Source organism: Sciurus carolinensis, unplaced genomic scaffold (genome assembly GCF_902686445.1).
Source record: "Sciurus carolinensis unplaced genomic scaffold, mSciCar1.2, whole genome shotgun sequence".
Taxonomy (NCBI): Eukaryota; Metazoa; Chordata; class Mammalia; order Rodentia; family Sciuridae; genus Sciurus; species Sciurus carolinensis.
Genome location: NW_025920180.1, coordinates 386534 through 458622, shown reverse-complemented (window position 1 = coordinate 458622; position 72089 = coordinate 386534). Strand labels below are relative to the sequence as shown.

The 72089-nt window shown below is 37.3% G+C and overlaps 2 pseudogenes; one reads left to right on the top strand and one right to left on the bottom strand.

The window, feature by feature from the left end:
* Window positions 1-28087: 28087 nt before the first annotated feature.
* LOC124974813 (ankyrin repeat domain-containing protein 46-like) lies at window positions 28088-32482 on the bottom strand (annotated as a pseudogene).
* A 17178-nt stretch (window positions 32483-49660) lies between these two features.
* LOC124974812 (progestin and adipoQ receptor family member 3-like) lies at window positions 49661-64702 on the top strand (annotated as a pseudogene).
* Window positions 64703-72089: the final 7387 nt, after the last annotated feature.

Sequence of the window (72089 nt, the reverse complement as noted above, 5' to 3'; positions counted from 1 at the left end):
TTTCATTGAATAGATTGTTCATTCCTTTGGTTTGTTTCTCTAAGCCTTCCTCAATCCCAATAATTCTCAAATTTGGCCTTTTCATGTTATCCCATAGTTCTTGCAGATTCTGTTCATTATTTCTTACCATCTTCTCTGTTTATTCAACTTTATTTTCAAAGTTAAATATTTTGTCTTCAATATCTGAGGTTCTGTCTTCCAGATGTTCTATCCTATTGGTTATGCTTTCTATGGTGTTCTTAATTTGATTTATTGTTTCCTTCATTTTAAAGACTTCTGTTTGTTTTTTTTTTCAATATCTCTAACTCTTTATTGAAATGATCTTTTGCTTCCTGTATTTGCTCTTTAAATTGTCCATTGGTATGATCATTCAATGCCTGCATTTGCTCTTTCATCTCATTATTCAATGCCTGCATTTACTCTTTAATCTCATCATTTGCTTCACTGATCATTTTAATTATGTACATTCTGAACTCCCTTTCTGTCATTTCTTCTGCCATGCTATCATTGGATTTTATTGATGTAACATCTAGATTTGTTTGGGGCATTTTCTTCCCTTGTTTTCTCATATTGTTCAGGAATCAGTAGATCATTAAGATATTGTAGATTTCCTCTATTGACTTATAATTTCCCTGAAGATTGCAAGTATATCCCCTGTAATCCTTCAGTATTCTGAAGTCTTGAGGAAGTTGATAATGTGGTGCTCCACAAGGAAGCTGCCTCTCTCGGGTGGTGACCCTCAGTTGGGGTACATTCCCTGCTAGTTGACAGAGGTGCCTCCACTTGTTGAACAATGGTCATCCAAAGGGGAACTAGGCTGCGGGCTGAGGCAAGGCCTGTTTGTGCCTGTGTCTCTGGTTTTACCATCCTTGTGGGAAAAACTCACCCGGCAGGGAAGACTCACCCCGTGTGGAGGTCCCGCTGGTCAGTTCCCCTCCTAGAGGTTCCCCTCAATCTACAACTACCACCTGGGCTGGGCTGCCTTCCTCTGCAATGTTCCCAGGGCCCAGACCTACCTCCTGGGCCTGGGAGCCTCGCCCTTCGCAGACGAGTCTCCTTAGGCTGCCTCTTCTCAGAGAATCTGCCCGCAGTCCTGGAACCTTCGTTCCGCCCCTAAGCGTGTCTCTGTGCGGCAATTCCACCAAGAAGCCACCTAGGTCCTGGGACCCTGCTCTGCACCTAATCACCTGGCTATGTGGCCCCTCCTCTGAGCCACCACCTGGAGCCCCATATTATTGCTCCGATTCCCAGAGACCCACCACACACCTCTTCCTCCCAACAGCCACCCAGTGTTCCGACACAGTTACTAGGAGTCCAAGCAACTCACTTCACGTCTCCTCCTCCCGCCAACCACCCGTAGCTTTAGGCAGTCACTCTGAGTCCAAGTGACCCACCCTGTTCCTCCACCTCCTCAGGGTAGCCCCCTGGGTGTTCAGAAGCAGTTGCTCAGAGACCAAGCGACCCACAGCACTCCTCCCCCGGGCAGGCCACCGGTGTTCAGGAGCGTTCGCTTTGAGTCCAAACAACTCACCACTCCTCTTCCTCCTCTGAGCAGCCACCTGGAGCTCTGATGCAGTCACTCCTAGACGAAGCAACCCACCATGCTCCTCCTCTTCCTCTGGGAAGCCCCCTGGTGTTCAGAAGTGGTCACTCTGAGTCCAAACAGCTCGCCACGCAGCTCCTCCTCAGGCGGTCGCCCAGAGCCCCAGTGGTTGCTCCGAGTCCAAGTGCTGTGCTGAGCAGCCACCTGTATGATGTTCCCAGTTGTCCATGTTTACGGCTCCAGCGGGGGGAGGGGTGTCTTGCTGGGCAACTGTACTTCACAAAGTTCCCTGTGTTCCGGGACTACTGCCCCATCCGGGATGCCTCCCCAATGGGAGAGACTCACCTGGCGGTTTGAGTTGGTCCCAAGTCTCTCACTATTTCCTCTTTTGAATCCTGCATCCTGGAGCAGCCACCCTCTAGTCCGCCATCTTGAAACCTCTGAGGGCGGACTTCTGAAATGTATTGCTGGCCTTGGTCTCTGGGTATGCCTTTCTCCGGATCCACTTCTGATTTTTCCTCCTGTGCTCAGGAGACCCAGGTTTCTGTGGGACACAGGGAAGGAGAGACTCCCAGGGAGAATGCAGGGCAGAGTGAAAAGCAGAAGTTGTGTGTGTGCTTCAGGCAACTGGGGACGGAATTGAAGCCCAAGCCCTTGGGAGTGGTGGTGGCAGGAGTGGAATGGTGGCGGGGCTGCTCCTGGTCCTCTCAGTCTACCGCCATCATCTTCCTCTGTGATGGCTCAGCCCTCAGTCCCCACGTCTACATCTACTGTGTCTGGTAGCTGGACCCTATGCATCTTGTTACATGAGTGCACAGTGTCCTCAGCCTCTGCCTGAAGCCCCATGAGGACATCAGGGTGCTGGCAACCCAGCATTTCCTGTGTTGAGAGCAACTCATGTGGAACATCATTAGATGAGGGTGTCCCTGTGCTGGCCCCCCAGCATCTCCACAGGCTGTGTGCTGAAGACTGAAAGGATGGTGAAAGGAGGACCCCTACTCCATGGTGTTCTTGCCTGAAAGGTGCTGTGGTCTCTAAAGGCCTCAGTTTCTCCTTCCTGCTGAGCTAGCTGAATATTCAGGATGCAGCATCTCAAATCCAGAACACTAGACTCCATCCCAGCTATTCAGTGGTCTGTGAGTGAATTAATAAACTTTATTTTTTTAATTGGTTCTCTTTAGTTGCTCATGACAATTCATTTTTGTATAAATTATCCAAGCATGGAATTTATCTCTAATTAGGTCCCATTTGTTGTAGATGTTCATGATTGTGAAATACACTATGGTGTATTCTTCAGTATGTACAGGAAAATTTTCTAAATTTTCAGCTACAGTTCACATTCTCAATGCTAATTTTCCCACTCAACATTATCAATTTGTTTCCCAGGCTGTATTTCAATTGGAAAAAATATTTTGTTACTTCTTCAAATACTGAATGGCACATGTTGAAGTTTTTGTTTCAAGTTGGTGAACAATTTATGTGAGAAGGAAGTAGGGAAATATCAGTTGACCATTTGAACAAACTGTGTGCCTCTCCTCCCTCTGTCTTCCAAGGCACAGACACATTATCACAATATTTTGTGTTGAGATTCACCAGTGAAGAATTGATTGTGTGATGCTTCATTATCACAACCTCTCATGTCTTCCTGTCCTTCAGAATTGACCAATATAAGATGCCCACATCTGCTGGGTGTATAACTCCATGGGGTATGTAGTGAATATCAGTCTCTGAGTCTTGTCCTCTTGGAGAGCAGTTTGAATTGTTGGTGGAGTCTCTCAAACAAGTAGCTGGATGCTCTATATCAGGGAGAAATCTCTTGACATTACATGACTCTAAATATCATTCCAAGACCCAGGAAACTGAGGTAGGAGGATCACAATTCAAAGTCTGCTTCAGCAACTTATCCAGGCACTTAGCAACTCAGCAAGACCCTGTCTGTAAACAAAACATAAAAATATGCTGGAGATGGGGCTCAGTGTTTAATTGCCCCTGGGTTTATTCCTCTGTACCAAGAGAAAAAAAATTCTTCTAAAAGATCGCACCCAGGGTCTTATGCTTGCAAGGCAAGTACTCTGCTGACTGAGCTATATCTCCAGCCCAACTTTTTTTCTTTTTTTTAAATTTTTGCTACCATGGATAGTGCTGCAATGAAAATGGAGTTCAGATATTTCTTTAACAGAATGATTCCAACTCTTTCAGATGTATACTCAGAAATGTAACTGAATCATATATTTCTGTTTTGTTTTTAAAATGATTTTGCAAACTATTTTTGAAAAAATGTTACCAAATTTATATTCTCATAAACAGCTGTACAAAAATTTCCTTTTATCCATTTCCTTATAATCTAGAGCACGTTTTATTTTTCATGTGTTTTATAATATCCATTCCTACAGCCGTGTTCAAGGTGCAGGAAAACTGTTTCCCTGGTATCTTTATTCCTTGATGCAAGTTTGTTAGATCCCAGGCTTCCAAGATGCCGCTGTATGATGTAAGAAAACAGGCATCTGTGATTTTCAATCTTTTTTCCTACAAATGCTGTTGGGGATTTTCATCCATCTCTGTGCTTGCAAGGCAAAGCAATTCATTTGGTTTTAATGTATGGAGATTTGAACATGTTCAGTACATTTACTCCAGAGATTGAAGTTTAAGCTTGTAGTCTTTTAAGGAGAGGTGTTAAATTTAGAAAGTAAGGGCCTATACAAATTCTAGGAGTAATTTTTAGACCTGGAGGTATTATGGGGTGAGTAGTGGAGGGATAGCAATCAGAAAGTGAACTGTCACCCAGGCTATCAATGGCATACTGTATTTCCCCCTATTAAATGCATGAATGAAGCTAGAAAGAAATTCTGGTATCAGCAATAGCAGGTGGCAGAATATACTGTCAAATTTCTGCTAAGGAAATCTCACACCTTGGAGATATAACTCCTCTTTCCTGATCACTGTTGAAGAAATCCATGGATATACTTGAATACTCATAGAAAATCTGCAATTTTTGTGGTTTGATATTGTATATACTACTTACTTCTTTTTTTTCTAATAAAGGTTCAAAGTTTTAATACTAAAACTGAGAAGGGGAAAGCCACAATAAAGAATTGTTGAAACTTGCAGAGAAAAAAATAGCAGCACTTGGCAACAATTCAAAAATGAGGATATTTTCAAGTTTCTTTAGGAAAATGACCCCAATGACTTAGTTGAATCAAGGCCAATTTCTTGGTCACACTAAATATTCAGCATGTGTTGGGAGGAGGCTCTACTGATTGTGGTCACCCAGGCACCCAATGTGAGAGAACTCCATCTTATCATCATAGCTGTTTCCAGCACAGAGTCAGGAAATGTATTGTATGAAATGATGCAGCCTATCTTGGTAATATGGTCAGTGACACACTTCATTTGTTCATGGTTTGTTAATCAAAGGAAGTCACAAATCACTGTCTTAACTTCTTTTATTTTCCTTTTAGAAATCTCTTATTTGGATCTTTGGAGATTTGAACATGCTCAGTGAACTTTAACTCAGAGCTTGGGAGTTTAGGATGTAGTCCACGGAATGAAAGATGCTAGAGATGAGCTATCCATCGAATAGAAAACCTCTATCAAAGAGGAATTGGCAGGGCTGCAGTTACTATAGAGGTTAGCTGGGAAAGGGGCTCAGGAAGTGCCAAACACCCACTAAAGCTACAAGTGGTGCCATGGATTTTCCTTTTGAACTCTGATGCAGGAGAGGATAGAGTGGCCCAACTGTCATATGCATTAAGTATCCTAACAAATCTCTTTAGGCATAAAATATGTCCCTTGTGATTTAACTTCCCTTTTCCCTGATCCCAGGTGTTGAATTCCATGGAAGTACTTGCATGACCATAGAAGACCACCACTCTTTCTATGGTCTTGATACTTATTACTGTCTAGATTATTCCCCTTAAATACTAGGTAAATTGAGGATTCTATCACAGAAAACTTTAGAGTTAGTGTATGTATATATGGTCACAATGTTTCTCTCCTCAAGGTTACACTGACTATTGGTGATTCTGTTCCACTTACACAGTACATTTGCTAAATCTGCGCAAATGCTGAAGGCAACCCTATGTTGTCTTCCACATTTGATGGCACATATTTTCTCTGTGGTCAACTGTACATATGTCCATTGACTCATTTTTTATTTTGCCAAGAGGGACTTGAAACAATATGTTATGAAATGTGTTCATGGAGGAGGAATGGTCAGCAGCATCATATAGTGATAGATTTCCAATGTTATCCTCCCTCTACTATGAGCATAAGCCACAGGGAGTTTGAGTTTGAGCCCAGGGACTTACACAGTGTGTACGTACACTTTCAGAGAACTGTGCCCCAAGCACAAACATCTACCTTTAGATTTGGTTGTATCATTCCTCCACATTTAATGTTAGACTCAATGTCATTTGGATTTACATAGTCCATTCTATTTCTACTTAAAATACAAATAGTTTTTATATACCTATGGATTCCTTTATGGATTTCTTTGTTTCATGATTGCTTGGTTTTTTTATTACTGCAAATTTGTACTTTAATAATACAATTGGTGTAAGGAAAGAACAATGCCTTTTTTCCTCTCAGAATTCAAATTTGCTTGGATAAGCTTATTGCAGTACCTGCCATCTCTAGTTTTATGGTGCCCAGACCTTATGCAGCTTGAGAGTTGTAACATGTTGTGGTACTACTATGATCTATGGAAAGGTAGATTATGTATATTCAAGTTTCCATGGCATCAAAACAAAGGGAAGAGAAGCATTTATGAGCATAAGTCAAGGAGCGCTAGTAGCAACCAGAAGGTAAAATGATTCTCCCCTGAGTCTCTGAAGGCAGTGTGGGTCTGCTAATCCTTTGACATTTTTTCTACAGCACTGAAAACATACATTTCTGTAAAAGAATAAGCTTGTGTTACTTTGAGCTCTGATATTTTGATGTTTTCTTTCAGCAAAAATACGAATACAGGAATTTCTGCACTTTAGACTATGTGACTAAATTGAATCATGTTAATGTGGTAAATGTCAAAGATAAGCTATAGTTGTACAGATTTTGCAAACATTTGGGCATCATGATGGAAAGGTGACTCCTTACTGTCAGAAATAGCAACATCTTGGCCAGGCAAATTCTTCACTATGAACTATGAATATATTGTGATCCTAAACTGCAGTTTCCTCATAATGTCTCCATAACTGGGCATCGATATATCTCCAGAGTTTGTGTAGAGTGGCTAAAAAAGTCATGAGACAAGACTCCAGATAGACATGTGTTTCCTGTGTAAGAGGAGCTGTGCTCCCACAGGGCCTCAGTTCTTTCTCCCCATGCATCACCACTTCTGTGAGTCTTTCACAATGTAAGATAGGTCTCCTAAGATACTCTTTTCTCATTCTAGTTGCTTATGGGTGTAATAAATTCTCACATTTTGAGTTCCCTCACCACATTTCCCATTGTCCGTTATCCCTCTCTAGTTCCTAGGATTATCAACTATTTTTTCCCATGAACACTGAATCAGACACAGCAAATTACCATTTTTCTCCAAGTAATGAATGGTAGTTTAAAAAAAAATTATTCAGGTGATTACAATTTCACATGGGAATTTAGGAGATAATCATTGCCTGACTCTGCTGCAAAAAGCTTTTGTACTCTCTTCCTTCAATCTTCTGTAGGCACAGTCATCTTATCAGAATGTATTTGGAAACCATTCTTATATGAAACTGGACTGTCCCCCAAATACTATGTGTTGGTATCCTAGTCACCAGTGCAGCAAGACTCAGAGATGGGACTTTTAGGCTAATATAGAATCAAAAAGGTTCTGCATCTTCAGTGGTTGAGTGTCAGTATCTACCTGTCATCCTGGGACACAGAACATAATTAGAGGAAATGGGTCACTGGCAGGTGCACTGCAAAGGTTTATCTTCTTCCCAACCTTTTCCTGCCTCTCTCTGCTTCCTAGATTCAATGAGCTCAGATGATATTCTCCATGTCTTTCTTCCATGTTGTTTATGCCTTGGAGACAGCCTATCATGGACTGAATTCTTTGAAAGTTGTCTGGGAACGTATTTCCCATTGTTCTGCACAGACTTATAATTTATATGGGTCAATCCACTGAATGTACCACCACAAGCCATACAGGAAAATATAGTAGTTATTAAGACATATAAATTATATACAAAAGGAAAACCATCCCAGTTACCATAACAACTCAGCACCAGAGAGACATCACAGGCATTTCGCAGCATACATAACCAAAGAAAGCAGTCTTATTGGGCTGGGGAGATAGCTCAGTTGGTATAGTGCTTACCTTGCAAGCACAAGGCCTTGGGTTCAATCCCCAGCACTGAAAACAACAACAACAACAACAAAAAGAAAGCAGTCTTATCACCTTTGAGATTTTCTCATCTCTTTTAAATACACTGGAGTAAACATACAAAGTTATTGTCTGGAATCACGGGGCTCAGTGACTTCAGTACATTTGGTATCCAGACCTGGATCTGGCCAGGAGCCAGTCCTTGAGAGCAGAAACCAGATGTCTTTAAGTTCTTTTTTTTTATTTTGTTCTCTGGCAGAGAGCTTATCTGTCCTTCAATAGGGGCACGGCCAGACCACTAAGTTTCTCATGCAAGTTGTTTACTCCTTGCCCTGATTTCACTTTTTGAAATCACTCTTAAACAAGACTCCATTTTTCTCTATAATTGTATAATTCAAAATTTAAAAATTCTCTTTTAAATTATTCTCATCAGGTATTTTGGTCACATAGATTACCAAATTAGTTAACTAATACTGAACGAATACGAAGTAGTGTCCTCATCCGCCATCATTTTTTTTCCAAGCAATAAATATCACAGCTGCCAGGGCATTAAACTTGATGCCCACAGGAGATTTCTCTTGGCTTTTGTATAGCCTTATTAGTGTCTGGTCATCTGTTCTTTCATGAGAGTCAGAAGAATGGGGTGATAATTATAAGGAGAGTAGCTAGTTGTCTATGTCTTAGAAGGATTTCCTATTATCCCTTTGGTCTATATACTTAACCATTTGGGAAATGAATATGTAAAGATTTATCTTCACTATCTCCTTTTTATGGAGACTTTTGATAGTCTATAAATTGGACACTGGTACTGAAGGGTAAATAAAGAATTTATTTTTCCCTCTGATATGTGAATGAAGGGAAATTTAAACAAAGTCTAAGGAAAACTCATACATGTTTGTGTGTTCCAGAATAAACAATGTCCTTCAGTAAGTAAAAATAGGTATTGCAGAATACCACAGGAAACACAATGTGTGGACTTGAAGAATAGGTCTACCAATTAGTACTGTTCCTTTCTTGGTTTGTAACTTCAAGATATGTTCACTTATTTGAAGTTCCATTATTAATAATTGCAAAATGCATTTTCTTAGTAGAGCTTCAAACACTGGAAAATGTTTCCAAAGAAGAAGGAGAGAGTTGGATTTCAGAAAAACTATTGTCCTTACTTTACATTAACCAAAATTTTTCTTCACCATTTTCTTTTCCATGAATGCTGATAGCAAGGTTATCACATCTTTTCCAGTTTGGGAGGTGATTTTAAATCAATTCCAGAGCTAAACTTTGTAAAATCTATCAGAAAAATTAAAAAAAAATCCTGCATTGGGACTACATGAAAATCAATACATTTCCTCAAGTTTGTGTGTCAAATAAGTTGGTGAATTACGGCTTTGCCACGTCAGATTTTTTCTCCTAAGGTATTGTGAATGTCAATTACATATCCTATTCTCTGGATATTGCAGTTTAATGCTAAATTATTGTTATGTTTTGTATGTAAGGTATCCCCCAAAAGCCTACATTTATGAAAGTGCAACAAGGTTTGGAGAAGATGCGATTGGGTTGTGAGAGTTTTAACTCCATCAGGTATTTAATGCTCTGATTGGAATTAACTGCAGTAACTCAAGGGGTATGGTGTGGCTGGAGGAGATTAGAATTGGGGTATGCCTTTGCGATATGTATTTTTATCTGGAGAGTGGACACTCTTTTTTTGCTTTCTGACTGCACTGTGAACTATTTCCCTCTGTGATTTTCAGGCTCACCTCAATCCCTGAGGAATGGAGCTAGCCTTCTATGGAATAAGACCTCTAAAACCATCAGCCCTTAAATAAACTGTTCTTCCTCTACCATTTATGGTCAGATCTTTAGTCTCAGCAGCAAAATAGGTGACTACAACAATCATATATATCATAGTGCTTTGCAAATCCTGAATTGCTCACATAAAATTCATAGTCTACTAAGTAAGTATTACTATGGAGATAGCAACAAAATTACATATATATTTTTTGAAAAATGTTGATGCTTCTAGTTTTCCTGTTGAGGGATATATTGTAAGCAGCCTACACATATTTTTCCTCTTGTACACATAAACATTGAGTTTGGGCAGACAAGGTCAAGCACACCTGTAATCCCAGCTACTCAGGAGACTAATCAGGAGAATTAAAATTTGATATTACCCTTCACAATTTAGTGAGACCCAGTCTCAGAACCAAAAACAAAAAATAAGGAGAGCTATCAGTGGTAAATCAGTCAATTTTCCCTGGGTTCTATACCCAGTAAAAAAGAACATTTCCACATAAGCACAATTCCACTGAATTTGAATATTTTTACTCACATCACAGTGGGCAGTTTCTCATTCAAACTGTATCAATATAATTGAGTACAAGGAAGACCTGAGCTCCATGACTTCCAGCTAAAACTAGTCTTGAGCCTACAAAAGTGGTTCTATGAAGATCCATGTGTTCTGATGCATGTAGAGGCAGATTTTTAAGAGATAGATTTGAACTGTAGAAAGAAGAGAAAGAATAAGAGAAAGAAGTCCAGGGAAGGAGAAGAAAGCAGATGTAACTGGTTTTCAGGTGTGTTCCAGGCCTGGGGCTGCATTTTCCTTCCAAAACATCATGTATTTTAAACTTGCAAACTTTCTTCCCTACTCTTTATTTATTTATTTTTTGCTAACATGTCTTAAACTACTTTATTTGCTATATAGAAGTTAATTTGTAGTCCTTTATAATAGGAGCATCTCCTCAATTTGCACACTTCAGCTTTATTCATGTGATGGATTCATGAACTGTAGTGTTGAGCATATTTTTTTTGACATTTAAATATGTTAGTATGATAGATTTGTATTTGCTATTGTTGAGTCATTAGATATTGCTAGGGAAGTAAACTGTGCTTATTTTTTTTATATTCCATCTGGATGCTCCACCAATTTCAATATTTAACAAAATGCACATTAAAAGAGGACTTCATTCATTGCCTATCATAACATAAAGTTTTGAAAGAGAATAATTAGAAGAGAATCACTCTCCATTGCATTCAGGGAGCCCAAATCTCTCTTTCCTTAGCCACTTTTTATCCACATGAGCCTTGGCAAGGCCTGGTTTTGTCTTCCCTGCCTAGAGGAGTCAGGAAGGAACTTCCTCATTTGGCACATCAGGCCAAATTTGGAGCATTGAATCCTGGTTCCTCTCAGACATGACATGGACTCTGAAGTCTCTGGAAATCCCCATTCATCCACTCCTCAGCTGTTTTCTCAAGGAAGCCCTGTCCCCTACTCTGCCACAACTACCCAGTATCACTAGAGGAAGATTTCCAAATTCTCAGCCAGCAAGACATCCTGCAGCTCTGTGCATGTCTGAAACCTTTGAGGGATGGAGATGAACCAGCTCACCTCAGAAACAAGATGGGTCCTGTCTGTCATGCTGTCCTGAACAAAACTGGGCTACTCTGTTCGCCACTCTCCCAAACTGCCCACCATGTGCCTAATAGGGGCTGTGTCAGTCCCATGTGGGAGACAGGTTAGGAATGTCTTTGTCTTTGTGCTTCCACTGAGTCAGGCATGATGAAGTTTGGTCTGCTGTCCCTTGCATGGGCATTGCAGACTGTCATGGCCATAGGGGTTTGTTGCTCTGCAGGTATGTTCTGCCACCTGGGTCTTTAACTCCTCTGAACTTTCCTGCACCCTTACTTGGTGCCAGCATCTCTTTCCCTCTCTCTGTCTTCCAAGGGTGATGTGGGCAGATGTCCAACATTGCCCCTGGGTTCAACCCATCACTTCCTTTACTCTGAAAAACTTGATGTGCACCATATTAACCTAGAAAATCAGCCTGAGAGCAGTGGGAGAAAAAGTTGACATAGGGAGCAAGGAACGGATTCTAGCTGGAACCCATGCTCTGAGAGTTCACCTTTCTTCTTCATCTTTCCTGTCAATATCTGTAGACTTGACCCTTACATCTCACCTGGGGGCAAAATTCTTTGAGCCCAATTCAGTGATTTTTCCCTCAGTTTTACAGGCTCATAATGGATGACATTAATCTTGAATCTTATTTCATCTTGCTTCCTTGTGACCACTCATATCAAAATCATGATGCTGTTCTTTTACATGCAATGACACTTTATATTAAATCTATCTGCCAGATTCTTCCCGATAATGGTAATGAATTTTGTCTTTATTATTAAGTGTCTCCTTAGAATTTTTTAAATACTCTATGTAAACCTCTATGTGTCATACAGTTTTTTAAAAATTTATTTTAACTTGTGACTTGCTTTGGAGAACAAAAATTCTCATGTTTGTTTACTAGACATTGGCTTTGCAATTGGGGGCTTGAAGGAAACCATAGCTCTATATGTTTTCATTTTATTCTACCTCAAGGTCAAAGGTATACACATTATAATCTCCTTACATTTTCAGTAAAAGAAAACATTTAAAAGAGCCTATTTTCCAGTACATTAAAATTCTAAAATATGGTTCATAGGTGGTAAGTGAAAAATATCAAAGAAAATAAAAGATTCATAAATTTTAGCTCTTTATAGTCTATTTTTCAATGTTATATCACAGTAGTGTTGTAAAAGAACAAAGCATCAATCCTAAGTTGAATTATAATTTTAAACAATTGATTATTTTTACTTTTTGTTACATGAAAAGTTGTCTTGCTTTAGTGCATAAAAAGTTGCTCTTTTCACATATGTACTAAAATGTAAAATTTAATCAATTTGATTCTATTGCCTTTTTAATGTTAGCATTACTCTTCTAAGTTATAATAACTGTCAAAAACTGCTCTGAAAATTCTTTTAATTTCAGACTTTATTTTGACTTTTCAGTTTCTATTTTTGAATTGTAGCCAGGTAACCTTGCAAAAACCCAGGAAGAGCATTAATTAGATATTTGGCAATATGTCCTCAAAGATTATTAAAAAAAAAGTATTACCACAGTGAAAACATTATTTGGGTGTATACATTAAGGTATGAGAAACTCTTGGAGTGATAGGTATATATTTGAAATGATCAAAAAGAATTATTCTTGCTATTTGTTATTGTAGCAGAATGCATAAACTGCTTAAAATATTTGAATTCAGATTCATGAATGAACTCTTCTTTAGTGTACTACTTCATTGTTATTTTTGGACCAGTGCCATTGGCATCAATAGAGAGTTTGCAACATACTCAGAAACCCAGATCCTGTTCCAGACTACTGACTCCATCTGTGCATTAGCAATGCATCCAATCCATGTTTGTGCTCATTACTATTTGGGAAGCAATCATCTAACTCAGTACATCTTTCTCATCTGAGAAATATACAAAATGTACAAATATATTCTTTTATTTTAATTTTACATTTTAGTTCACAAAAGTGTAGGATATACACTTCTTTGGGACTTCTGTTTTCCTCTTTCCTCAGAGTTACATAATACATTAGACAAGCAGGCTCTGTTAAATAGTGTCTTATTGAATTGTTGAGGTTCCTTATCTTATGTCAGAACCAGTTCTCTTAACTCTCATTGGGTTAAGTTAAAACCTCTGTGAATGGTCATATGGTCAAAGTGTCATTTATGTGCTTATTCTTATTTCAGAAACCATTGATATTCAGGGATGTGACCATTGAATTCTCTCAAGAGGAATGGGAAAGCCTGAACCAGGCTCAGCAGAAATTGTACAGAGATGTGATGTTGAAGAACTATAGAAACCTGGTCTTTCTGGGTGATTGAGCTTCCCTTCAGAATTCTTGATTCACTACCAGTATTGAATGTCCTTCCTTTGTATAGTGTCTCTTCATAGGTACCACTGTACATGAATGAGTTTCAGATACTTACTTTCATGGGAATATATTGGAAAATTTTTGATATAGACAAGAAAATATTAATTATATTTCTTTTTATGTTTAACCTCATTCTTCCTTGATATGATATACACCCCTCACATTAGATTTGTCAAAGAAAGTCAACAGGATAATATGTTGTGACCTACCCATTAAATATAATTCCTTATCATTGATTAATTCCCTTTACTGTTGGTAGTAGGAAATTGTGCTCAGGATTTGAAGAGGGTAATGATTTTTATATATTCTAATGGGTCTGTCAGGAAACAATATTTGGGGAAATAATTTTCCAGAATCTGGCCTTACTCTAATGAACAAAGTAATAGGACATAAACATCAGTTATTACAAGGAGGATTGCCAACAGTCATTCCATTTCCCAGTAAACAATCCTCACTGTCCTCAAACTATTCCTAGTCACATTTATGCACCAAAGGAAAGATCCAAGGAATATAAAGAGACAAGAGACACTAGGTATTTTTTTAAATTTACTTTTATTGTAAACAAATGGGATACATGTTGTTTCTGTTTGTACATGGAGTCACAGCATACCATTTGCAGATTCATACATATACATTGAGTAATGATGTTTGATTCATTCTGCTATTTTTTTCCTTCCCCCAACCCCTCCCACCTCTCTTTTCCCTCTATATAATCAGTCCTTCCTCCATTCTTGCTCCCCTCCCACGGTCCATTATATGTCATCATCCGCTTATCAGTGAGATCATTCGTATTTTGGATTTTTGAGATTGGCTTATGTCACATAACATGATATTCTCCAATTTAATCCTTATGCCTGCAAATGCCATAATTTTATTATTCTTTATAGCTGAGCAATATTCCACTGTATATATATACCACAGTTTATCCATTCATCAATTGAAGGGCACCTGGGTTGGTTCCACAGTCTGGCTATTGTGAATTGAGCAGCTATGAACATTGATGTGGCTGTATCTCTGTAGTATGCTGATTTTAAGTCATGTGGGTATAGGCCAAGGAGTAGGATAGCTGGGTCAAATGGTAGGTACAGTCCAAGTTTTCTAAGGAATCTCCACACTGCTTTCCAGAGTGGTTGCACTAATTTGCAGCCCCACCAGCAATGTATGAGTGTACCTTTTTCCTCACATCCTCTCCAACACCTATTGTTGCTTGTATTCTTAATAATCACCATTCTAATTGAGGTAAGATGGAATCTTAGGGTGGTTTTGATTTGCATTTCTCTTATTACTACAGATGTTGAACATTTTTTCATATGTTTGTTGATTGCTTGTAGATCTTCTTCTTTGAAGTATCTGTTCATTGCCTTAGCCCATTTGTTGATTGGGTTATTTGAATTCTTGGTGTAGAGTTTTTTGAGTTCTTTTTATATTCTGGAAATTAGCGCTCTATCTGAAGTGCGAGTGGCAAAGATATTCTCCCACCCTGTAAGCTCTCTCTTCGTATTTCTGATAGTTTCCTTTGATGAGAGAAAGCTATTTAGTTTGAATCTATCCCAGATCTTGTTTCTTGTTTTTATTTCTTGTGCTATAGGAGTCCTGTTAACGAAGTCTGAGCCTAAGCGAACAAGGTGAAGATTTGGACCTATCTTTTCTTCTATAAGATGCAGGATCACTGATCTGATTTCAAGGTCCTTGGTCCAATGTGAGTTGATTTTTGTGCAGGGTGAGAGATAGGGGTTTAGTTTCATTCTGTTGCATATGAATTTCCAGTTTTTCCAGCACCATTTGTTGAAGAGGCTATCTTTTCTCCATTGAATGTTTTTGACACCTTTGTCTAGTATGAGAAAATTGTATTTATTTGGGTTTGTGTCCATGTCCTCTATTCTGTACCATTGATCTACCTGTCTATGTTGGTGCCAATGCCATGCCGTTTTTGTTACTATTGCTTTGTAGTATAGTTGAAGTTCTGGTATTGCAATACCCCCTGTTTCATTCTTCCTGCTAAGGATTGCTTTAGCTATTCTGGGTTTCTTATTCTTCCAGATGAATTTCATGATCCCTTGCTCTATTTCTCTAAGGTACGTTATTGGGATTTTAATTGGAATTGCATTGAATCTGTATAGCACTTTTGGTAGTATGGTCATTTTGACAATATTAATTCTGCCTATCCAAGCACATGGGAGATCTTTCCATCTACTATGGTCTTCCTTAATTTCTTTCTTCAATGTTTTGTAGTTTTCATTGTAGAGATCTTTTACCTGTTTGGTTAGATTGATTCTCAAGTATTTTATTTTTTTTGAGGCTATTGCAAATGGAGTTGTTTTCCTCATTTCCCTTTCAGCTGTTTTGTCACTTGAATATAAAAATGCTTTAGATTTATGTGTGTAGATTTCATAGCCTGCTATTTGGCTGAATTCATTGATGATATCTAGAAGTTTTCTGGAGGAGTTTTTTGGATCCTCTAAATATAGAATCATGTCATCAGCAAATACTGACAGCTTACGTTCCTCTTTTCCTATTTGTATCTCTTTAATTTCTTTGGTCTGCCTGATTGCTCTGGCTAGAGTTTCAAGGACAATGTTGAATAGAACTGGTGAAAGAGTACATCCCTATCTTGTTCCCATTTTTGAAGGGAATCATTTCAGTTTTTCTCCATTAAGAAAGATGTTGGCCATGGGTTTAGCATAAATAGCCTTTACAATGTTCAGGTATGTTCCTACCATCCCTATTTTTTCTAGTGTTTTGAGCATGAAGGGATGTTGTATTTTGTCGAATGCTTTTTCTGCGTCAATTGAAATAAACATATGATTCTTATCCTTAAGTCTATTGACATGATGGATTACGTTTATTGATTTATGAATGTTGAACCATCCTTGCATTCCAGGGATGAATTCCACTTGATCATGGTGCACGATATTCTTAATATGTTTTTGGATAAGCTTGCCAATATTTGTTAAGGATCTTTGCGTCTATATTCATCAAGGATATTGGTCTAAAATTTTCTTTCCTTGATGTGTCTTTTCCTGGTTTGGTTATGAGGGTGATATTAGTTTCATAGAATGAATTCGGTAGGTTACCCTCCTTTTCTATTTCCTGGAATATTTTGAGAAGTCTTGGAATGAGTTCTTCCTTGAAGGTCTTGTAGAACTTGGCTGAGAATCCATCTGGTCCTGGGCTTTTCTTGGATGGTAGATTTTTAATGACTTCTTCTGTTTCCTTGCTTGATATTGATCTGTTTAAATTGTGTATGTCTTCTTGGCTCAGTTTGGGAGAGGCACATGTCTCTAAAAATTTGTCAATGTCTTCGGTAGTGTCTATTTTGTTTGAATACAGATTTTCAAAGTAGCTTCTCATTTTGTTCTGTATATCAGTGGTGTCTGTCATGATATTTCCTTTTGCATGATGTATTTTAGTAATTTGAGTCTTCTCTCTCCTTCTCTTTGTTAATGTGGCTAACAGTTTGTCAATTTTTTTTTACTTTCTCAAAGAAAAAACTTTTTGTTTTGTCAATTTTTTGAATTGTTTCTTTTGTTTCAATTTCATTGATTTCAGCTCTGATTTTAATTATTTCTTGTCTTCTACTACTTTTGTTGTTATTCTGTTACTCTTTTTCTAGGGCTTTCAGCTGTAATGTTAGGTCATTTAGTTGTTGACTTTTCATTCTTTCTGGAATGTGCTCCATGCAATAAATTTTCCTCCTAGTACCGCTTTCATAGTGTCCCAGATATTTTGATATGCTGTATCATTGTTCTTATTGACGTCTAAGAATTTTTTAATCTCCTCCCTGATGTTTTTTGTTATCCATGTTTTATTCAATAGCATATTATTTAGTCTCCAGGTGTTGGAGTAATTTCTCTTTTTTATTTTTCTTTGTTTTCTACTCTCAATCCATTATCATCTGATATAAAACAAGGCAGTATCTCTATTTTTTTGCATTTCCTAAGGGCTGCTTTTTGGCATAACATATGGTCTATTTTCGAGAAGGTTGCATATGCTGCTGAGAAGAAAGTGAATCCGCTCATTGATGGATGGAATACTCTATATATGTCTCTTAAGTCTAGGTTATTGATTTTGTTATTGAGTTCTATGGTTTCTTTGGTTGGATTTTGTTTGAAAGATCTATCTAGTGGTGAAAACAGTGTGTTAAAGTCACCCAGAATTATTGTGTTGTGGTCTTTGTGATTCCTGAAATTGAGAAGGATTTGTTTGATGTACAGGGATGCACCATTGTTTGGGGCATAAATATTTACTATCCTTATGTCTTCCTGTTTTATGGTTCCCCTAACAGTATGAAATGTCCTTCTTTATCCGTTTTGACTAACTTTGGCTTGAAGTCCACTTTATCTGATATAAGGATGGAAACCCCCACTTTTTTACTGAGTCCATGTGGGTGGTAGATTTTTTTTCCCATTCTTTCACCTTTATTCTGTGGGAGTCTTTTTCTATGAGATGAGTCTCTTGCAGGCAGCATATTGTTGGGTCTTTCTTTTTAATCCATTCTGCCAGTCTATGTCTTTTGATTGATGAGTTTAGACCATTAATGTTCAGGGTTATAATTGATATGATTTGTATTCCCAGTCATTTGCCTTATTTTTGGTTTTTAAGTTGGCTTGGTTTCTCCTTTGAGTTGGTTTTCTCTAAGGTATTCCCTCCCTCTGCTGACCTACAATGTTGTTTTTCATTTCCTCATCATGGAATACTTTGTTGAGAACATTCTGTAGTGCAACCTTTCTATTTGTAAATTCTTTTAACTTTTGTTTATCATGGAAGGATTTTATTTCATCTTCAAATGTGAAGGTTAGTTTTGCTGGGTATAGGATTCTTGGTTGGCAACCATGTTCTTTCAGAGCTTGAAATATGTTGGTCCAGGCCCTTCTAGCTTTTAGAGTCTGGGTTGAGAAGTCAGCTACTATCTGTATTGGTCTCCCCCTATATGTAATCTGATGCTTTTCTCTCATGGCCTTCAAAATCCTATCTTTATTTTGAATGTTAGGCATTTTCATTATAATGTGCCTTGGTGTGGATATGTTGTGATTCTGTACATTTGGTGTTCTGTAAGCCTCTTGTGTTTGATTTTCCATTTCATTCTTCATGTTTGGGAAATTTTCTGATATTATTTCATTGAATAGGTTGTTCATTCCTTTGGTTTGTATCTCTGTGCCTTCCTCAATCCCAATAATTCTTAAATTTGGTCTTTTCATTATGTCCCATAGTTCTTGGAGAACCTGTTCATGATTTCTTATCATCTTCTGTGTTTGAGCAACTTTATGTTCAAGATTAAATATTTTGTCTTCATTGTCTGAGGTTCTGTCTTCCAAGTGGTCTAGTCTCTTGGTGATGCTTTCCATTGAGTTTTTTATTTGGTTTATGGTCTCCTTCATTTCAAGGATTTCCGTTTGGATTTTTTTTTAGAATCTCTATCTCTTTGTTGAAATGATCTTTTGCTTCCTGCAGGTGCTCCTTCAGCTTATTGATATTATCATTCATTGCCTGCATTTGCTCTCTTATCTCATTCTTTGCTTTGTGAATCATCTTAATCATGTATAATCTGAAGTCCTTTGCTGACATTTCTTCTAACATACTGTCATTGGATTCTATTAATATAGAATCTAGATTTGTTTGGATCATTTTCTTCCCTTGTTTTTTCATGTTGCTTTTGTAACTTCCCCTCTAGCAGTGCAGATCTGGGGTATTGCAGATTTCCCCCTATAGGCTTATAGTGTCCCTATAGGTTTCCAAAACCTTTTCTTTAGGGGAGATCAATATTAGCAGTGCCCAAATCAGATACTATGCAATCCTAGACCAAATATCTCCTCTGAGGACAAAAACAAAATTGTCATAATAAACAAAATGAGTTCAAATATTATCTTCGGTAAAACAAACAGGTTTGCAATAAGGTGTGCATTTTCTAATAGAGGATAAAGAGGATGAAGAGGGATGTAGAATGTGGCTTTTAATTGGATAAGAAAAGAATATACAGAAGTTCTAGAAAATAGAAAGAATGAGAGTGTAATTAAAAGAAATTGGATGTTAGCATGCAAAAAAGGGAGAAAGAGACTCTGAGGGAACAGGTAAACAAAAGGAAAAGAGAGCAAGAAAAGTAAAGAAATAAAAACTTAAATTTTTTAAAAAGGAGAAAAAAGAAAATCTACTGTTTAACAGTCATATACTAATGAAACCACCTAGTGTTCAGTAGCCTGATGCATGTGAGGTACTTGACAATGAGCTTCTAGCCTCCAGCAGGCGTCTCAGGATGGGATTTGCCCCACCCAAATATTGGAGTTCCAGCTTCCAGGATTATCCAAGATAGCTGCTCTGGCTTCGAAATGTGTTGACAAATGGGGAGCTGCAGCTCAGGGGAGGGCATGGTCAACTGGAGGTCCTGGAGATGGGATGCGGTTGGTCTGGCAGGGGTCCTAGAGTTCCAGTGTGTTTGTTGTGGTTGTGGGATCCTGGAGGCCAGGTGCAATCAGTCGGTCTGGGGTCCTGGTGATAGGGCACAGTCGGTTTCTCTGGGGGTCCTGTTGGCAGGGAGCAGTCAGTCAATGTGAGGGCCCGAGGCAGGGAGTGATTTGTTGGGCTGAGGAATCCTGGAGACGGGGCTCAGTCTGTCTGGCCAGAGGTCCTATGGGGCCCGGCTGTTGTCTCAAAAAATTGAGTCCATTTGTTTAACAAATGACCCAGGTGATTCTGATGGTTACACCTTTTTGGGAAAGAGTGCACTACACTAAATATTTTCCCTAACCAGGATTTAAAGGAAGGAAGGGAGAGTTAGATTTCCCTGACCACCTTCTGCCACTCAGTGCCTCTAGTTGTTTTAAGGAGTAATTTTTTTTTTTCTGCTGTGACCAAAAGATCTGACAAGATCATTTTAAGGAGGAAAAGTTTATTTGTGGCTCATGGTTTCAAAGGTCCTTCTCTATAAACAGCCAGCTCCATTTTGGGGGGCTTGACAGGAAGGTGAGCATCATGCTGAAAGTGTTTGGTGGAGGAACATGATTCACATGATGATCAGAAATCTGAGAGGTACAAACTCCAGAGACCAGATGCAGAGATGCCTTAGAGTCATGCTGCCAATGACCCACCTCTTCAAGTCAATCCTACCAGACCACAGATACCTAGAGCTCAGTTAATTTTATCCAAGAATCAATATTCTGATTGGGTTAATGCTCTCATAACCCAATCATTTCACCCCCAACATTTTCACATCATCTCACACATGGGATTTTGGGGTACTTCACATCCCAAGTATAAGAGCATCCATTTATACATGTGGGTAGATATGTGTAAAACCAAAGATTACTGAATATAGGTCTCAATTTGAAGGAGGAAATCACATTTTAAAATGTTATTTGAGAAACACTAATCCAACAGAAATGAATTTTCTGAAACCTAGTTTTATCTGTCTTGCAGTCATAAACGGGCATACACTTCCGTATGCTTATCATAATTTCAAATACTTTTAGGCTTCTTCTTCCCTTCAGTGATCTCTGAGTATATTCAAAGTAATAACCAAAATACTCCACATTGTCTTTTAGGATCTGCATGGTCTGACATCTCTTTATTGATTTTGAAGGCCTCTAGAATACCTCTTTACATTTTTTAATATCTCTAGGTTAAATCATTGCAATATATTGATATCCTAAAACAGTTTCTCTAATATGATTTAAATATTTATTCATTTAAATTTTCTCCTCAGGGCTCTTTATTGATCTGGGTTTTCTGTAATATTCTCTGCCATGTAATGAATGCTTCCTACTCACAATTCCAGTTCTTTTTGAGTGCACAGTTATGACTGAAAATCATTATTGTAAACAAAATTTTTAAAATAATATGGTTATTGATGATTTTATGGATTAATTTTTCTATCATTCTCATACCCATTTGTGTGTTCCATTGTTTAGATTAGGTTCCCTGTTGAGACGTAGGTTTCCTCCCATCAATCAGTAATGTGTTTATTTTTGTAATGTATATATTATGATTGAATGTAAATTGCCTTTACTTCACATTTATGAACAATGTAAGTTGAAATATGCATGGACCATGTGCCGGTTCTCTTAGAACTACATGTTTTACTTGCTTTTATAACTATTGCTTCTGTTTTGTTTATGATTGCATATTGTGTCTTGTTTCTTCTCTCTATCTAGGTTTTTATATAGTTTATCTAACTAAAATATGTGGATATATGTACATATACTGAGGTTTGTACTCAGGGGTGCTCTAAACCTTAGTTACATGTGTAGCCCCCCTTTTTTTTTGTTTTGAAATGATTCTTGCTAAGGTGTTCAAAATGGCTTCAAATTTGTAATTCTTACTCAGCCTTTCTCTCAGCCAGAATTACTAGCATGCCTATCATCTATTTTTGATTAACTCTTCTTTTGTTGAAAATAGATTTCAGCATTTTAAAGTAGGACTTTCAAGTATTTTTACATTTCTGTTTATCTTTTATGTATTTTTAAAATTTAAATGCAACCTAACCACATAAAACTAAACTGATTGTTTCAATATTTCAAGTATTGTGTAGTAGTTTTAATTCAAGTTGTTTTCCAACATCTTTCTTGGAAGTTTACATCTCCCACAATAAAGTTGGATTTTTACAAAAAACACGTGTTCCTTTGTCTCCCATCACAAACACCATTCCTTCTGTGCAAAGGGTTTTTTTTCCTTTAGATGTCTCATATCAGTAGAATCACACAAGGTTTGGCTTTTGATGAATTGTTATTTCAGTAAGCATAATGTCTTTAAGATGAGTCTTTATGATAGATGGTATGCACTTTCTCATCTTTGTAAAATTGAAAAACATTTTATAGTTTTTTTTTTCCAAGTTGCCCTCATTCACACATATGAAAGGACATTTATTTTTTGCTACCGCTGTTGTACCTCTTGAATGATTTAATGATTGCAAGTATGTAACTATGTCTTAAATCACACATATAAGTGAGGATTTACTCTGTTGTGTTCTATATAGCTACTTTTCTGAGTCCATTTCCACATTAATCTATTTAATATTGTAGTTTTTATTCACTGTTAAATCAGAAAACATTATTCAAATTTGTTTCTATTTTGATTAATTTTGAATTATTTATAAGCATTTGTAATTGCACAGGATTTTAAACACAGTCTTTCTGAGTTTAAAAAAATAATATTGGAATTTTGATAGCTTATACCAGGAGTGTCTAGATCATTTGGGTAGTATAGACAGCATCTAAATTTATCTTTCACTTCTTGAATGAGCCCCTGTTTAAGAGTGTATCATTGCCACACATTTTTGGAGTTTTAAATGTCACTTCCCCTTTTGATTTCTAATTTACTATTGTTTGTTTATGAAGTTATTTAAATGTTTTCATTTCTTTAGGTACTTTCTGTTTTTAAGCTGGTCAATCCAGAATATTTCATGAGCTACTGAGAAGCTTGTGTCTGTAAGTCTAGTTGATTTATACTAGTTCCTGAATTCTTCTAGTCCCTGATTACCCTTCTGCCTGGTTTTATTTTCTGTTTCAGTCATTGGGGATTAGTGTCTCCAAATATTACTATGTCACTATTTCTATCAATTCTCTAAAGGTGGCCTCTCTATATTTGGAAGTATGATATGAGTTAAACAGGTGTTTACTAGTATTTTAAGGTTTTACAGAGTTATAAAAAGGTTATATCTTTATATAATATTCTTTGTCTCTTTTCAAAATATTTTCACATAGAAAGCCTTTTATCTCACATAACTTTTTGCTAAGTTGTTTTACATAATTATTGCCATCTTTGATTTCTTTTTTTTAGCTTTGCATGTAATATCCTTTTCATCATTTCTGTTTTACTAAAATTGACCATAAATTTAAATATAATTTCATGTAGAGACCAAACAGGAATTTTGAGATTTAATCCTCTTAGACATGTTTTGTGTTCTGATTGGTGTTTAATAATAATCTATTTATACTTAGATACATTACTGAAAAGAGATAACTTATTACTGTTAGTTTGTAAGTTGTTTTCTCTAGTTCTTATAATTGTTTTCTCTACATTTTTATTTGTGTTAATTTTTGGTATATAGGTTATTATTTTGGACATTATTTGAAGTCTCACCATATTCTCTTTATATATTTTATGGTTATTATGTCATTAAACTGGGAGTATATAAACTACATTATGTATTGGTACTAAATTTACATAAATTCCATATAAAAATCAGCATCTTTGCATGTCCTCTTAATGTTGTTATTGATTTCACTGCTATTTTCTTATTGTACACTAACAGGTTTATGATAGCCTCACCTTTGTCTTTGAAATTCTATACCAAAATTGTGATATATATCATCATTACTAGTCATCATTATTAGTGTAATAAAATTCATATTTGTGTACATTTGTTCTTTTGCCAGAAAGTTTTGAGATTTCAAATGATTTGTTTTATGAAGATTTATTTTACTTTCAATTGAAATAATTCTTTATAGAATTTCTTATAGGACATGTCTAGAAGTCAGAAACTTTTTCAGCATTTGTATATCTTGATATTCTTTTTCTTTACTATTGAAAAATAGTGATTTTGATACAGTATTGATGGATGTTAGTTTTTTATTTCCACTCATTGAATTGTATGTTCCAATTCTTTTCTGGAAGTTTTCCAGTAAACAAATCACATAATAATTATGTAGATGTCCTTGTAAGTGATACAACTCTTACCTTTTATCCTTTCAAAATTTGTATGTGAATTTTGAAACTTTGGTTATATGTGCTTTATTTTGAATGTTTTTGTGCTTTCCTTGTTGAAAATGATTGTGCTTCTTAATGTTTGATATCTTTTCTTCCTCACATTTTCAATTTCTCTGACCTTATTTCTCAAGAAATACTTCATGTACATAATTTCTGCTGATTTCTATTACTAACTTTTTCTCTCAATTTCATTTACATCTTTTTTTAATTATAATTTTTAAGTTTTATTAATTTTCCAAAAATTTTACAGACAGCAGTTTGGTTAGTTGTACACAAATAATGTAGATCTTTTTCCTTCTGTTTGTGCACAATGTAGATTTATACCATTCGTGTAATCATACATGTACATAGTGATGTCTGTCTCATTCCACCACTTTTCATACCCCCTCTCTCTCATTTCCTTCTATATAATCTAATGTTCCTCCATTCTTTTCTCACCCCCTCCTCCCCACCCCTATTATATATCATCATTCCTTATCAGGGAAAACATTCAGCCTTTGGTTTTTTGGAATATGCTTATTTCACTTAGCATAATATTCTCCAATTCCATCCATGTATCTGCAAATGCCATAATATTATTCTTCTTTATTGCTAAATAATATTCCAGTGTCAATATATACCACAGTTTCTTTACCCATTCATCTGTTGTATCTAGGTTGTTTCCACAATCTAGCTATCAGGAATTGAGTTGCTATAAATATTAAAGTAGCTGTGTTACTGTAGTATGCTAATTTTAAATCCTTTGGGTATAAACCAAGGAGTGGGATAACAATAAAAATGTAGGTCCATTCCAATTTGAAACTCCACCAGTAATGTAAAAGTGTGCTTTTTTACTCAAATCCAGGTCAACATGTATTGTTATTTGTATTTTTTGTTGTAGCCATTCTAATTGGAGTAAGATGAATTTGTAGAGTTTTTTTAAATTTTTATTTACTTTAATTCTTGATCAGCACATTGAATAATACAGGAATGGTTATTTAGTCTTGTTTAGTAAATTCATAACTTCCACATTCTTATGGTCTTTTCCTAGTAGTTTTCTATTGTTGCTTTGATTGATCCAAGTTTCCCTTTTTTTTTTTTTTTTTTTGGCAGTGCTGAGGATCAAACCCAGGGCCCTGTGCCTGCAAGGGAGGCACTTTACCCACTGAGCTATCTCCCCAACTCCTCCCTTTTTTCTTTGTGTGTTATTATTTCCTGAGATTTTTCTACTTAAAAGAAGCTTACAGTGCATCATTATAGTTATTTTGAAAATATTTGGAAATTATTAAATAAATAAACAATAGGTCAGATAAAAAGACACAAGCCTATAATCCCAGAGAAGTGGGAGTCTGAGGCAGAATGACTGCAAGTTTCTTGGTGAAATCCTATCTCTAAAGTAAATAATCTAGAAAAGGCCTTGGGGGACTGTGGTTGAAGCTCAGTGCTAGAGCAATTTCTTACCATGTGTGATCTTGTGTGCTTATCCTCAGCATCCCATAAAATCTAAAAATGAAAAATTAAAAAATGTAGAAAGAATTGGGGAAGTAACTCAGTGGAAACCTGATCCTGTATTCAATCCCCATTATATTCCTCCCATAAAAGAATAGAAGAGGGGAACAAAATAAGTTAAAATGTCAATTGTTACATCACTTGACTCATGTGAAATATGAACAAGTTGAATTTAGGAGCTATGATTTGGGAGATATTAGAGGTAATGCCAGTCAAAGTTTTTATTATATTTTATTTCTTCGTGTTGCTGGTGATTGAACCCAGAGTCCTATGCTTACAATGCAAGTACTCTACCAACAGAGCTAAATCCCGAGCCCTGCAAGTTTTTATTTTAATGGTCAAAAGTCAAGTATTCTGGACAACATGGTGGGTGTAGTTTATTATATTATTCTTTTTATTTTGTTTTGGGAATTGAGCTTAGTGGACTTTACCACTGGTCAATACCATCAGCTCTTTTTCCTTTTTGTTTTATAGTTAGTGTCTTGCTAAATTGCTGAGGTTGGTCTTGAATAGGCACTCCTTGTGTTTCAGTCTTCTGAGTCACTGGGATTAAAATTGTGTGTGAGCCACCATGCCTGGCTAGTATTTTGTATTTTTTTTTGTAGAATTTATAAATATTTTATTGGTGGTTTTACTTAATACTGAAAGCAGAGAATACAAAGAAATCAGCACTTAAAAGGGAACATCGATTTTTTTTTAAAAAATGTGATATATTTACATATATTGACCAGTTTTGTATGTTTACAATTATAAACAAATGTAAATCTTTCACTCTGAATATAATTTGAATTTTGTGGGGTTTTTTTTGTAGCTGTAGTTATACCAAGTATGATTAATTTTTTTTATATCTAACCTAAAAGGAAGACTTTGCAAACAGTAAATCAGGAATTTAAAAATAGCTTTTTAGGGGAGGATAAAGTCACACAAAAGAGAACAGTTTCAATACCAGATTTATAAATACAAAGGAGGACATATCAAGGAACAAAAAGAATCACAAGTACCAATGCTACTGTAATTGTGATTTCTAATTCTAGCAACAATTCAAGTAGCAGTAAGTTAGATGCTGTTGTTCTAGAAAAAAAAAAAAACCATCAATACTTTTACTTCAATTTTCAGACTTCTCTCAATGAACAATTATTAAACATTCAGATTTTTTGTAATAACAGAGGAAATGATTTATACATATAAAAATATTAACAAAAGAGACCTTCAAACACACTGCTGGAAACCACAATATAGTTTGGGGGCCATATTTCAATGTACATAATGTTATAAGTCATAGAGAACTTATGACAGTGCAGTATGGCTCAGGGCTGTTGACTGAGTACTCCGCCTGTTCCTACCATCCAAGTGTCACCAATGTGGATGGGACTGCAATGACAAGTCTGACAGGCCTCTAAACAGGACTGCCCATTAAATAATTATGATACAACTGTGATGCACAGCTAGCATATAGAACTGACATTTCCACTGTAATAGCACTACAGAATTCTATTGACCTTAACTATTAGAATTATTTCTCCCTGCTAACTATTCAGCAGAAAAAGAGTTTACTGACTGCATTTTTGAGGAACAGGTCACCTCTAAAATATACACAAGGGGAAAATAGGAATTGAGCAAAGTAAACTCCTGAAGCTGATTTTTCACAGACACTAACAAGCAAAGCAGTTTGCAATAAATCAAAATCACCCTAAATCAAAGATTAAGTCAATCAGTTTGAAGAAAATATAGCTCATTTTGAAAGTTTCATTTTGGTTTCAAGATGTTAAAGTAAACCAAAGAGATTCTAACAATATTAATGTGCCATTCAGGATTATAAAAATGTACTCTAAGTTTAAAGGTTTTGTCCTCTCCCCAGAGAAAGTAAATAAAAAGAAAAAAGGAACTCTTGCAAAAATATAAAAAACTCAACCCACCACCCAAAACATTCATAAAGGGAAGGCTTTTTTTCTTTTTGGCTATTTCAATTGGTCCAAGATCAGGGTAAGGTTTCTATCCTAAGAACTTCTACTCTCTTCCTTTAGCTTCTATTCTCTAGTCATTTCTGTGTTTTTGTTACATAAGGTTATGGGCAGATTTTCTTAAGAAGTCAGGCTGAGTCAGAGGTAGCATTAGGATGCATATAGTTGACAACAGTATGAAGTTCAAATGAACATATTAGTCTTCTAAGAGGATTAAAATAAGTAAAAGTACATAAAGAAAAATGTTTAGCCCTCAGTTCCTTGCACTAAGAAAAATTTTGAGAAACTGGGAATCATTGTTGGGAGTCAAGAAATGGGCATTTGCCTCACCTCTTTGAGTTCCTTTAATACACCAGTTCTGGTTGGTTTTCCATGAAGGGCAGCACTCCATTCACATAGTAGGCAATGCCAAGAGACAGCAAAGCAATGAAAAAGATCAGGAGCAGTACCCTCCAGAAGCCCAGATACTCTAAAATTTCCTGCCAATTCATTCAAAAGCTGGACAGAACACATTCACCTTGCTGCAGGGTGGGATTGAGGAGAGAATGGCTTCCTGTGGTATTTTCACTCTCAGCCATCTGCACGGTCTCCAGTTTCAAGTGGGTTCCTCTGTGAAATCCTTTTACCTCCCGTTCTTCCAAAGATTCCAGCAATTGAATGACATCTTTATTCACTCCTCTGCATTTTGCCAGGATTAAAGGAGTCACACCTTGATGATTGCATATATCAATTTTGAGTCCATTGGAAACTAAGAATTGAATTGAATCTACATGGTCACAGAAGTGAAGAGCTGTGTTTTCTTGATAGTCTGTGGCCAGAAGATCAGAACCAACTTTATGCACACAGCTGGCAGATGGCTACATTCCCTCAGGCTGCTGCAAGGTGAAGGCCTGTCCTGCCTCTACCATCACAAATATTTGGGTCAAAGCAACTTTCCTGAAGACTCTTAGAGAAGTTAAATTCTCCATCAATACAGGTTTGTAGCAAGGGCACATTTGTTTGAAAAGAATCATTTACAAATACCTAGGAGCTTGTTCTAATATGGATGAAATATGCGTCCCCTGTAAGATTAGACCTTTCTTCCAGTGGTCACTCAGCAGTTTCACTGAATTCTTAAGCAGGTTCAACAAAAATATTTAGTAATAGCCCACAAGGATCTGCAAGACAAGCAACAGTGAGAGCAGCAGCACCTCCCCACAGGTAGCAGAGGGAGAAGGGGCCCAGTCACTCCTATACTGTATTTTTAATGAGTGCTACTATAACATATGTAAAACTTACTAAAAATAAATCTAATTACATAAAATAATGCATATATTAATTAGCTATATTTTGCATTTGTGTGCCATAAAACATGTTGTACATAAAAGTTATTAGTTTGATCAGTTAATAAGTAACAAAAAATATGAACATTAAAAAGTCAGTCCTTTTTGGTGATTTCTATAGTTTGACTTCATTCCAGTCATAGTGACATCAGCTGTGATAGGCTTTTGTTGCCCTCAAACCAGTTTTTATGCTGTATCTTCCCTAGATGTGTGTGTACATTTCTTCCACTGTAAATGCCCATATTTCTTCTTAAGAAGCAATAATTTTTTAAACCTATGATCTTTGGCAATGTTGTTCAAAATCTGCCTGTTGTCTCCAGGTCTCTGTGAACACAAAAACTAGTTTGCATAATGTTGTCAAGAAAGTCATAGCTGTTTGCTTGTTTCACACTTCCATTTTGCTCATGAAAGAATAAAGGGGTTGATAGTTTTTTTTTCCTTATTACACAATGTACTACTGTGGTTTAGGAATGACTGTGTTGATCAAAGTAACACATTTTCCTTCCCTCTTATGTGACTCTCTCTGGTGTGCTCATCTGAGGTTCTATGAATCTAAGATGGTTTTGGAAGTTTTCACAAGTCAATTTTTTCAGTACTTTTCCATGGAGTTTATTTATTATTTTTTACTTGTTCTTAGTAATAGATTGACATTCAAATTCATTAGATAAGCATGGGATATACCTTATTCTAATTAGGACCCAATTCTTGTGGGTGGTCATGCTGGTGGAATTCACTTAGGGATTTTCATATGTGTACATAAGAAAATTATGTTAGATATATTCTTGCTCTCTTTCCCATTTCTACCCTTCCTATAGCATGATTTCTTTATTCATTCATTTGTTGATATGCTTCTAGATTTGTTCCATACCTTAGCTACTGTGAATTGTGCTGTTGTAAGCATTAGTGGGACTGTGTCACTGTACTATGCTCATTTTAAATACTTTGGATATGTTGAAGTGACATAACTTGGTCAAACAGTGGTTCATTCCCAGTTTGTTTGTTTTTATCAGGAATTAAACCCACAGGTGCTTAACCACTAAATCACATCTCTAGCTCTTTTAATTTTTTATTTAGGGACAGGATCTCCCTGAGTTGCTAAGGGCGTCACTATTTTACTGAGACTGATTTTGAACTCATGAACCTCCTGCCTCAGTCTCCAATGCTCATTTCTGATTTTTGAGGAATCTCCATTCTGCTTGTTCCAATTTTCATTTCTACAATGTCTGCATATCCCCTTTCCCCACATCTGTGCAAATATTTGTTGTTACATGTATTCATGGTAATTGCCATTCTGACTGGAGTACGGGGGAATCTCAGTAAAGTTTTATCTTGCATTTCTCTAATTGCTAGAGATATTGTCCAGTTTTTTATATATTTGATGATCCTTTCTATGTCTTCTTTTGATAAGTACATGTTAAGGTTTCTTGCCCATTTATTGATTAGATTTTTGGGGTCTTTTAATCTATGAATTAATTACAATCTTGGATTTGCTTTGCTGTTCCCTTTCTGATGTGCTCACATTGATAATAACTTCTTTATTTTGCAAAGTATATTCACAAGAGGGTAGCAAGTAAAATAATTTATTCTTTTGATTTCTTTCAGTTATGTGTTCTCATCGAACCCAAGAATTTTCATCAGAACTGGGAATAAAATATTCATTCATTCAGGTGATAAAGGGAAGGTATAGAAACTGTGGCATTGACAATGTATTCTTAAAGAAGAATGGAAATGTGTGAAGGAGAGTAATGTTCAGGAAATTTGTCATGATGAATATAATAATTATGAGATAACTATACAATAAAAGTTTTTTATCATGAATTGATATCAATAACATATGAAGTCTCAGAAAATACCTCAATTTTCCTAGTCTGTTTTTAGGAAGGTTTTCAATGTCTTAAATATTTATCTCCACTGAATTTTTTATATCATAACCTTGCTGTGAAATAAAATTTGTAAAATATGAAATAAAATCTGTTGCATGCTTCAGTTCATAGCAATAAACATTTGAAATGTAGAATTTGTTTAAATTTTTACTCAAATATTTTTGTAGACAATAGATTTAGTAATATAAAATAAATTACTATGTATGATCAGTTTTTTTAACATAATAAGAATCTGTTGTTCTACATTCAACAAACAGTCCTTCCTTGTGTCCAAATATAACATTTTAATGAATGTAGGAATGTCTGTACCTATACATTATTACTTAGTCAAAAATCAGGTATAACTATTTTGTGAGAATGCTACATTTATCATAAAACTTTCAAGACATTTTAATCAGGCCTGTACCCTGAATAAATATGAGTGCATTTTTATTGGTGAAAAATGTAAGAAATGCAGTGAAACTCACAAATATTTAATATTTAATATTTTTTCAAATCCTAGAAAATACCATTGTGATCATTTTACAAAGAAGCTTTGTAAATGCAATAAATGCAAACAAGTATTTCATCAGTGCTCAAAATTTATCATTCCAAGCATCCAAATTCAAGGAAAGGATTGCAAAAATAATCAATGTGGAAGAACTTTAAATAAAATTACAAAGTTCACGAAAGAAAGTTCACGTGCAAGAAAGTTCACGTGGGAAGAAAACCATACACGTTTTCAAAATGTGTTAAGCATTTAAGGATTTCTCAACCCTTTATCACAGTAGTGATAAACACTACAGATGTGAAGATTGTGGTAAAACTTTTAATGAAAGTTCAGTCCTTACTAAACTCAAGAAGAATCATGCTGGAGAGAAGCCCTATACTTGTAAATGTTGGGGGCTATGCCATGCGAACTCGCCGAAGATGGCACCTGGCAGCCAGCCAGAAGCTGTTTTGATCACATTGGAGGTGCGAGTGCACAGGTGTTCTCAAGTGCTCCTGCTTGTGCCTGCTCATGATTGGGCAGCAGGCTCCTCGCCTGATCTCCGCCCTCTGCCTCTTGGAGGGAATATAAGTGGGCAGTAGGTAGAAGAGTAAGGAGAAGCAGCAGGCAGAGAAAAGTGACAAGGAGTAAGGAGTGATAATAAGAGGAGCAGCTAGCAGAAAGAAACAGAGAAGCCATTAGCAGAAAGGAAGAAGAAGCAGCAGAAAGCAGATAGAAACAGCGAGTAGGGGCAGCACTGGAAGGCAGATCGCAGAGCGGAGAACAGAGAACTGAGAACACATCTTTAGGTTGCAGATCACATCACCTTAGGTAGATGGACCCTTAGTTCATAGGATGCAGGATGCACCTTTAAGAAGCAGCAGCAAAACTGAGAAGACATGGATTTCTGAAAGTGTAGTCTCTCTCTCTCTTAAGCAAAGTCTTTCTCTCTTATGCAAAGCCTCTCTCTCTCTCTCTCTCTCTCCTCTTAAAGCAAGCAAACCTCAGTTCCTCTATCCTCCATACCTGCACAAAGTGATGCTGCAGGCAGTGACAAATTGCCATGGGCAGTGACATGTAAACAATGTGGAGAAGCATTTATTTACATCTCAAAGCTTACTGAGTTTCTGAGGATTCATAGTGATGAGAGACCATACAAATGTATAGAATGTGAAAAAGATTTTAAGTACACCTCAAGCCTTACTGAACACCAGAGGATTCATACTGTAGAGAAGCCCTACCAATGTGCAGAATGTGGAAAAGCATTTACACAAATTTCACACTTCACTGAACACCAGAGGACTCATAGTGAAGAGAGACCAAATGAATGTAAGAAGTGTGGCAAAGGCTTTAAGTATACTAGAACCCTTATTCAATACCAGAGGATTCATAGTGATGAGAGACCATATGCACGTAAGGAGTGTGGCAACGCCTTTACATATATTAGTGCCCTTATTCAACACCAGATGATTTATAGGAATGAGAGACCATACAAATGTAAGAAATGTGAAAGAGATTTTAAATATATCTCAATCCTTACTCGACACCAGAAGATTCATACTGGTAAAAAGCCCTGCAAATGTACAGAATGTGGGAAAGCATTTATTCAAAATTCAACTTTACTCAACAACAGAAGTTTCATAGTGATGAGAGACCATATAAATTTAAGGAATGTGGCAAAGGCTTTAAGAATAGTACAGCCCTTAGTCAACACCAGAGGGTGCATAGGAATGAGAGACCATATGAATGTAAGGAATGTGGCAAAGGCTTTAAATATAGTATTGTCCTTATCAACACCAGAAGATTCATACTGGAGATATACCCTACAAATGTACAGAATGTGGGAAAGATTTTTTTTCAGTTTTCACACTTTACTCAACACCAGAGGGTTCATAGTGATGAGAGACCATATGAATGTAAGGAATGAGGCAAAGGCTTTAAGTGTAGTAGAGTCCTTATTCAACACTGAGGGTTCATAGTGATGAGAGACTGTATGAATGCAAGGAGTGTGGCAAAGGCTTTAAGTATAGTACAGCCCTCAGTAAACACCAGAGGATTCATAAGGATGAGAATCCATATGAATGTAAAGAATGTGGCAAAGGCTGTAAGTGTAGTACAGCCCTTATTCAACACCAGAGGATTCATAGTGATGAAACACCATATCAATGTAAGGAATGTGGCAAAGGTTTTATGTAGGGAACATTCCTCAAGTTTATCTGACATCAGTCAATGACACCATGTCTAAGTAAGCCAAAGAGTCTGAACATAGAAACTGAGGTAATGATAAAGACTCGCCATGGAATGAAAGTCTTTACAGTGACTGGGGCTGAGTTTGAACTGAGGGGAGGCCTCTTCTGACAGGCATCACAGAAAGCTGTGATGTGAGCTTGCCCATGCTTCTTTGCCTCATGCTGTGTGCAGGAGCTTGCCATTCCCCCAGTCCTTTGTCTCAGACCTGTTGCTGGGCAGAATTGCTTAGGCATGCTTGGTTTCTTTACACTACCTGGACCCTCGACGTATATAGTTCACCTATAGGCTGACTCTGTTATACTTTAACAAACATGTTGACCTGATTGGATAATGTGTCTATATATGTACTGTGCAACCCTAAATGAAATTAGATCTGTGCCTTCAGAGCTCGATCTCCGATGCCTGGGTAAACACGCTAGGTAAGAGTAGGCATCATCGTCCTCACTGTCATTAAACCCATCTCTGAACATCTACAGTTTTAAGTGTAGTAAGACCTTGTTCAACACCAGAACATTCATAGTGATGAGAGACCATATGAATGTAAAGTATGTGGCAAAGTCTTTATGGTTAGGAGAGCCCTTAGTCAACACCTGAGGATTCATAGGGATGAGAGACCATATGAATGTAAGAAATGTGGAAGATGTTTTTTAAGTACAGTGCAGTCCTTATTAAACATCATCAGATTCATAGGGATGAGATACCATACAAATGAAAAGAATGAGACAAAACTTTTAAATTCATCTCTACTCTTAATCAACACCAGACAATTCATACTGGAGGGAAGCCATATAAATGCAAATAATGTGGAAAAGCATTTATTCAGAACTCACATCTTATTCAATACCACAGGATTCTTAATGATGAATGTAAAGAGTGTTGCAAAGACTTTAAGGACTGCCCAACCCTTATTACACAGCACAAAGTTTATAGTGATGAAAGAGCATACAAATATATAGATTGTGGAAAAGGTTTTTTTTATAAATGTTTTTATTCATTGTTGATGAACCTTTATTTTATTTACTTATTTATACATGGTGCTAAGAATTGAACCCAGTGCCTCACACACACTAGGCAAGCACTCTGCCAGTGAGTCACAGCCTCAGCCCTGGAAAGAGTTTTTAACTCAACCTTTCCTCACTGCCAGAGAATTCATGTTGGAGAAAATTCATATGAATGTAAAGAATGCCACAAAGCTCTTAATAGGAGTTTATTTTTGATTTTAAATTTCACTTGGTTTCCCCTTCGATTGACTTTTTCTCTAGTGTAGTTTCTCCCTCTGCTAACTTTCATTTTTTTTTCATTTCCTCCTCATGGAATATTTTTCTTAGAATGTTCTGTAGTTCATGCTTTCAATTTGTAAATTCTACTAACTTTTGTTATCATGGAGGGATTTTATTTTATCATCAAATCTGAATGTTAGTTTTGCTAGTATAAGATACTTGGTTGTCTTCCATGTTATTTTAGAGTTTGAAATATGTTGTTCCAGAACCTCCTAGTCTTTAGTGTCTGGACTGAGAAATCTGCTGATGTTCGTATTCGATTCCCCCTATATGTAATCTGATGGTTTTCTCTCACAGCCTTTACAATTCTATCTTTATTTTGTATGTTAGACATTTTCTTTATACTGTGTCTTAGTGTGGGTCTGTTGTAATTTTATTCATTAGGTGTCCTGTAAGCCTCTTGTAATTGATTTTCCATTTCATTCTTCAGTTTTGGAAAATTTTCTGATGTTATTTCATTGAGTAGATTTTTCATACTTTTGATTTGTAACTGTGTCTTTCTCAATCCAAATAATTCTTAAATTTGCTCTTTTCAGGTTGTCTCTATAATTCTTAGAGTTTCTGTTCATGATTTCTTTTAATCTTCCCTTTGTAGTGAACTTTATTTTCAACATGAAATATTTTGTCTTCATTTTCTGAGGTTCCATCTTCCAAGTCATCTAGTCTGTTGGTGAGGCTTTCCATTGAGCTTTTAATTTTATTGTTTCCCTTATTTCAAGGACTTCTGCTTTACTTTTTTTAGAATCTCCATCTCTGTATTGAAATAATCTTTTGTTTCCTGTATTTGATCTTTTAACTGTTTATTAAAGTGATGGATCATTGCTTGAATTTGTTCTCTTATATTTTACTTTATATCACAGATCATTTTAATTAGTACATTCTGAACTCCATTTCTAACATTTCTTCTACAGTGCTGTCAATATATTCTATTAATATAGAATCTCTATTTGTTTGTTGTGTATTCTTCCCTTGTTTTCTCATGTTGTTCATGTGTCTTTCCCCCTTTCAATGCAGATATGAGGTATTATAATTTCCACCCTAGAGATTTAAAGTGTCTCTGCAGGTTTTCAATACATGACCTTTAAGGGAGAGATCAATATTGACATTACCCTATGCAAATAATAGGAATCTTAAACAAAATATTCCTTCTTAAAATGTTAACAGTTTTGTCACAATAAGCAGAGATGATATGTTCAATTATCATCTATAATATTAGTTTTGCAGTAAGATCTACAATTTCTAATGGTGGATAGAATCAGGTGAGGGTGTACTATGTGATGTTATTGAGGTAGGAGGTGAGAATATAGAGGTAATTTATCATAAAAAGTGTGAAAGTGGAATCAAAAGAAGTTGGTTGTTAGCAGGAGAAAAGAGAAAGAGACTCCAAGGAAACACATAAATAAGTGGAAAGCAGAGTAAGTAAAAAAAAAAAAAAAGAAAGAAAAAAAAAGAGAAACATGAAAAAAAAACAATATATAACAAAACTATAATACACTATTCAAATCTCCCAGTCCTGATGCATGAAAAGTACTTGGTTTCATAAATGTTGACTTATGAGAGCAGGCAATGATAAATAAATTAGGGGTAATAAAGGAGCCTTGAAGGAAGATTGAACAGTTATTCCATTGGGAATCAGTATCTTCTCTGTTTCCATTCTCATGTGATAAGTGTGGTTCTCTGGAGTTTGTTGGTAACTGCACCCTCAGGATTGTAAAATTTACTGCAATGGGAATACTAGACTTGGAGGTCAGACTCCTGGACATGGGGTATAGCAATGACCTGTCCCACTGAAAGCTTTCACCTCAGGAATCTATTTGGGGTCTACTGTTGTGATACAGGACCCTAGTCTTAGCCTTTTACCTCACTTGTGGGCCCCACAGTACCTGGTCTCTATTTCAGTCTCTAAATTGTATCTCTCCTGCCTCCACCTTTTTGACTTACTAACAGGAACTTCTCTCCCTAGATGTTCTGGGGGCTGAGTGCTGGGATCTGGGTGCCTGTCCAGGTAAACATTTCTGTCTTGGGCAGATCAAGACCAGGTATTGAGAGCTGGAGACCAGCCACATAGCTGCAAGTGCTGGGCCATGTTAGTGACTAGGAGGTGGTTGGGAGCCTGGGGATTGAGGAGGTGGAGGGCCCTGTTGATTGCCAACCAGTGGGACCAGGAAATCAGTGGATGCTGTACTAGGGAAGAAGTTGTGGAGCAGGTTCATGTCAGGTCTAAGCAAGTGCTCCCATGTTGTCTGGAATCCCAATGGGTGCTGGGTAGGTTGTTTGGGTGAGCTGGAATCAAAATGTCCTCATCCTCTCTTCCAACCTACTGACCCTTGCAAGGCTCTCTCCTGCCTCTGCAACAAGATGGTGGCTATTAGCACACCTAACAGAGATATCTCAGATATAGCAAGGCTTTCAGGGACCTTGGTGATATTATTTCAGACCCTGTTATCCCTAGATGGAAGTAGTCACGTTCTATGTATTCACAGGGATTACAGGTATACACCGCTACTTCTATTTTGTTTCCTTTAAAATTTTTCCTCAGACTTAAAATATTTTTTTCTATTAAACTTGGTATGTAGGTCGGTGATAGAGGCATTGCCAAGCATGTGCATAGTTCTTGGTTTCAGCCACAGCATCAAAAAACAAATCAAAAAATGTAATATAAGATAAAAAAATAATCATTGATGTGACTGCATCATTGTAGTATGCTGATTTTATGTCCTTTTGATATAAACTGAGGAATTGAGTCAATTGGTTGTTCTATTCCAAGTTTTCTGAGGAATCTCCAAATTGTTTTCCATAGTGTTTGCATCAATTTGCATTCCTACCAGCAAATGCATGAGTGTACCTTTTCCCACTCATCCTCACCAATTTTTATTTCTTCTTGTATTCTTTATAATTGCCATTGTGTTTGAAGTGAGATGAAATGTTAGAGTAATTTTGATTTTCATTTCTCTACTTGCTAAGAGATGTTGAACATTTTTTTCATATACATGTTGATCAATTATTTTCTTTTTCTGTGAATTGCATATTCAGTTCCTTAGCCATTATATTAATTGGGTTTATTTTTTGGTGTTAAATTTTTGAGTGATGCAGCCACATCAATGTTTATAGCAGTTCAACTCACAATAGCTACACTATGTAACTATGCTTGGTGTCCTTCAACACATGATTAAAGAAAATGTTTGTATGTATATATTTTTATGCATATATATTTACATGTGATGGAATATTACTCAACATTAAGGAAGAATGAAATCATGTCAATCTTTAATTTGTTTTGATTTCTTGTTTAGTATGATGTAAGATAAAGTTCTAATTTCTTCTGTATATGGATATGAAGTATCACAAGCACCATCTGTTGAGTAGACCATAAATGGAGTAAAATGCTCACTTTTCCCATTACAGATTCTTGGCATCTATAATGAAAGGGTGATTGTGTCTGTATGGATATGTATTTGTGGGTAAAATAAAAGAGGAAAAGTGTTATTGTGTATGCATGGACTTCTTTCTGCGTTTTTCTTGCTGTTTCAATAGTCTGTATATTTACTTTTATTCCAGAATCATAATGTTTTAATTACTACATGTATGTAATACCAGGAAATTTAATGCCTTCTTCTTTGTCCTATACAAGTCCTCATGACTTCCTTCTGTAGATTGCTTTTAATTGTATGGACATTTTAACAATATTATTTCTCTCAATCCATGAACATAGGATGTCTTTCCAAATATTTGTAACTGATTTAATTTCTCTCAACATAGTAAGATTTTCAGTGTTAATGTCTCCCACTTCCCGTGTTAAGTTTTTTCCCATGCATTTGATTATGTTTTATGCTTAAGTTCTTTTTCAAATTTAAAAGATTCACTACTGGGAAGCTTTACCACTGAGTTACATCCAATCTAATTTTATTATTCTATGTTTATTACAGAAAGTATATATGATGTAAGAGTAATCCTTTCAATTTTTAGTGGTATTAACTGCATTCGTATTATTGTAGAACTACAACTACCAGCCACCCCAGTACATTTTTTTCTTTCAAAGTCTAACTCTATGTCGATCAAGCCAGAATTTTCCATTGCCCTTCTTTCTGAGTCTCTAAAACCTGTCACTCTGTTTTCTGACCCTATAAATGAGAAGAATCTAACTACTTTCTATATGTGAAATATTACAATAAGTTTTTTTCTTTTGTAATACACTTAACATGACACAGTGTCTTGAAGTTTCATCTGTGATGAACCATGCACCATAATTTTCTTTCTGTTGAAAGCCAAATAATTCCAGGCCAGAATTTGATTATAGATTTATCTACTTGGGACATTGTGTTGTTTTTAACATGGGCTACTCTAAATGATGCAACTATAAGAATAGGAATACAAATAGTTGTTTCAATTCCTGAATGCAATTTTTTTCCTGCTGAGCACATAGAAGTACAGTTAATGGAGCATGTATTAATTTTTGTGATGAATGTTAGCATATTTAGGTAAAAAAGAGACTAATGAGATTATTGCCTTATAAAAGGTGCTGTACATTTTTTTAGAAATCTATCATTTTAGTGGTTCCTACCCACATTGAATTCTTTTTTTCTTTTATTTATTTATTTATTTATTTATTTATTTATTTATTTATTATTCAGCTTTTAATTTTTTATAGGCTGCATTTTGATTCATTATACACAATTCAGGTAAATAATTTCATTTCTATGGTTGTACAATATGTAGATTCATACATTCGTGTAATCTACATGTACATAGGGTAAAGATGTCTGTCTCATTGCACCATTTTTCATACCCCCTCCCTCTCATTTTCTTCCACATATTCTATAGTTCCCCCATTATTCACTCATTTCCCATCCCCACCCCCATTATATATCATCCTCCACTTATCAGGGAAAAAATTCAGCCTTTTCTTTTTGGGCTTGGCTTATTTCACTTAGCATGATATTCTCCAATTCCATCCATTTGTTTGCAAATGCCACAATATTCTTCTTTATGGCTGAATAGTATTCCATTGAGTATATATACCAGAGTTTCTTTTTCTTTCTTTCTTTTTTTTTTTTTTTGATGTTCGGTATCAAACCCAGGGCCTTGTGCTTGCGAGGCGAGCACTCTGCCAACTGAGCTATCTCCCCAGCCCCTTATACCAGAGTAGTACATTTGTTGTAGGACATCTAGGTTGGTTCCACAATCTAGCTATTGTGAACTCAGCTGCTATAAACATTGATGTGACTGTGTTACTGTAGTTTGCTGATTTTAGGTCTTTGGGTATAAACCAAGGAGTGGGATAACAGGGTAAAAAGGTGAGTTCATTCCAAGCTTTCTTAGGATTCTTCATACTGCTTCCAAGAGTGGCTGCACCAATTTGCAACTACACCAGCAATGTAAAAGTGTGCCCTTTTCCCAACATCCATGCCAACATCTATTGCTTGTGTTCTTGATTCTAATTGGAGTAAGATGAAATCTTAGAGTTGTTTTAATTTGCATTTCTCTAATTACTAGAGATGTTGAACACATTTTCATATATTTACTAATTGCCTGTGTGTCTTCTTTAAAGTGTCTGTCCAGTTCCCTGGCCCATTTATTGATTGGGTTCTTTGTATTTTTGTTGTAAAGTTTAGTAAGTTCTTTATAAATTTTGGAGATAAGTGAGGTATCTGAAGTGCATGTGAAAAAGATTTTCTCCCACTCTGTAGGCTCTGTCTTCACATTCTTGATTGCATCATTTGCTGAGAAAGTGCTTTGCAGTTTGAGTGCATCCCATTTATTGATTCTTGCTTTGATTTCTTGTGCTTTGGGAGTCTTACTGAGGAAGCCTGATCCTAAGCCAACATGATAAAGATTTGCTCCTACTTTGTCTTCAATTAGGTGCAGGCTCTCTAGTCTAATTCCTATGTCTTTGATCCATTTTGAGTTGAGTTTTGTGCAGGGTGAGATATAGAGTTATAATTTCATTTTACTGCATATAGATTTCCAGATCTTCCAGCACCATTTGTTTGTTGAACAGGCTATCTTTTCTCCATTGTGTATTTTGGGGGTATATATATATAAATCATTATGGGCTAAATTTAGTCAAGAAATTTAGACCCACCTCCCATTTATCCTTTCCTGTTATCAAGCAGAAATTTAAAATTTTGTGCCAACTCAGAGGTAAATGATGCAATTATCTCTTATATATCTACAATCCACAAGTACAAAGTAAACAATTTATCTAAAAATTATAAAACCAGGTATTTATTTAACCTAGAATACACACAGAATATGTCATGATTACAAAACTCTTCCATGGCTCATTAACAGAACTCATCCATCTTTAATAATAAAACATTTAATATACTCTTTCAGAAGGAAGTATATGCTATAAGGATTTCAAAAATTTATAAATCATTTCTCAGTCTTGATTAACAACAAAGAATCAATTGTGTATATCTGTCTGCTAATCACCATGATGGGGTTAGAATGAGGGACTGTGTCATTGTTTTGCATAGTACTTGATGAAGAGATGATGCAGTCCTAACTGTACATGAACATAAAGAAACCCATGAACAACAGAATGAACTGTGTGGCTCTTGGTTCTGAGGATGCAGTTAAAGACAGGATGGTACTGTGAAGCTGCTTGGACTACCTCTTATGCTTGCACAAGAGGGTCACTATGTACCCACTCAAGAGGCCCATGAGCCCCATACAGGAAACATCACTGAACATTCCCAAGGTGGAAAATAAATGCTGAAGAAAATAACTTATGGGTAAAATTGTGTAGGATTCAGTAATAAATATAAGACCATGCATATTGACCATGGAGTTTATAACAGCAGAGAATCAGAGGTGGACACAGACTGACATGTAGAAGACCCACAGGAAAAGAAGGTACATAGTCTCTGATGTGGACTTATGTTTGTGCTTTGTCAAGCAGGAGCTTCTGGGGCTGAGGTCAATATTCTGGGGTACAATCTTCTGGCAGGTGGCACAAATGGAGAATCCCCTCAACCTGTGCAAGTAGATTAGTGATTTACATTTGATGTCTTTGCCCAAATTCTGAGACAAAAGAACATCTGTAGCTATGAGTTCCATGATGAGCATCATCTCTAGGTGAAATAGAGCCATGAGACCAATGGTCACTGATGTGCACTTGAGTCTGTGCTGTAGAAGGAATGTGAAGGTGTGGAAGAGAAGAAGAATGGTATTGCCTGAGATCTGAAGAACAACATCAGAGAAATGCATATCTTAAAAATGGCATCTTATTGGAATTAAATGGTAAGTGAGGAGAAAAGCAGAAAAAATCTTTATCACAGATCTGGACACATCCATCAATCTCAGCACACATAGCTATTGAGGATGCGTGTGGATCCTCTTGCTTCATTCTTTCCTGACACCCTCCAGAAGGCATCACCTCATTTTACTCAATAATGAATGGATTTTTTTTCTCCATTCCTGGTTTGCCACATTGCATCATATTTCCTGTACCTTAAAAATTTTATGTAGACTGAGTCAGGAATATCAAGAGTTCAAATCCATCCTCAGCAACTTAGTGAGGGACCCAAGCAACTTTCTGAAACCTTGTCTCAAAATAAAATATAAAAAGGGCTACAAATGTGACTCAGAGTTTAAGCAGACCTAGATTTACTCCCTTGTATAAACAATTTATCCCTCTGTCATAGTAATATTTCCCATTTTTACCTCATCTTGCAGTTTTCAGAGGCTGTATCTTATTTAATTTTCATTTTTGTCATCTTGTGAATGGTCAGATACATATTCAATGCTCTACAATTTTTGGTAATTTCAAATGGGGGGATTGCATAACTGTAAACAATTCCAGCCTTCCTATAGCTTCCTATATGCTTCTGTAGCATGGGCAGAACCACCCAATAGGATGGTAGTTTAGATGGAATAAAAGTTGGAAGAACAAGGAAGTAGATGTAAGTGCAAGTTTGACGGTTATTGAATGAGTTCTTGATAGCTGCTTTGGCTGTCTGAATATATTGGACACTTGCTTCTTTCACTCTTCCAAAGTGGACTCTTCCAGTGATTCTCCAGTTAGTTTCTAGAAGCCTTGGTCTCAGGTTAGGGTAGCACTGTTGCTCCTTTATGTTCTGGGACTTCCACTTCTTGGACTGCACAGCTACAGTTTTCTCCAGCTCTCCATCCTGCAGACAGCAATTGTGGACTATTCAGCATGTAAGCCAAACCTTTTTACACTCATACTTTCTGTTGATTCTCTTTCTGTAGAGATCCCTGATTAATACAGTTCCCAACCAAAGAGTCTCAGTGAAATAGACAAACCATAGATGTGTAATTTCAGAGCTGTCTTCATTCAACTTTAATACCAGAGCAGGCATTTTTATATAGTAACTGAGCAAATGTTGATAAATGTGGATTCTAAGGACACATTGTTTGAAATATCAGATATGATCTTTCTTTTAGTACAAGTGTGAATCTGAAGAGTCTATGACAACAAACTGGTCAACTTATCTATAGAATAGGGACAATCATATTATCTATATCCTAGAGGCATTACATATGACAGGAAATGAATAATACATACCAAATATACATGCTTTAGCATTCTAAATGGAGAAAAGTTGAAAGCATTCCCTCAAAACACTGGAACTACACAGGGATGCCCTCTTTCACCACTTGTACTCAGCATCATCCTTGAAACTCTATCCAAAGAAATTAAAGATATATGAATAGGAAGAGAAAAACTCAAACTATTACCATTTGCCAATGGCATAGTTCTGTATCTAGAGGATCCAAAAAATTCCCTCAGAAAACTTCTAGAACTCATAAATGAATTCAGAAAACTAGCAAGAAATAAAATAAACAATCAGAAATCTAATTCATTTCTATTCATAAGTGATTAATATTCTGAAAGAGAAATTGGAAAAATTACCCCATTCACAATAGCCTCAAACAAATAAAATAAAATACATGGGAATCAATCCAACAAAAGAGATGAAAGACCTCTACAATGAGTACTATAGAACACTAAAGAAAGAAATTAAAGCAATCCTCTGAAGATGGTAAGATCTACCATGTTTTTGGATAGGCAGAATTTATATTGTCAAAATGGCCATACTACCAAAATTACTATACAGATTCAATGTGATTTCAATTAAAATGCCATGAGTAATAAAACTTACATGGATTGGGCACCAAAATAGTCGGGTAGACCAATGGTACAGAATAGAGAAAACAAAGCCAAGTCCACATAAATACAGTTATCTCATACTAGACAAAAGCACCAAACACATACATTGGAGAAAAGGTATACTCTTCAACAAATGATGCTGGGAAAATGGTCAATTAATACAGCAACATAAAAACAAACTACTATCATCCTGCACAAAACTCAAAGTGGATGAAGGACCTAGGAATTAGACCAAAGGCCCTGTACCAAACAGAAGAAAAAGTAGGCTCAGGTCTTCATCAAGTTAGCTTAGCAACAGTAATCCTTAACAATGCTCCCAAATTGCAACAAAGAAAAACAAGAATCTATATTGTGATGGATTCAAACTAAAAATCTCTTGTCGGCAAAGGACACAGAAGTGTGAAGAGAGAGCCTACACCATGGGAGAAAATCTTCACCACAGACATTTCAGCTAGAGCACAAAACTGCAGAATTTATAAAGAACTCATAAATCTTAACACCAAAATTATACATAAACCAATCAATAAATGGGTAAGGAACTGAGCAAAAACTTCCCAGAAGAAGTTAGACAAGTGATCAATGAACATGAAAAAAATGTTCAACTTCTCCAGTAGAGAAATGCAAATCAAAACTACCCAAATATTTTATCTCTCTCTAATTAGAATGGCTATTATCAAGAATACAAGCAACAATAAGTGTTGGTGAGGAGGTGGGGGAAAAGGTACATTCATACATTTCTGGTGGGATTGCAAATTGGTGCAACCACTCTGGAAAGCAGTATGGAAATTCCTCAGAAACTCTGGAATGAAAGCACAATTTTACCCTTCTGTCCCACTTCTTGGCCTATACCAAAAGGACTTAATAGCAGCACACTACAGTGATGGAACCTATCAGCATTTATAGCAGCTCAATTTCCAATAGCTAAGTTATAGAACAAACCTAGATGAATTGAAAAAGAAACTGTGGTATATATGCACAATGGAACATTACTCTGCCATAAAGAAGAATAAAATTATGGCAATTATGGGTAATTGGTTGGAGTTGGAGAATATCATGCTAAGTGAAATAAGCCAATCCCAAAAAGCAAAGGCCAATTGTTATTTTGGATATGTGACTGCTTATACATAATGTGGGAGGACAAGGGAAGAATGGAGGAAATTTGGATTGTGTAGGGGGAAAAGAGGGGAGAGGAGGGACAGTGGAAAGGAAAGATGTTGGAATGAGACAAACATCATTACCCTATGTACACATATAATTATATGAATGGTATGACTCTTCATCGTGTACTTCCAGAGAAATGAATATTTGTACTCCACTTGTGTACAATGAATCAAAATTTATTCTTCTTCCATGTATAACTAAATAGAGCATACAATAAAAAGATACTTAAAGTGGCAAAAAACCAGCAATTTCATAGCAGGGTGTGTTGGTACATGCCTCTAATTTCAGTGACTTGGAAGACTGAGGCAGGAGGATTTTAAGTTCAGGACAGTCTCACAATTTAGGCCCTAAACAACTGCGGGAGCATCCAGAATTCCATCCAGTGCTTGACAAAGATCTTCTGGAGGATGATTTCAAAGGCTCATCCTAAAAGGAATTGCTGAATGTTTTGCTCCAAAGCATGGTGTTTTCTCTGCTGTGCTTTTCTGATAATATATTACTCATTTCAGTCTGAACAGATTGCTTAAGGGGATGAGGGGAATACAACAAAAATTCCAGAAAATATTACCTACAATCTGAAAAACAATGGGTCTTTACTACTAACAAAATTAAAAATAATTTTGCAACCGTGCAATGAGTCCCTAAAAGCCTCTGGAGAAAATAGTTATAGATCTGCCTTTGTCTCCAACAGGCTGGTTAAATTTTAATGATGGTTTGGTTTATGTGTGGTAGTAAGGTAAAAAAATAAGGTTTCACAACATTCCTTCCTTCCTACAAAGAATATGTCACCCCTATAATAAATGTTGGCACACAATAACCATTGGGACCGCTGCCCTCCTATAACCCTTAACTCACCAATTTAGATATTAACCAGATGGACCTAGTAGAAATGGTCACATGAGATTACTTGTCTATCACTTTAACTGCAAGAATAATAAGAATAGTCTTAGGTCACATAGAGTTTAGATATTAAGGAAATAAACATTGTATTAGCTCATCAACGTAGTTAGATATTTTTAAAACAATTGTGATTAGGTAAGGATGATCTGTAAGGTTGTTGTTTTCTGCCTATGCTTTGGAAACTTCTTTAATATTAACCACAAGACTGCCATTATAGCCTGAAGAAAAATGTATATAAACACAACCTTCCCCAGAATAAAGTGGGATTGATTGCACCAGAACTAGAGTCTGTGTCTTTCATTCTCCATCCATCGCCAACGCTGTCTCCCCATGACCCGTTTACCAGTGTGGAACCCATGGACTCCTGCTAGGGCTGAACCCCGGCAAACAACTTAGCCAAACCCTGTCCCTAAATACAATATAAATATTGGTAGAAATTTTTAAGCACCTCTTGGTTAAATTCCTGACACACACATACACACACACACACACACATGCACAGAAAATATCCATCTCAATTATACCCTGTAACCAATAAAATAAACATAATGTTCCAGATATCTGACAAAATTTATGGTAATTCAGCAGGACACTTTATGTAACTGAGGAATGCAATAAAAACAAGTAATTGTGTCTGATACCATGAACATTTGTTGATATTAAGTGTAACTAGTATTTGGCTTTTGGGGTAGCCCCACCTTTTTTCTCTATTTTTCTAACAATATAACCCTTCTCTTTGTGGTTTCATTTATTTCTGAACTTTGGTGGTGACTGACAGTATCAACCACAGACAGGAATCAGGGCCTGTGAATCAGTTCTGGCCAGCTCAGCTCCTCTGTCTCTTCACCATGTGTAGACACAACCAGGGCTACTGAAAGTTAACAGCAAAGATGTTCCATTTTTCAGGTAGTAAAGTGGAAATGAGAGAGGCCTTGGGGGGGATGGCATCCATGGTTCTTACAGCACCTACTCATGGCTAAGCTACAATCTACATAAGCTGCAGGGCTGAGGAGATAACTCAGCTGGTAGAGTGCTCGCCTTGTGAGCACAAGTCCTGAGTTCAATCCCCAGTACCGCAAAAAAAAAAAAAAAAAGAAGCTGCAGAAAATACTTCTATGAAGGGTCATGGTGGATTTGTGTTCAATAATGAAGACGGATATGCAAATTCAAGCTTGACTTGTATGAGAGAAGTGGAGGAATGAATTAATGGGAGATTAACTGAGGACTCAGTTATTGAGGGAAGTTAAAATCATCTGAATGCACAGAAATCTGGCTCACTCATGAAGGGGGCCTCTTTAACATATCTCATGCCCAATTATAGATATCTTATTTGTCATGAATTATTTCTTTACTTCTTAATTTTCTTTCCCCCTTCTGTCTTTTCTCCCACCCTGTTCACTCCCTTCCTTTCATTCTCAAACTAGATTTTTCCAGTTCAACCTCCATATTTTCTTCACACGACCAAGGTATTTAGAACTAAAATCTTACTGTGAGCTACATAAATTGTTCATGTGTGCCATTATTCTTCTCTGTTTTCAGTAGATACATCTCACAAATATATCATCTAAATGTATTCAAAATCAAAAAACTTTAAATAATGTTCTTAGTAACTTTATGATACATCCTACCCATTTGGATACATGTGAGGTCATCAATTTATTTGTTTTGATGGGTACCCAATTAAAACCCCAGGATCATTACCTTGGAAAAAGAGGGGTATAATCAAAAAGATTTTTTACCAGATGGTGCTTTTTTACTATACTCTGAAAATGGAAAAATTTTCTCTTTTGCAATGGGGAATTCCTTTCTGCCTACAACAAGACAGGTACTGTCAAACATTAGATACAATAAGATGATTACCAGTCTACTAAGACACTTTACGATTATAAAGAGTAAGATAATTTGGAATAGCATTATGGTAAGATGGTCAAAGCAATTCTAGCCCCTGTCATAAAATAATAACTAGTTTTAATCTGATTACCAAGGGGTGAAAAATGTATTTGAGATATTAGTAACATTCCAGGTGCATGAAATTGCTGCTACAAATAAAATCACCCATGATTATTCAGAATTATTTGCCATTATCTACATGTCACTGTCAAGCAGTCCCCAAGCTGCAATATGTTCACCGACAGGACCATAAAGATCACAATTGCAGCTTTCCCACTGCTGTGGAAAATGCAACAGTCCTAAATGGATTCTACAGTTTATTACCATCATAAACAGCAATGAGAAACATGATGTCAGCTCGGCAGACACCTAGTCCCACAGTATGACATTACCCAGTGGCCAAAGGTGGTGGTTTATTCTGCCACCTAGAAGCTGATTCTGTACTACAGCCACGTAGTAAACTTACATAAACTTTCATGAACTTACATAAAAACTGAAAAGATGTTTATCAGAAATGTTTTTTCTTGTTGAAAAAAATTCTTCAGAATTTAGTTTTTAAATTGTTAATGCAAATTGTAAATGGTAATAGTTCATACTGTTTGTATATGGAAGTAATCTGTGCTTCCCATTTCACATGATTTCGTTGCATGTACGTTGGATTGAAAACGACCAAATATGCTCCTACAGTTTGGAGGTTTTCCTGAATTTATTTCCCGTAATTTCTCAATATACATTAGAGCCCTTTTGGCTGCCCTATGGTATTGGTCTGGAGTTTGGGTGTTCTTTTTCCTTTTTTGTTGTTCTTGGATAAAGTTTTAAAGAATTTGTTGATAGTTTGGATCTTCCACAGTCCCAAATGTTTATATGGTTAAGACTTGGTTTCCAAAATGGAGCTATTGGGATGTGGGGGAGACTGTAAGTGGCGAGATCTAGGACCTGAGGGTGTGGATCAGTGGTAGAGTTCTTCCTAGTATGCTCAATGACCTGTTTTCTATCATAACTACCATAGAAAAAAAACCAGAGAGAAGGGGAGAGATGAAACCCAGTACATCATTGGGAGCATACTCTAGTGGGATCATTAGACTCCCACACTTTTATCTGTTATTCTGTGAAATTTTGTTCCTTCGTACACTCCCACCAACCCAAAACAACATGATCAACCTGATGAACCAAAACCTCCACACTTGTGAACCAAAAGAAATCTTTACATATCTGTAAGTTGTTTATCTCAGTTATTTGTTTTACAGACACAAAACTGACTAACAGGACTCATTTAGTATTGAGTCACTTGTTAAATGTGGCTCTGGTTAGGCAGGCATCATGGCACACACTGATACATCTAGTTTTTCAGGAGGCTAAGGTGAGAGAATCACTTGAATCCCACAAAGTGTACCAAAACCCTATCTAAAACACACACTCACACACACACAGAGGGCCGCGAAGCCACCGGGTCCGAGGGTGCTGGTTGCAGCGACGGGTCTGTGAGCAGAGCTGGTCCTGGGCAGTGGCAGTGCCTTAGGACCTCACGGGCTCCGGGGCAGTAGCTCCAGCGGTGAAGCCCCCCCTCCCCAGGGAGGTGGGGCCTGAGCAAGCTCCCGAGCCTGAATGCGGCGGCCGGGAACCATGCATCAGAAGCTGCTGAAGAGCGCACCTTACATCAAGCTGGGCAGCTACTAGTACTGGCGGGTCCTGGTGCCCCTCAGCATCTGCCTTTACACCTACTAGCAGATCCCGGTGTCCCTCAAGGATAACCCGTACATCACTGACAGCTACCGGTTCTACCTGCCCTCCAGATTGTGTATCAAAAGTTTGTTTATCTAATGAGACAGTAAACATCTGGAGTCATTTGCTGGGTTTCTTTCTCTTCTTCACCCTGGGAATATATGATATGACATCTGTGTTACCTTCGGCAAGTGCATCCAGAGAAGATTTTGTAATTTGTTCTATTTGTCTTTTCTGCTTCCAGGTATGTATGCTTTGCTTTGTGGGCTATCATCTTTTTTCCTGCCATCGGTCAGGAAAAACCTGTCGAAGATGGATGACATTAGATTATGCAGGAATTTCTATTGGAATACTGGGCTGCTATGTCTCAGGAGTACTTTATGCATTTTATTGTAATAATTACTGGAGACAAGTATACTTGATCACAGTGCTTGCCATGATCCTGGCAGTGTTCTTTGCTCAGATTCATCCCAATTACCTCACACAGAAATGGCAGAGGCTCCATTCTATCATCTTTTGTTCTATTTCGGGTTATGGAGTAATCCCTACTCTTCACTGGATTTGGCTCAATGGAGGAATTGGTGCTCCTATTGTACAGGATTTTGCACCTCGTGCAATTGTGATGTATGTGATTGCTCTTCTTGCTTTCCTATTCTACATCTCCAAAGTTCCAGAACAGTACTTTCCAGGACAACTAAACTACCTTGGATCTAGCTACCAAATATGGCATATCCTTGCAGTAGTGATATTATATTGGTGGCATCAGTCAACAGTGTATGTCATACAGTACAGACATAGCAAACCTTGTCCTATGTTTCACATTTGTGAAGAATTCAGCTGGATGCGGCAGTGCACATCTGTAATCCCAATGACCTGAGAGTCTGAGGCAGGTGGATCACAAGTTTGAGACCAGCCTCGGCAATTTAGTGAGGTCCTAAGCAACTTAGTGAGACCCTGTATCAAAATTAAAAATTAAAAGGACTGGGGATATAGCTCACTGGTAGAGTGCCCCTAGATTCAATCCCCAGTACTAAAAAAATTAAAAATGAGTAAAATAAAATTTGAACTTGAAGCATTAAATTTTTCATTTAATTTATACTTAAAATAGTTTGTACTAATATAATTGTTACCCTTTGTTCATTGATCATTTCATATGCATAAATTAAATCCCTTAAAGCATACATTCATAAAAAATTGTTACAATATAAAATATTATTGATATTTCTTAATGAGTTGACAAACTGTTTTAAATACTGGTGTGTTTTCAGGATAGAATTGACTGAATATATAAAAGATGTTGATTGATGTTGAATCGTATTCCCAAAATGCCTTTTGTACATTCAGTATCAGAAAAGTCACTTTAATGTGCCTCAGTTTACCCATCTGTAAAATGTTGTTATTTTCCAGTGTAGTGATTTTAGAATAGACATTTTCCACGTTGGTATCTCAGCAAGGGGAATTTTTTTTTCTAGTGGGCCCCGTAAGGGTATGCTATATCTATCATACTCATTATTATGGTGAAATGCTATTTTGAAAATGGCTATAATATCTCTTAAGATCAGAAGTTTGATTTATATACTAAGTAGTAGAAGATTTTGGTGTAAATAGGATATATTTCCCCCTAAAACATCACTTTTTGGCTTACATAATACCATTGCTCTTAAGTTGACATTTTGTCCAAATGAAATACACTAAGAAGTTATTATCAAGTTAAAAATGAGAAAGTTCAGTTATTTTAGGTGTGGAACCATTTTTTTTAATCAATAAAATGTTCTAAGAAAATAGTCTTAAGTTTTAATTTTAAAAATTCCCATCTTTGTCAATAGTGTATGAATTATGTAATACTTGCCATCCAAATTAATAAATAAAAAGAGCATACTTATTTTTTTAAATATTATTTCTTTGAATCATAGAGCATACAAGGTATGTAGGAAGAATTATTCCATGTTAATACTTAAGTATTTTTTGGAAATGTTAAATATTGTAAGAAAACTATTCTCTGATTTTTATCTTTACTATGATGCATTTATTATAAAGGAATATTCACATGAATGCGAGTTGCTGTCAACTATAAACACTTATGTATGTCAGCATTTACTGACCACCTATTATGTGCACAATACTACTGGTAAAATGTTTAAGACATTGTTAACATTAAAGAATAATTTAAAGTTGCCTAGAAATCTGAGCCTTGTAATAATGTATATTTGTTATTTTTGTTATGTTAAACATATACTCGCTCTCCAACTACAGTACTAAAAAAGATGAGTTTTAATTTCTACCTATGTGTAAACTATAAAAGCTCTTTATCTATAGACTTTAAAAGTATATTTAAAAATTATTTTTATCCTTTTCTTAAGTTTTAGCAATTTTTAGGGTTGTGGTTAACTCATTTAAGAAACAGTTATATTTCTCTATAAAGCCATTTTCAAATAGCAAGATAGGGCTGGTCTAATTTTGTTTATTACACTGAGTGCAACTCCATAAGTTGCATGACAAAATATGTATTATGGAAATAAACTGGGTTTACTAAAAAATATAAATAAATAAAAATAAATAAAACACACACACACACACACACACACAGATACACACATGCACATACACCTGACTGCTTTAAAATCTTTGTTCATATTTAATAAAAGTAATTAATTTGTGTTAAGCTAAAATAATGTCTGATCCCTGTTTGCTTCCTTTCTTGGTGACATCACTTGCTGAGGGTAATGTAAAATTTCACCTCAAGTCCTTGAGGTCAATGAATGAAAAAGAAAACTAAGAGGAAACATCAGAGTTCTGGCTATCACAGGAAGAGACTGAAGGAAAACTTCTAGCAACACTGGACATCCTGGAGGAACACAGGAAGGCACTAATTACCCCTTTTGGGGTGTCCTTTGTCTTCTTTGAAGCACCTTGGAGTCTTGGGTGGATTCCTCTCTGGTCTAGAGATTTACTCTTTCCTCTGAGCTCCCTGATCTCTTTTGCTTTTGAGATGCCATGGTTTCCTTTATGCTATGAGGAGAAAATTCACCTCTGGACTTGTTGATTTTTGTCAAGTCACTAGGAAGAGTAGCAATTTTTAAAGTAACTAATGGGTGTGGGGAGATATAAGTTCATTGCTTTAGACAAAAGAAAATGAAGGGAAAGGAGGGGAATGGAAAACAAAAAGACAGTAGAATGAATGGAAATAACTTCCTATGTTCATATATGAATACATGACCAGAGATCTTCACAACATATACAACCACAAGAATTGAAAGTTATAGCCCATGTATGTATGATATGTCAAAATATATTCTACTTTCAAATATATCTAAAAGGAACAAATAAAAATTAAAATGAAAATAACTGTATTTACAATAAATGTTCATTACTACAGAGGGAAAATATTGACCTCCTATTCTATTTCTTAGCATGGCTTGTTAAGAAAAATCTCAAGATGTCTGTTCAGATGAATTAGGCAGCACATGACAATTTCTTGTCAAAAAATTTGGTTAGATTGCTCAGGGGAGTCTGGGATGCATGGCCATGTCTTGGTGGCCTGGGCATTAGGGAATTATTGGAGCTCTAATCACTGAAGACAGAGATCTCAAGGGAGGTAGGTAGGTACCAGAATTTGCTGGTTAGCAATGAGGTGTTCACCAACCTGTGAATAGATATATTCACAATGAAGTGCACCATGGGAATAATGTGCAGCCCATCACCATGCCCTTTTGGGTTTTGGCCTCAGTTCTGGGGGAAGAGGGACAGGCTAAAGTCCAGCAATAAAAGGAAAGTGGCTAATAAACATGGAAGCACATAAATGTGTAGCTATGGGAAACAGCTGGTCTAAAATGTCACATCACTCTAAATCCAGGAAAAATTGTGAAATAATAGGCCATGGAAACATTAAAGGTTGCTGGAGAAACAGGGAAAATGGGAAGACTGAACATATGAAGAAGGGAATACTTGGTTTGATGAACTTAATCTGTAAGTCACTATGATGGTGGCTATTCAATAGTATGATTTTTGTCAATAGTTATAGAATTACAAAACAAGTAGTCTATTTAATAATGATATAATGACATCAATATTATTATGTCAGTCCAAAAATTATAATTAATATTACAGAAATGCAAGATGTAAATTATTGAGAAAACTCAGGTGAATATGCAAATGGGAACTCTTCATTATATCCTAATTTTTCTGTCCATGTGACTCTGATCTAAAAAAAATGTTCAAGTGAAACAAGCAGAATATTGTCAGGAATTTCACAGCCTCAATCATACCCTCTGCTGAATGAGCCTTCATCCAAAGAACACAGATGCCTTAGTACTGATAATTAATAATGCAGAAACTATCATCCTAATTTTTACATAATTTCCCTTTGAGGTTTTGGTGGCCCTTTTCTATCAGTAGTTCAAACAAATTAATCTTTTCTCTTTTCACACCTTTTAATGAAAAGCATGTAGTTCTTAGGAAGGAAACATGTTCCTTATGTCCACATGGATGGTTCATCCATCTTTCCTTCACACAAGTGTGATTACTTATCTCCCAGCATTATAATTAGTAATACCTTAAATAATGAAGAAAATGTGCCCCAACATGATTTTACTATACTCAGGCTTGAAAAGAAATTGACCTGAAGTGGTCCTAAAATATAGTCCAGCTAATGGGCAGATATGCTGGCAAATGCATTTAATGCCATAATCTCAGGAAACTGAGACAAGAGGATTATGTGTTTGAGACCACACTCAGCAACTTGGTGAGGCCCTAAGAAACTTAGAGAGATGCTGTTGGCAAATAAAAAAATAAAAAATGCTGGGGATGTGGCTCAGTGCTTAAGCACCTCTATGTTCAATCAATCCCTGGTACAAAACAAGGTAAAAGATATAGCTTCCCTTGTGCCAGATTGGCTCAACCGAAGGGTAAAGCACCTCGACATCAAGATTGACACTCCAGGAGTTGGGTGGAAGCAAGCTTGTGGCAAGCAGATTGTAAACTAGCTTGTTGCAGGAACACCTATACATTTTAGAGGTTTGTCTCCCAATCACAATGCACCATGGGCGATCAGACCACCAGATTCCTATACAGGTTCCCTTGATAACACTGAGTAAATTTGGGGGAGTTGTGTACTTTCCTTGGTGGCTGAAGCAGGATGCTCCTCCCTGCAGGTTTACACACTTGAGACATTCACTGCTGCTGGCCAAGGAGTAGGATTTCTCCCAAGAAAAAGGGATGAAAGATGGTGGGTGAGAAGTGAAGCAGTATTTCTTATAGCTCAGCTACTCAGTGGGAATATTGCTTCTCCCTGAGGTGGATAAAAATGAGATTGCACTAATATTCAATATTGGGCAAAAAGTCTGAAAAAATTGTTTGAGCAAATTAAATGAGAAAAAGGGAGAAAATTAGAGAAAGCTGCTTGGCAGAAAGAATGGAATTGCCACACATGATAGAAAATGCTGAAAAATTATAGAAACAGGTTTAATGAAGGAATACCTGAGGTTAAATTGTCACCCACCCTAGTCAATACAGAGGATATTTTACTCCTGAAGTGAGTCCACAGAAGACACAATGAGCTCAGCAATCATCTGTGGGAAGCTGGGCCAGGTGCCAGGGAACATCTTGGGATTACCATGCACCAATGCAAAAGCAATTTTGAAGTCAGAATTGGAAGTCTGCAAGTGGATCAGCATGACTTTTTCTGAGACTAGCAAAGACATTAGTGAGCCCAGCAAACCAGGGGAAAATCAGACCCACCTCTTTCCCACTGTTCTATCTGGCAACTCAAAGGTATAACATATGGAAAATGACAAACCCCAAGTATTGTAGTGTGGGAAAAGGGAATGAGGAAGAGGGTTACACATTAATGGCATTGATTCATTTTCGGTGTATTCTTTCCCCCTGACAGGACAAACCTTAGAAAGGAAGAGAAAATCATCTAGTGGCAAGACAAGTCCTGGGAAAGATACTTCCATCAAGCCTAAATTGACAGTCTCTGAGAGGAATCCAAACCATTGATCCTTCCCCAAATAAATTTGTTCCCAGTCACAGTACAATGGGACCCTGAAGGGAAACAGACAAGCACTGAATGCCAACCCAGATCCTCCATTATTCCCCAAGTAAAAATATTGCCCAGTAAAATAAACAACAAATTCTCAAAAACGTGTTTCCTGAGTTCCCAAACTGACATTCTGTCTCTATAAAGTCACCTCTCAGTGTAACCTATGTAAGGACAAACTCCCACTTTGTCCAGTGGTTCATTTTCCACCCAGAATGTGGGTCCATCAGAGGATGGACCTATCCCTCACTTAATGTCCTTCATCGTTGATGAATAAAGGCTATGCTGATCCAAGAAATTTGCAACTGACTCACTCATTCTGTGCTAACATTTTGATTCCTAGACCAGGAACCAGAAAAAGGTAATATTTAGTCACCCAGTCTCTCAAAAACTCATTCATTCTCCCCACAGTCAAATTTAGATGACTGATGAGTCCTGGAAAGTGACCATACAACATATAGCACTTCTGTGATTTTCTGAAAGCTGTGGATCACCACAGTCACCATTCAGACAAAGTATGACTGAATCTCTAAACTCACTGTGCCAACCCACCCTGTAGAATGTAGGCCCATTATATCCTCTGCAGTCCACTCTAGTTGAGCAACTGCCAGGTTTTGTGTGAGAGAAATATGGTGTGTGGGAGAGAGGGGGACTTAAGGCAAGTTAAGGCAGCTTGCCAGGACTCTTTGCTGGTGCTACATGAAGGTCTTATGTCTCACATCTGCTTCTGACAGCCCAGAGGGGTACCAAAGATCAACCAGCTGCTACATTATTGCAGCTTTATGCCACATGTAAAGTGCAAGGATTTGTGGCAAATCCTTTTTTGGCATTAAAGTTGTCCTATTTCTATTTCTTCCCCTCCCCGATCTACCATTCCATACACACTCAGCAAACCTCATGAATCACAGACATCTGCCATTCTGTTCCTGCCTGCAAGAATGGCCTTCCCATTCTCCCCAGAGAGTTAAGACTCCATCTATCTGGGCATCCAGCAGATAAGTACCTACACTTTAGCCAGCCAGAATCCTGGTGTTTCCCTGCCATTGAGACTTGGTGAAGACTTTTCCCTAAACCCCAGTGGAAAAAGTCCAGACTATTGACTGGTACACCTGTGGCATATGAATCCAGACCATTCTCTGCCCTCAAATCATCAATTCCATTGAGCCTCTCCAAACATGGTAGTGACCCAATTATTTCTCAGAGAAACCCAGTTGAACTTTCTCTTCACCAATTTTAAGAACACTACTCACAAACTGACCTCAAAATTCCATCCCTCATCAGACTCAGGACTCATCTTTGGCCATATTACAAATTAGATAGTCAGTACACATGTCACAAGAACAGAATTGATGATAAAGAAATTCTCCAGGCTTTGGGAAATTATTTAATACATAATGGCAAATGGTTTGAGGTTCTCTACCTTCAACCTTTGTTTTTCCTTCACTCCATTAGCAAATATACTACTCTACACCTTCACACTTTTAATGTTACTCTCTCTCTGACCAACTTATCAGTGGGTCTGCACTTGATACATAAGAAGCATAAATAGAGAAGGACACCAAGTCTTCCAGAAGCAATTTCTAGATACTGCTTTCAAGACCTTAACAATAAGGAAGATGAGGCCAAACAAGAGAAAGAAATTCATCTTAAACTAAAGACCAATCTGAACCTCACTGATCCATGAACCTAAAAAAGTCACTGCTGTTCTTGTCCCCACAGTCCCTCTAATACACCCCCTGAGCCCTGTTTCTGATATGGGTGGACTGCACATTGGGCAAAATCTTGTTATATCTCAAGACCCCCATAAAGCCACATCCCCATTGTTGACAATGGGGATGCTGGAAAACAGACCTTCCCTGGGGAAAAAAAACCTTCCCTAAGTGCAGCCTAATTTCCAAGTCCCATAATACATCTGGGGAGCTACAAGTTATAGGGATGATGAACAGCCAAGCAGCAGGTTAATATTACACTTCTGAAGAGATATTAAGGGTAGAATTATCTGGCAAATGTTCTCCCTTACTTAAAATATTTATCAAAAGTTTAATTAGTATCTTACATTCTGAGTGAGGTCTCAACTTCAAGTCATATTAAAAGGACCCATATTAAAAACCCCTACCCTCAGCTTACACAGCAGCCTCATCCTCAAATGTAATGGGAGATGTTTCAAAATTGTCTGCACCCAAATCTGGCCAGCCTGATTACCAACCAGGGACAAAAGTGTTGAAAAGCCCTGAGGCATCAATTTTTCTAGCCAGACCATGCTGAAGCTTGCATTGGGATGTAGACAGCAGAGGTCTGCAGGCTCAGCAAGAGACTGATCTGAGACTGAAAGAACAAAAATGTCAGTTTAACTTCTCTCTTCCACTCTTTCTCTCCCTCTTTCTCCCTCTCTCATTCTCTCATGCTGCTTTACTAAAATAACTGATGGCCATGCCATTTTTTCTGTATGATTTGTGATAATTTGTATATACTCACACACACACAAACATACACACACATGCACACACACACACACACACACACACACACACACACATATATATATATATATATTGAATTGAATCTGGCACACCCAGGTTAATGTATTTTTTTGATCAGAACTATTTTATCCAATTATAAAGGTGTTTTTTTACACTCTGCTTTGTTCAGAGGCCAATTTGCAAAAGTTAGTTCTCAATCTGAAAGATTTTAAAAGAATATAAGGCCTTTGTAGAGGTTCAGGGCAGTCAAAGAACAGAAGAGGGAGCAAAGTCCTCAGGACTATAATGATCTTCTGTTTTAATGGCTTAAAAACACTCTGCAACCTCTCTGTCCTTGAGGCCTGGAGACATTATCTTATTAGAAAAACATGTGGTACTCGTGGACTCTGAGTAGCAAGCAAGTTATCAGATGTGCACATACAGAAAGTTAACTGCACTAATGTAACCTAATGTAACTGTATATAACCCTGGAATATTCTTCATATTATCAAAGTGTCTCAACTGACATTTTTACCTTCTATTGCTTTCCATGCATCCCTGGATGGATGTCTTTCCTTATTGTGTCAAATCTTTCATGATCCTTCTTCTATATTCTCCATTCTACTTTCCAATGGGATTATTGTCTATAGTGATAGAGGAAAATATTAGGGTGTGCTGTCTATATTCACTGATAAAAAGTTGACTGATTATTACACATTGCCTCAATCTTATCCTCAGTGAGCAGAATTAGGTGGAATTATTTTGGACTTTTTGTATATTTCCCAACACCTTAAACATTATTGAAGGCTCTCAGTATATAGCCAAACTGATGCCACATATTTCCTCTGCAATTTTGTCATCTCATTTGGATCCCTGATTATCACTCCTCAATCTCTTTTATAGGATCATATGGTTCCAATATTTCTTGCTCATATATATAGTCACACTAAAATTTCTGGACAGCCCACTGGAGTAAATACTCATGCTGATAATGCTATCAAAGCACTTTATCCTCTTTTCAGGTGCCATGGAATCACACAATTTTTTTTCATCAAAATGCTCACTCTTTAATAAAGACCTAACCTATTTCCTCTCAACAGACCTGTTTCATAATTAATAATTGCCTTCATTGCACATTATTTCATTCCTCTACTTGGGAAAATGTGAACCTTCAAGATTTATATTCTATTGACCTTTGGCAGATGGATGTAACACATCTTCCTCCCTTACACACCTAGTCTTTCTTCCATGTTAGCATAGATATATCCTCAGGCCTTATATGGGCCAGGGTACATCATTAAGAGAGGGTCTCAGCCTGTATCTCTCACCTGTTCCTTTGAATTCCCACTAGGGGTAAACCTCATCATTTAAAAACTGATAGTGCCCCTGCTTATATTCTAGTGCCTTTACTCAGTTCTGTAATCCATGGGATATAATTCTAACCCATGGAATTCTCCAAAATCTTACTGGACAGGCTTTAGTTGAACATGTATATCACACATTTAAAATGTGCATTAAAAAAGGGGGGACCAGAATTTCACTTATTAATAATGCTCTCAATATTGCCTTGTTCAATAAGTGATCTTAATATACAATATGAAGGTAAAATTCATTGCTGGTCCTCTGCCTTGGACAGACACATTACCCATAAGGTACCACTATGAAAGAATTATATAAAATATTGAGTTCCACCAGATCTGATATGGTAGGATCCTGTACATTTCAATAGATGGGTGAGGGGATATCCTGCTGTTTTTACTCCTATAGTTTGTCTGGAATCCTGCCAGGTGTGTGACACCCATCAAACATCATGAGTCGGCATCAAGGATTTCACAATTTGATTTCCCAAATTCCATTGATCCTAGATGAAGAGGACCCTGATTCAAAAAGGAACCTCTGACAAGAACAAGAGGCTTGAGATATCCCTAGTCTTTGAATCATCTAGTGGCTTTGGGGGATATAAAGAGTTTAACAACATGTGCTCAATAATTGCTAAAGCAGATAGGTTTAGAATGTACCCCATAAAATTTTGTTATATCTCTGTTTGCAAATTTTACCCAACATTCCACAACTATGCTGGCTAATATTGTGTTTTATCCCAGTTGGAGGTGACCATGTAAAAATCTCTTCCAACTCTGGCTTCCAGCACTCATTATAATGTTTGGGTATGCTCAGTGGAAATTGTTAATTCTTCTGAAAATTTGTATTCATCAAAATTTTCTTGATAATAGGGCTGCTATTTATTATTTGCTGTAGCTATATCATAAGGGGTGCCATGAATTTAATAATATTTATTGTTTTAATTTAATTGATAACACCAATCCCATTCAAAAGTAATTGGATCATTTAAAGACACTATAAAGAAGGTGGAAGAAGATGTTGGAGGTTGGGTTTTATTAGTGAGTAGCCTCATGGTTTCCAAATTTTATATGATTAAAGCACTTTTTCATTGGAGGATGTTTATTGATACTTGCCTTATTGTGCTGTGCTTTTTTCCCAACATCTGCCTTGTTTTCTCCCTCCACATTCCATTGATAAGGGACAAGTCATGTTTATTCAAAAGGCCATACAAAACAATAAAGGGGAGTTGTAGAGGTTCAGATCAGTCAGAGTAGAGAAGATCCTAAGTCCTTTGAGTGTGAAAACTCCTCAGGACAATTAGGGCTTTTTGTTTGAATAGGTTAGAAACACTCTGCAACTCCTCTGTCCTTGGGATCTGGAGATTACTGGGCAAAGGGGCAAGCAGGGTTAAGGACAGAGTGGTCCACCTGCAAGGATCTATGCACAGGGAGTGGCAACAGCTGAATAGCAAGCTGGCATTCATCCACTCTGAGGGAGATGGGAAGAAGCCACACAGATGTCTTTGAATTTGGAACTGCAGTGTGATGGATAAATTTGGCTGTTGTTTTGGGTTAGAACAGAATGAAAATTTGAGCAGTTTAAGAGCTGACAGTCTGTGGTTTCAGAGGCTGACACACAGCAGTGCTTCTTATATCTACTGAGAATAAAGGCTTGCAGTGGATGCAGGTACTTGTAGGAAGTGAATTACAGTAGAAGAAGCAGGAGCTAAATAGAAGGAACAGAGCGATCCCTCTTTAGTCTCAGTGCAGTAAAAGTCCCTACTTTATATGAGCTGAATTTCCAAGACTGTTGACACCCATCTACCAGTATAAGGAATATAAATTGTTCCCTCCAACTGAACAGTACCATGTCCCTTGCCTTGGTGTACACCAAACTTGCTTATTATAACACTAAAAGTCCTGCTGTGCATGGGGCTCAATCTGTGGGAATTACCTCTCTGAGTCCTGGAACCACTAATAAATTTGCTTCCAGATCTTGGTGTTCTGATCCTCATTTCTCATGACATTTTTGTACTTCAGTCTTCATTGTGAATGGGGAGGCAAAATGACCTGCACAGGAAGCAGAGCAGGGTCCAGTGGGACTAGTTTTCTCCATACCCACCACCTAACTCCATGATTGGGACACAGATAGCAAATACATTCATTTGACTTCAGGAGTTACAGTGCCTTAATGCAGTCATTCATTACAACAAACCAGCAACTTCTTCAGGTTCACTACCAGGAAATATACCACCTGTCCTACTCCTCAGAATTCCCTATGTCTTGTAGGTCTCTCTTTTCACATTGTTACCAATGTTAAATTAGAAATAATAAAAGCCCACTCCCTGCAAAGATGTGGCAGAACAACAGCAGAATCCAGAATTTCTAGGTGAACTTTGGGCAGACCGGATGGAGCAGAACATAAACAGAGAAAACCTGTAAGAGCTGTTCCCAGGGCCCATTTCTTGTGCAATTGCACAATCTATAAATATATTTTATAAGAGCCTGTGGAGGCAGGATTAGGTACCACTTTAAGAGTTGTTAATGTTAATTATACATTCACTGAGTTGTCAGAATAACTGTCCCAAGACCAAATTGTGATACATTACAAGTAGTCTGTACCCATCTGAACACCACATATAATTGATTTCATTTTCAATTTATGGCTTTTCAAAATAAAAAAAAAATTACCTGAGGGTAGAGCATTTGATTGTATTTGATAAAAGATTTACCTTTTAGTTATGATTATTCTGTCATGGTAAAATCACACCTTTTCTTACTACAAGTGTTTCCTAAAGCATGCACTTTTCACAATGACTATTTTATTTTTGAAAGCTTAAAGAAGAGACAGTATTGCAAGTCAGTGGTACTGACACTTAGACTATTAAAAAGATTCTTAATTTCCTGTATTAGTTTGTGACCCATAAATATATTGTGTGGAACCATTAGAAAAAATGATTTTATTTTATACCCTAGGATAAAATAACAGGGACATAGGGTGTGTGCAATGCAAAATGATTGTTCAGGAAGACACCATGGTACATGTGGGCAATCTCAGGGACTTGGAGGCTGAGGCAAGATAATCTCAAATTTGCACCATGTTTATGCATTTGGAGATTGAATTCCAGGGTTCTCAACCTCTGAGCAACACACATGGTCATTTTCATTTTAAGATATGGTATCCATAAGTTGTCAAAACTGACCTCAAATTTGAGACATAATAATATTGATGTCAATATATCAATCTATATAAACATGGTGCAATTTTAAAAATTCCACCATCTGGTATCTTCTTATGAAGAAACACATATTCAGATGGAATAGACTTTCCATCTTTCCACCAGACCATCTATGCTATGTCTTTTAAGATTTCATTAGTTTTTTTCCTGAGAGGTATATTTGAATTTCACACTTTTCTTCCTGGCTTCTCCTAATTGACACTAATTTCAGTGCAATTAATTCACTGAATTTTTGCTCTCAATCACAGCTTCTCTAAAAATGAGAATTATACATTCCCCTGTGGTCAGAGTTGATGTGGGTTTGAGTAGCGAATGAATAGTGGCAGTGATCCTTACTCCATTATCTATCCCTGGTTTTCTTTCTGCCTAAGGCATGATCTGCCCATTTCATTTTCCTGAAACTTGCAGTTGTCACTGAGTGACATTATTTTGCCAATGAAGGAACCTAAACCTTGATCTTCTATAAGTATGTCCATCCCAAGACACAGAAGAAAATGTGTTCTTAATATATATGTTTTTCCATCATATTCTGTGAAACAAAAAAGTGTGTTTGCAAAAATAAAGGAACCAGGTCAGTTCACTCTTGTACCCAATCCTCATATCTTTTTCATGAATCAGTGTTATTGTACTGATTATCACTCGAATGAAAGCATACATAGCTCTACAAACAAGAAGTGTTCATACTGAGATTGGAGACATTGATTTCATGAGGAGGACACTCCTGAGAACAGGCAGTGGGAATATCATACCAGTTGATTTTTGGATCACCTTAAACAACTCATTTTCAGTCCCTGAGTCTTATATATTCTGTTCATGGATTGATCATAATTTTGAGCACCTATTCAGTGACAGGGGTCCCAAATGTTAATTGTATTGAACAAATGTAGTATTATAGCCCCTGTGGTAAGATAAAGGCATCGATGAAAAGAAAGTCAAATTTAGAATGCTGCAAGGTTTAAGACTCAAGGTTAGTATTCTAGTCAATAAAATAAAATATGTAATTGAGTATTGTGATACCTAATGATTTTGTGTTTATCGAGTAGCCTTCAAAATATAGGCAGATAAGTTTATTTTCACCTTTTTTCATTGTCATCTGAAGTCCATTCCTGTGAGTTAACCACCCTTATCCAGTTAATACACTTCAGACATTCCCTCCATTTATATTCATACATACATGTTCAGATTGCATCATGCATGAGGAAAGTCGCATTTTATGTAGATGAGAGTTTTGAATGCAGAATGTAAAATGTTACACACAGAACTTGACTGAATATAAACATCTTAAACAGCTTCATTGTGACAAAATTCAATGATTCTAATGTGCTCGTGGGTTGAGTCCCTAGTATTGCAACACCAAAACAACAACCCAAAGTCTGTGATTCTGTTCTCATTAATTCCTGGGTTGACCACATTGGACTGTCACTCAGAGGTGGTTCACTAGTCTCAGAGTCAGGGGCGGGGACTGAAGCCCTGTCCAATCAGAGGCACCAGGGTGAGAACTGTCCAATCCGCCTGCACCCCGCGAGGAGAGTGGGCTTCTGAAACCTAGCACTGACCTTGGTCTCAGCATCTGCTATTCTCTGGATCCACCTCTGGCTTTTCCTCCTGTGCTCAGAAGACCCAGGTTTTTGTGGGACACAGGGAAGGAGAGACTCCCAGGGAGAACGGAGGGCACAGTGCAGACCAGTAAATGGTGAGTGTGCTTCAGGCAGCTGGAGACTGGAGCAAAGCCCAAGCCCCTGGGACTGGTGGTGGCGGGAGCAAAAATGGTGCCAGGGCTGTTCCTGGTCCTCTCAGTCTGCCGCCATCGTCTTCCTCTGTGGGGCTCAGCCCTCAGTCCCCACGTCTACATCAACTGCGTGGGGTAGCTGGACACTGTGCATCTTGTCACATGAGCACACAGTGTCCTCAGCCTCTGCCTGAAGCCCCATGAGGACATCAAGGTGCTGGCAACCCAGAATCTCATGGGGTTGAGAGCAGCACACGTGGAAGGTCATTAGAGGAGGACGAGGGTGTCCTGTGCTGGCAGCCCAGCATCTCTGCAGGCTGTGTGCTGAAGACTGAAAGGATGTTGAAAGAAGGACCCTGACTCCATGGTGTTCCTGCCTGAAAGAAGCTATGGTCTCTAGATGCCTCATTTCCTCCTTCCTGCTGAGCTATCTGAATATTCAGGAAGCAGCATCTCAAATCCAGAACTCTTGACTCCATCCCAACTCTTCAGTGGTCTGTGAGTTAATTACTAAATTTTATTTTTTTAATTGGTTCTCTTTAGTTGCTCATGACAATTCATTTTGGTATGATTATCTAAGCATGGAATTTATCTCTAATTAGGTCCCATTTCTTGTAGATGTTCATGGTTGTGAAATAAAGTATGGTGTACTCGTGAATATATACAAGAATATTTGCTAAATTTTCAGCTCCAGTTCACATTCCCACTACCATATTTCCTTCTCACATTATCAATTTGATGAAATATTTTGTTATTTCTTCAAATACTGGATGGCACTTGTTGAAGTTTTTGTTTCATATTTGTAAAAAATTCATGTGAAATGGAAGGAGGGAAGTATCAATTGACCATTTGAACAAACTGTGTGTGCGTCTCATCCCTCTTTCTTCTCTTTCTTCCAAAGGCACAGACACATTATCACAATATTTTGTGTTGAGATTCATCAATAAAGAATTGACTGTGTGATGCTTTTTAATTTCAACCTCTCATCTTTTGCCAGTCCTGTGCTTCAGAACTGAATGACATAAGATGCCCATATCAGCTGTGTCTATAACTCCTTGGGGTATGTATTGAATATCAGTCTGTGAGTCTTGTCCTCTTGGAGAACAGTTTGAATTATTGGGTGGAGTCTCTCAAGAGAGTAGTGGGATGCTCTGCAGTTGGGAGGAATCTCTTGACATTAAATGACTCTAAATATCATTCCAGTGGCCCAGGAGACTGAACAGGAGGATCACAATTCAAAGCCAGATGCAGCAAGTTATCCAGGCACTTAGCAACTCCACAAGACCCTGTCTCTAAGTGAAACACAAAAATATGCTGGAGATGTGGCTCAGTGTTTAAATGCCTCTGGGTTTATTCCTCTGTACCAAGAAAAAAAAATTCTTCTAAAAGACGTTTTTTTGTTTTTAAATTTTTGCTACCATGAATAGTGCTGCAATGAAAACGGAGTTCAGTTATCCGCTGGCAGATAGCTACCTTCCCTCAGACTGCTGCAAGGTGAAGGTCTGTCCTGCCTCTGCTGTCATGGTTATTTGGGTCAAAGCCACTTTCCTGAATACTCAGAATAGTTAAAGTCTCCATCAATACAGGCTTGTATTAAGGGCACATTAGTTTGAGAAGAATCATTTACAAAAACCTTGTAGCATGGTCTAGCATGGATGGAATTTGCTTCATCTGTAAGATTAGACCTTTTCTCCAGTAGTCACTCAGCAGTTTCTCTGAATTCTTAAGCATATTGAAAAAAAATATTCAGTAAAATGCCAGCCAGGATCTGCGAGACAAGCAGTGGCAATAGCAGCAGCACCTCTCTGCAGGTTGCAGAGGAAGATGGGCCCACCCACTAGTATATTGTATTTTTTTTTTAATTTTTGTATACAAATGGGATACATGTTGTTTCTCTATTTGTACATGGAGTCAAGGCATACCATTTGTGTAATCATAAATTTACATAGGGCAATAATGTTTGATTCATTATTATTTTTTCCTTCCCCCCCACCCCTACACCCCCTCTTTTCCCTCTATACAGTCCTTCTTTCCTCCATTCTTACCACCCTCCTTATCCCTAACCCTAAACCTAAACCTAAACCTAACGCTAACCCCTCCCACTCCCCATTATATGTTCTCATCCGCTTATCAGTGAGATCATTCTTCCTTCAGTTTTTTGAGATTGGACTTATCTCACTTAGCATGATACTCTCCAATTTAATCCATTTGCCTGCAAATGCCATAATTTTATCATTCCTCATGACAGAGTAATATTCCATTGTATATATATGCCACAGTTTCTTTATCCATTCATCAATTGAAGGACATATAGGTTGGTTCCACAATCTGGCTATGGTGAATTGAGCATCAATGAACATTGATGTGGCTGTATCTCTGTAGTATGCTGATTTTAAGTCCTTTGGGTATAGGCCAAGGAGTGGGATAGCTGGGTCAAATGGTGGACCCATTCCAAGCTTTCTGAGGAATCTCCATACTGCTTTCCAGAGTGACTGAACTAATTTGCAACCCCACCAGCAATGTATGAGTATACATTTTTCCCCACATCCTCGCCAACACCTATTGTTGCTTGTGTTCTTGATAATCGCCATTCTAATTGGGGTGAGATGAAATCTTATGGTAGTTTTGATTTGCATTTCTCTTATTACTAAAGATGTTGAACATTTTTTCATATATATGTTGATTGCATGTACATCTTCTTCTGTGAAGTGTCTGTTCATTTCCTTAGCCCATTTGTTGATTGCATTATTTGTATTCTTGGTGTACAGTATTTGAGTTCTTTATAGATTCTGGAAATCAGCGCTCAATCTGAAGTATGAGTGGCTAAAAATATTCTCCCACTCTGTAGGCTCTCTCTTTGCATTACTGAGAGTTTCCTTTGCTGAGAGAAAGCTTTTTAGTTTGAATCTATCCCAGTTGTTGATTCTTGCTTTTATTTCTTGTGCTATGGGAGTCCTGTTGAAGGAAGTCTGATCCTAAGCCAACAAGTTGAAGGTTTGGAACTACGTTTTCTTCTATAAGATGCAGGGTCTCTGGTCTGATTCCAAGATCCTTGATCCATTTTGAGTTGAGTTTTGTACAGGGTGAGAGATAGGGGTTTAATTTCATTCTGTTGCATATGGTTTTTCAGTTTTACCAACACCATTTGTTGAAGAGGCTATCTTTTCTCCATTGCATATTTTTGGCCCCTTTGGCTAGTATGAGAAAATTGTATTTATTTGGGTTTGTATCCATGTCCTCTATTTTGTACCATTGATCTACCTGTCTATTTTGGTACCAATACCATGCCGTTTTTGTTATTATTACTTTGTAGTAGAGTTAAAGATATGGTATTGTGATACCCCCTGCTTTGCTCTTTCTACTGAGGATTGCTTTAGCTATTCTGGGTTTTTTATTCTTCCAGATGAATTTCATAATTGCTTGCTCTATTTCTGCAAGGTACATCATTGGGATTTTAATTGGAATTGCATTCAATCTGTATAGCACTTTAGGTAGTATGGCCATTTTGACAATATTAATTCTTCCTATCCAAGAACATGGGAGATCTTTCCATCTTCTAAGGTTTTCTTCAATTTTTTCTTTAGTGTTCTGTAGTTCTCATTATAGAGATCTTTCACCTCCTTTGTGAGATTGATTCCCAAGTATTTTATTTTTTTTGATGCTATTTTGAATGGGGTAGTTTTCCTAATTTCTCTTTCTGAAGATTCATTGCTTATGTATAAAAATACATTGAATTTATGAGCATTTATCTTGTAACCTGCTACTTTACTGAATTCACTTTTGAGTTCTAAAAGTTTTCTGGTGAAATTTCCAGGTTCCTCTAAATATATAATCATGTCTTCAGCGAACAGGGATAGTTTGAGTTCTTCTTTTCCAGTTCGTATCCCTTTAATTTTTTTAGTCTGTCTAATTGCTCTGGCTAGAGTTTCAAGGATGATGTTGAATAGAAGTGGTGAAAGAGGGCATCCCTGCCTTGTTCCAGTTTTTAGGGGGAATGCTTTCAGTTTTTCACCATTTAGAATGATATTGACCATGGGCTTAGCACGGATGGCCTTTACAGTGTTAAGGAATGTTCCCACTACCCCAATTTTTTCTAGAGTTTTGAGCATGAAGGGAATGCTGTATTTTATCAAATTCTTTTTCTGCAGCTATCGAAATGAACATGTGATTCTTAACTTTAAGTCTGTTGATATGGTGAATGACATTTATTGATTTCTGGATGTTGAACCAACCTTGCATCCCTGGGATGAAACCCACTTGATCGTGGTGCACTGTCTTTTTAATATATTTTTGTATGCAATTTGCTAAAATTTTGTTGAGAATTTGTGCGTCAATTTTCATTAAGGATATTGGTCTGAAATTTTCTTTCCTCAATGTGTCTCTGTCTGGTTTAGGTATCAGGGTGATATTGGCTTCATAGAATGAGTTAGGGAGGGTTTCCTCCTCTTCTATTTCATGGAATACTTTGAGGAGTATTGGAATGAGCTCTTCTTTAAAGGTTTTGTAGAACTCGGCTGAGAACCCATCTGTTCCCGGGCTTTTCTTTGTTGGTAGACTTTTGGTGACCTCTTCTATTTCATTGCTTGAAATTGATTTATTTAAGTTGTGTATGTCCTCCTTGTTCAGTTTAGGTAATTCATATGTCTCTAGAAATTTTTTGATGTCTTCGAGGTTTTCTGTTTTGTTGGAGTATAGATTTTCAAAATAGCTTGTAATTATGTTTTGTATTTCACTTGTGTCTGCTGTGATATTTCCTTGTTCATTCTGAATTTTAGTAATTTGAGTTTTCTCCCTCTTTCTCTTTGTTAGTGTGGCTAAGGGTTTATCAATTTTGTTTATTTTTTCAAAGAACCAACTATTTATTTTGTTAATTTTTCTGATTGTTTCTTTTGTTTCAATTTCATTGATTTCGGCTCTGATTTTAACTATTTCCTGTCTTCTACTACTTTTGGTGTTGGTCTGCTCTTCTTTTTCTAGGGCTTTGAGCTGTAGTGTTAAGTTGCTTATTTGTTGATTTCTACTTCTTTTTTTGAATGCGCCCCATGAAGTAAATCATCCTTTAAGTACTGCTTTCATAGTGTCCCAGAGATTTTGATATGATGTGTCTTTGTTCTCTTTTACTTCTAAGAATTTTTTTTATTTCCCTCCTGATGTCTTTTTTTATCCATTCATCACATAATATTGTATTATTTAATCTCCAGGTATTGGAGAAGTTTCTGTTTTTTATTCTGTCTTTTATTTCTAATTTCAATCCATTATGATCTGATAGAGTACAAGGTAGTAACTCTATCTCCTTGTATTTGCTAACAGTACCTTTGTGACATAAAAATATGGTCTATTTTAGAGAAGGATCCATGTGCTGTTGAGAAGAAAGTGTATTTGTTCTTTGTTGGAATGTATATTCTATATATGTCGGTTAATTATAAATTGTTGATTTTGTTATTGAGATCTATGGTTTCTTTTCTCAATTTTTGTTTGGAAGATCTATCCAGTGGTGAGGGGTGTGTTAAATTCACCTCATATTATTGTGTTGTGGTCTATTTGATTTCTGGAATTGAGAAGGATTTGTTTGACGTATGTGGATGAGCCAATGTTCAGGGCATAGTTATTTATGATTGTTATGTCTTGCTGATATATGCTTCCCTTAAGCAGCATGTAATGTCCTTCTTTATATCTTTGGACTAGTTTTAGCTTGAAGTCCACATTATCTGAATTGAGGATGGATACTCCAGCTTTTTTGCTGTGTCTGTGTCCATGGTATGTTTTTTCCCATTCTTTCACCTTTATTCTATGGGTATTTCTTTCTATGAGATGAGTCTCTTGCAGGCATCATTGTAGAATTTTTCTTTTTAATCCAATCAGCCAGTCTATATCTTTTGATTAAAGAGTTCAGGCCATTAACATTCAGGGTTATTATTGAGATATGATTTGTATTCCCAGTCATTTGACTCATTTTTGTTTTTTGACATGATTTCTTTTCTCCTTTATTTGGCTATTCCTTTAGGGTAGTTCCACCCGTTGCTGATTTGCATCATTGTTTTTCATCTCTTCCTCATGGATTATTTTGCTGAGAATTTTCTGTAATGTCAGCTTTCTTTTTGTAAATTCCTTTAGCTTTGTTTATCATGGAATGATCTTATTACGTCCTCAAATATGAAAGTAAGTTTTGCTGGGTATAAGATTCTTGGTTTGAGGTTTCAAGATGGCAGACTAGAGGGCGGTGCATTTCATGTAGCTCCAGGACACAGGATTCAAAAGAGGAGATAGTGAGAGTCTTGGGACCAACTCAAAGTTGCCGAGTGAGTCTCTCCCATTTGGGAGGCATCCCTGATGGTGCAGTAGTCCCGGGATGCAGGGAACTTTGTGAAGTAGACTTGTTCAGCGAGATGCCCCTCCCCCTGCTGGAGTGGTAAACACGAACAACTGGGATCATCATAGAGGTGAGTGCTCAGCACAGCGCTTGGACTCGGAGCAACCACTGGGGCTCCGGGTGGCTGCCTGAAGAGGAGATACGTGGCAAGCTTTTTGGACTCAGGGTGACAACTTCTGAACACTGGAGGGCTGCCCCGAGGAAGAGGAGGAGGAGCGCAGTGGGTCGCTTGGTCTAGGAGTGACTGCATCAGAGCAACAGGCGGTTGCCAGAGGAGCAGTCGAGTGGTGAGTTGTTTGGACTCAAAGCGACCGCTCCTGAACACTGGAGGCCTGCCTGGAGGAGGAGCATGGTGGGTCGTTTGGTCTTCGAGTGACCACTCCTGAACACCCAGGAGGGCTACCCTGAGGAGGTGGAGGAACAGAGCGGGTCACTTGGACTCGGAGTGACTGCCTAGGGCTACGGGCGGTTGGCAGGAGGAGGAGATATGAAGTGAGTTGCTTGGACTCCTAGTGACTGCGTCGGAACACTGGGCAGCTGTCTGGAGCATGAGTTGTGTGGCGGGTCTCTTGGTCTTGGAGCTATTGTATGGGGCTCCAGGTGGTGGCTCAGAGGACTGGACACATAGCCAGGTGATTAGGTGCAGAGCAGAGTCCCAGGACCTAGGTGGCTTCTTGGTGGAAGAGTCGCACAGAGACACGCCTAGGGGCGGAGCAAAGTTTCCAGGACTGCGAGCAGATTCTCTGAGGAGAGGAAGCCTAAGGAGACTCATCTGTGAAGGGTGAGGCTCCCAGGCCCAGGAGGTAGGTCCAGGCCCCTGGGACCATTACAGAGGAAGGCAGCCTAGCCCAGGTGGTAGCTGTAGATTGAGGGGAACCTCTAGGAGGGGAACTGATCAACAAGACCTCCCCACCAGGTGAGTCTTCCCTGCCGGGTGAGATTTTCCCGCAAGGACGGTAAACCAGAGATGCAGTCACAAACAGGCCTTGCCTCTGCCCGCAGCCCACTTCCCCTTTGGATGACCATTGGTCAACAAACGGAGGCACCTCTGCCCACTATCAGGGAATATACGCCATCTGAGGGTCACCAACTCTGGAGAGGCAGCTTCCTTGTGGAGCACCGCATTATCAACTCCCTCCAAGACTTCAAGCTGCTG